The sequence below is a fragment of the Pempheris klunzingeri genome, chromosome 22 (assembly GCF_042242105.1).
Source record: "Pempheris klunzingeri isolate RE-2024b chromosome 22, fPemKlu1.hap1, whole genome shotgun sequence".
Lineage (NCBI taxonomy): Eukaryota > Metazoa > Chordata > Actinopteri > Acropomatiformes > Pempheridae > Pempheris > Pempheris klunzingeri.
Genome location: NC_092033.1, coordinates 5,906,550 through 5,978,638, shown reverse-complemented (window position 1 = coordinate 5,978,638; position 72,089 = coordinate 5,906,550). Strand labels below are relative to the sequence as shown.

At 41.5% G+C, this 72,089-nt stretch overlaps 2 protein-coding genes across 2 annotated transcripts; both read left to right on the top strand.

The window, feature by feature from the left end:
- The first annotated feature begins 4,091 nt into the window (after positions 1-4,091).
- gpr85 (G protein-coupled receptor 85) lies at positions 4,092-5,225 on the top strand. The gene has a single exon (XM_070854091.1). The coding sequence runs from the start codon at positions 4,092-4,094 to the stop codon at positions 5,223-5,225; it is 1,134 nt and encodes a 377-aa protein (XP_070710192.1).
- A 44,978-nt stretch (positions 5,226-50,203) lies between these two features.
- Positions 50,204-60,034, top strand: tmem168a (transmembrane protein 168a). Its single transcript, XM_070854170.1, has 6 exons — positions 50,204-50,249; positions 50,824-51,798; positions 52,017-52,292; positions 54,357-54,499; positions 56,890-57,167; positions 59,038-60,034. The coding sequence occupies exons 2-6, from the start codon at positions 50,965-50,967 to the stop codon at positions 59,586-59,588; spliced, it is 2,082 nt and encodes a 693-aa protein (XP_070710271.1). The 5' UTR covers positions 50,204-50,249; positions 50,824-50,964; the 3' UTR covers positions 59,589-60,034.
- The last annotated feature ends 12,055 nt before the right edge of the window (positions 60,035-72,089 follow it).

Below are 72,089 nucleotides of genomic sequence, written 5' to 3'. Positions count from 1 at the left end.
GTGTTGGAAGGGGTTAAAGGGAAACATCCAGGAAGTTCAACAACAGGAGCTGTTGTTTGTTGCACTGCTGAGATTATAGACCAAACACTGTTGCCTTCTGTATGAAAAGACTGCTGCAGTCTCTGTACTTTCTCCTGTGGATGCTTGCTTTGCATACTGCGCAGTACTCCCCCTGCTCGGAGTGATCACTGTGATTCCCTGATGTGTTGTGTGTCTGCATTGTGCAACATAACATTGCCCTTGTTTGAAGCACAATATCTCACTGGCGGTTACATGAAAAGAGCAGAGCTTCTGTTGCAACTTTTGCCGTTTAAATGTGTGATAATTGCTCTGAGAATAATAAATTGATTTGTCTGATGCTCTCCACAGCTCATGGTTTGCATGGTGTTTGAATGATCGGCCGTACAACCACATTTCTCCATTCCTCTCTCCTAGTGTGAGGGAAGAGCACTTTCAAGTTTTTAAATTGTCCCAACAAGACTGTATCTATTGTGTGAAGCTTTTTATTTCACAACACAAGTGCCTCAAGTAGCTCTTGTTAAATTTTTAGATAGATTTTACTTTCTGCTGAATACACTCAGAAATATCTGACATTATCTGTGACAGAAATTTACCTGATCAGACGAACATAGCAATTTAACAGTGTAAAATACTATAATAAGAAAAAGTCACACTCAAAACCTACTTTTTAAGTAGAGAAATATTAAAAACATAGTATTACAAGTAAAAGTACTGACTCTGCAGAGGATTTCCCCCATGCAATAGACTTATTAGATTGTTAGTGCTGTTTTATCATTGTATAAGCAGCATTTTACTGTTATAGATGTTTTGTTACTGCTTTATATACAAAACAGCTGAGAAGATAAGTCCACTGGTTCCCAACCTGAGGGTCAGATCCCTCTAAACGGTCACAAAATAAGTCTGAGGTGTTGTGAAATGATTAATGGGGTTTGAAAGAAGACAAAACAAAGTTTTACTACACAAATGGTTATTCTTTTTTTGTAATATTTGGCTTTTTGTGTGGAAATATTGGATACTTTTACCTCTTTGCGCCTGAAATGAAACCATCTGAGAAGTTTAAAGAGGAACTGTCTCTTTGGAAGAACGATTGACGATACACAGACATCCGAAACAAGGGGCCCCAAGTAGCATGTTGCTTTTTGTAAGGGATCACAAGGATCCAATGATATAATCTTTATCTTAATGCATTGATTTTATAAATTATGTTCTTTATGCAAAGTAAGAATAAGTAACCAGTAACTCTCGCTGTCAGATAAACATAGTGGAGTAAAAACTTTGATACTTCCTGAAATGTAGTTGAGTAGACTTAATGTAAAGCACAAAACAAAGTAAAACACAAGTACCTCAAAATTGGACTTAAGTACAGTATATGAGTAGATGCTACTTTGCACCACTAGAGCTAAATTAACCTAGAAAAAAAAATCATTATTTAAATTTGGCACGATGATACATCAAAATGTTTACAAGGTCTGGGCCAAAATGAGCGATAGTTCATTAGAGAATATTGTGACATGCACAAAATCATTCAGGCCTTCGCTTTAATTTAGGCCTTCACTTTTGATGGAGTTTCTTTTCGAGTCGAATGGATCACTCAAACTGTGGGTCACCATGTCAAACTGTGCTTGAAAAGGAGCTGACAGCACATGTTGGCCCTCAGCGGCATTTTGTTTTTTAATCAGGGAAATCTGCACACCTCACCTTGTTCCTACGGTCATAGCCACAACACAGTACTGACACATTCCCCACACGTATGATCATAGTTAATTCATGTTTCATAGCCCAGGTAAGATACAAAGCAACGCTGCACCATGTGTGTACATGTGGCTGAGTTCACTTGTAACACTGTTCATGACATCACGGCTCTCCATACATGGTCGAGAAATCAGATCCTATGAATTTATCATGCCGCCCGGGCAGAGCGAACAACAGTGCGCAAAGTGCTCGTCAATTATGCATATACAGTACAGGGGAAGTCATTCTACCTTGTGGTGAACTAGGCTGCCTGATTTAACCCTTCACTTTGTACATAATGGGCTATATTTCTGTGGAGTGAAACATGTATGAGCACCGTGAAAGGCACACAGAGAGCTTCTCCTATAGCCCGGTGAGTCTACACATTTAGCTTTTATATAATTTTAATATTATTTAATCATTTCACATGTAGTTTAAAAATAACTGGCACATTGTCATAAGAAGCAGGCCTAAATGAAACATGTGAATCAGTCAAAAGGACGATAAGTGTGTCTTTTTATCTGGATTTCTTTGGAGTAAAACTGTAAATAAAATAGTAATTCATTACACTACACGTTACCAGGGGAAATAAATTACTGCTGTAACGTGTTACCGTCCAGCAGCGGCCCCGTTGAGCAGATGTTACCGTGAGAGAGAGGGAGCTGCTGCTGCTGCTGCTGCTGCTGCTGCTGCTGCAACAAGAGACAAGACGCGTCTTGGATCACAAATAGGGATGCAGGGCGCATGCGCACTGGACTTCGTTTACTGTAGGATATTCACCGTGGAGGAAAAAAGGGGGCAGGCAACAAATCAGGCTTTTTAAAACAGCAAAAACCCGACTTGTGCAATGTAAATAACCGCCAGGAGGGACACGAAATCGGATTATCAACAGGTAGGGCTTTGATTGATCTTGTGATCGGCTGTCTGTCTGTCTCTCTCTCTCCTTTTTTTTTGGCCTTGTCTTGTGTGGTGGCTGCGATTCTGGGCAATTCATAGCGGGGACTTGGAAATGATTCTAGTCTAATGGACGTACGGATTCGCTACAGTGTTACGCTTTATCCTGCCGATTGGGACGCAAGGACGATGATTTTAACCGGCTGTGTTTTTCTTTTTCTGAAATCTGTCGGATTCAGACGCGCGTAAAATACTCGACTGGCGATACGGAGGACGCATTTAAACGCGTAAGTAGACACAAACGCCAACATTAATGAAATCAAATGTTACCACAGGCTATGTGCAATTTTTTTCCCCCAAACAATAAAAAAAAATAGCTATCGAGTTGAACACCCTGTAATGTTATTACCAGCAGCCTTGTTATCGTCACTTCCAACCGTCCTTTTCAATCCATCCCGACTGATAGTCATACCCGCGCATTAACGAGCAAAATTATGTCGAGATGCGGCTCTAGTGTCAGTATTACACAGTATGTATGTTCTCCCAACTATTCTAAATTAATAATGGAAAAGCTAATCTGGAGAATGGATTCTGGCTCAATAAGCGCCCTAATGAGAACACCGTTTATTAACGGTAAGACCCGTAATCCAGTTAACCTTTAATCAGACAAAAACACGAATGCTTTATTATGTATGCGCCCTCCGTCGATTTTCCACAATGCATGAAGGCAGGGCGAGCACCCACCGCTCCAGAGAGCCGTCCTCTGTTCTGCAGGGTGTAGGGTGTGATCAAGAAGAGCTTATTTTGGACTGCATTTCTCTTAATGTTTCACCGTGCGCCGAAAATGTCCAAAATAATCCATACCGAGCTTTTTTTTTTTTTTTTGTTATTGTTGTTGTTGTTGTCTAACCCGTTTCTTTCCGAGAGACGCGTACAAATGCGTCGTTTCTTAATGTATTCTGGTCCCTGCTTTTGTTCAGGAAATTCCGAAGCCATAAGAAATAATTGTAACGCTGTAACAGATATGCTTTAGTCTAATAACACTCCATCACTGTCTGTCTGTCTGTCTGTCTGTCTGTCTGTATCTAGACAAGTATTCCAACTGAGGCAGAGCTCTGCACTGTGCCTCTTTAAATGTTAAAATGTAAAAGTCATAAATAAATAAATGGCAGGTTGAAGAATATTATTGCTTTACACGTTCTAGATTGTGCAAGTGCATTGAAAACAACGCAGCTGTTGTATGGGACTGAATGCTGATGGGTGGATAATATTTTTCAGGGATTTTTTTTTTTAGGTGTGATGAGACAAAGGAACAAAGGATGCCTTAGAGGAGAGGTTGCCTATATGCCTGGAAACCTCTTCAAAGCACACCGCCAAATGGATCTAACGCCTCCCCCTGCCACTTCTAGATCATGATACTTGGCTGAAGCTATTCCGCTATCTTTATGATCCCTCCTCCATCTATGGCGAACTATAGCCATGCAGGGGACCACACCATCTTGCAGAATGTCTCTCCTCTCGCCACGTTCCTCAAACTGACCTCTCTGGGTTTCATCATTGGAGTCGGTGTGGTTGGAAACCTCCTGATCTCCATCCTGCTGGTCAAAGACAAGAGCCTGCACCGAGCGCCCTACTATTTCCTGCTGGACCTGTGCGCCTCTGACATCCTGCGCTCCGCCATCTGCTTCCCCTTTGTCTTCACCTCGGTCAAGAATGGATCTGCCTGGACCTACGGCACGCTGACCTGCAAAGTGATCGCCTTCCTGGGTGTGCTGTCCTGTTTCCACACGGCGTTTATGCTATTCTGTGTCAGTGTCACACGCTACCTGGCCATCGCACATCACCGTTTCTACACCAAGAGGCTGACCTTCTGGACCTGCCTAGCTGTCATCTGCATGGTGTGGACGTTGTCAGTGGCGATGGCGTTCCCGCCGGTGTTAGACGTAGGGACGTACTCTTTTATCCGGGAGGAGGACCAGTGCACATTCCAGCACCGCTCCTTCAGGGCGAATGATTCACTAGGCTTCATGCTCCTGCTGGCGCTCATCCTCCTGGCCACACAGCTGGTTTACCTCAAGCTCATCTTCTTCGTCCACGATCGTCGAAAGATGAAGCCTGTCCAGTTCGTGCCTGCTGTCAGCCAGAACTGGACCTTCCACGGGCCAGGCGCCAGCGGGCAGGCGGCGGCCAACTGGCTGGCTGGATTTGGTCGAGGCCCCACCCCGCCTACTTTGCTGGGCATCCGGCAGAACAGCAACGCAGCGGGCCGCCGGCGTCTACTGGTATTGGATGAATTCAAAACAGAGAAGAGGATTAGTAGGATGTTCTACATCATGACGTTTTTCTTCCTGGCTCTGTGGGGGCCCTATCTGGTCGCCTGCTACTGGCGGGTGTTTGCAAGGGGCCCTGTGGTCCCTGGGGGCTACCTGACGGCAGCCGTGTGGATGAGCTTTGCCCAGGCTGGGGTCAATCCGTTCATCTGCATCTTCTCCAACAGGGAGCTCCGGCGCTGCTTCAGCACCACACTCCTCTACTGCAGAAAATCCAGGTTACCAAGGGAACCCTACTGCGTTATATGAAGGTTTTGCTGTGGTTTTTTTCTCATCTATGTCTCTATTTCCCTGATTGATCTTGATCTGGGCTCGTTCCCACTGTACAGCGCACTCTCTCTACTATCTCTCTTCTCTTCATCCTCCAGTTTTTCTCCTGTTCCTCCTTCTCCTAACCCTTCTTTTCAGAGGTAGAAGGTGGACTGCCAATCATCACGAGGCTCTGCCGGGGTGATTGAATATGAAACGTATCAAACACGGAGGCTGAAGGGAATGGGAATACGCAGGAGGTCTGGAGCCCCTCCTGTGTTTATGTTCTAGTAAACAGACATTGTGGAAGGCCATGCCAATGCAGAGAAGCAAAAAGTTGAAAAAAAAAAAGAAAAAGAATTGACAAAACAATAAAAACAAAACCTCTTGCTTTGGATATTTTGAAGATGCGTTATTCTGTGAGGTGTGAAATGCATACATATGAAAAGAAAAAGAAAAAAGAACAAAAAACAAAGAAATGATACCTCTCAAGGAATCACTGGAAATGTTTTACATTTTAAGAGTTGCACTAAAAAGAAGATGTAAAGATGCTTTTTTGGTCAACAGTTGCCAGTTGCATTGCAAGGACAACTTTTTTTTTTCTTTTTTTCCAAACTAAACAATGAATGCTTTAATTTGCAACAGACTACACAATCGCTGTAAGTAAAGCAAAACTTGGTGACTGTTGGAATACACCATCACAAGAGGATAAAATGGTTTTAATGTAAGTGATATCTTTTTCATTTACTGGGAGGGGGCTTAACGATGGGGATTTACAATGTGTGGTTTTGAAGTTGCAACTTAAAACTAGAAATTATTTCTTGTAGTTTTACGATCCATATGTCCCTAGTGTCTGGCATTGTTATTTTCTTATCACCTTTTACAAAAAAAGAGGAAAAAAAGATGAAATGGTGTTTGGATTTTAAAAAAGAAGTTGCGTTTAAGAACAACCTTGTGCTTAAAAAAGACATTGAAGAAGTAGTTAAATGTTTCATCATATCCATGTACCTAAACACTATCATATTGTTACAGTATTGCTGATGCCACTCCGGGTGTTCTTGCCTTAATGGTTATGATATTGTCATGTTTCTTGGTTGTTGGGTTCTTTTTTTTATTTATTTATTTCATTCACTCCTAAAAAGTCGTTTTTTAGATGCAAGGGGAGTTTTTTTTTTTTCTTTTTCACATCAATGTGAAGTGCATGTCCATTTTTAAAAGCTGGTCCACTCCCATGAGCATCACAGGCCATACACTGAGCAGCCCATTTTTATTCTGCAATGGTTTGCTACACCCCACAGAGTGCTCAGAGCACAGGGAGTGTGTGTGTGTGTGTGTGTGTGTGTGTGCGTGTGCGTGCGTGCGTCAGCGGGTGCGTGTGTGTGCGTTTCAGAGTGTGCGTGTGTGCTGCGTGGATCAGACAACAGTCACTTCAAGACCAGAGCCTTAGTATGAAATCTTGCACAATTTGTAAAAAATGTAAAAGATAAAAAAAAAAAAAAAAAAAAGACATTTAAGGCACACCGTCTTGTTTCTACTTTCCCTACATTTGCTCTCTACTGATTGTTTTCAATGACTTACTTTTTTCTCTTGTGGCCATTTTAATATTTATTATGTATTCTTTTTTTGTATATTATAGATAGATTGTGTGTAAGTATGTGAGTCTTTCATTTTGAAGTCCCGAATGTGAGTACAGTTTCAGTTAGGATTGCATTTGCTGAAAGTTAACTGTGTAATCTGTTGCTTTTTGAAAATAAAAAGTTTCCATTTTACAACATTTGTTTTTTTATCCCTCTCATTGGGTGGAGATCGTACTGTATGGCCACGCTAACAGCTGGAAAACATCTGCAAAACCCCTCAGAATTGGTGCAGTCGTGGTAGTGTTTTGAAATGGAGCTTGGTCAAGCGATGAGTTTGCCAACATCCTCACTCCTGCAGGTCAAAGATTTATTTAGAGGTGTTATCTGGAAAATATCTTCCTCTCACCTGAATTCATAAGGTTTCATTATAAAATCGTCAAAACAATCCGCACTGGGGTAAAAACAGTACTTTGTCATAGCTAAGTATTTCAAAGCCACTGCTGAAATGTTCTGATGTCCATATTTTGGTTTTCCAATGTTATGGCTCATGGTGGTTGCTATTTCTTCAAAGATTTTATATGTGTCATTTCTGGTCATGCTAACAGTGTCTTCATATGAGGAAGTAAAACAATATTTCATTTCTGGAACGAAATCTTTTCAGTTGAGTCCTTGGGACAGCTCGTCAAAACAGACTGTATGCTAAACCTTGTCATTCAATGTGAAGTGTGTTTGAAATTTAATGGGAATAATCTCCATGAATATATCCCCGGGCACATTCGCCCTTGCAGTTTTTCATTCTGTGTTAAAGGGGAATACCACTGAATTTCAGATGTAATATATGCAGCTCCCATATGGAATAGTGGCAAACCACTCTGGATTAATGAATAGTCTCGCGCTGAGCCCTGTGGCCGCAAATGACATAGAGGTTTGTCTCATTCCCTCACTTTTTAAGGTCACATTGATGTGAATGGGAAAATATGGAAGCAAGTGTCATGGGAATATAGCAAATGAATATGTATTCTCAAATTTAGTGAGAAATTTTCCACGTCATGTGCTTCAGCAAGTATAACCAAATTACAAGAACACTTTTTAAAAACCCATGCAAGGATTCATCAGTTTTTTCAATGAAAAAAATACCAGAATCTGAAAAATTTAAGCCATTAGAGCTCCTCTTGTTGAACATTGCTGAGTATAATACCGAGGTGAGCAAAGGCCATGAAACCACACCTTGTTTATTCTGAAATTGAGTGGTATTTCTCTGTAAAAGACTGTGATTGGAGTCTGTTGCCAATTTTTTGAAAGGCAGTATATGTGTCTGCAGGGATAGAGTGTGAACTGAAAATTACAGCATTTGTAACTGCCAATTTTTTATGATTCAAACATCACTGTAGCTTTTTGCTTTTTAAACAAAACTGTGCTCCACATCCTCTTTTATTTTCCCCCTCAAAATCATTCAATTAAGTAATGACCTTAGACTAGACGCCTAAAAACACAAAATATGATGCTGGCTTGTAAACACTCCAGGTAATTGCATGCCGAGCTGCAGGTTCCGCTGATGAAAAATATCTATTAGGCATCCATTTTCTTTACGAGTTTGGCAATTACTGTTTCATTTTGGACATTGATCATTCCCATTTGTACCCAGAAGGAACAAGTCACATGTGGTGAAAGCATTTATTGAAATTTAAAGGAATGGTTAGATGTCAGGAAATGCTCTGGTCTAGTTTGTCCTTTTCTTGCTTTCTGTCCATTATTCTGCCATGAAATCAGCGCTTCTTGAGATTGAGAGGCAGCCGTTGATGAAACAAAGAATGAGATTTTGTGGGATTTAATCTTCAAACTCGGGTTGAAACTGTGCTACTTGAGTCTGGAGCTGGAATTAATACCTCACTTATGTATATTTTAGCCTCATTCAGCATATGCAAATCACAAACGATGTCACTTTTGAGCACTGGCCCATTTCCTCGCATGTTCATTTGAGTGCCCCAGTAATTCTGTTTCCCTCCACGACTGAGGAAAGATGACAGGCAGAGGTGGTTTGCTTGAAAGCGGTTCATTCTGGCAGACAAGCTTTCACATTGAACTCTTTTCCCTCTGAGGTGCTATCCCTCCTGAGAAACATCGAGAAACATATTGTTCATAATCAAAGCAATTAGGATGCTGTGGTCTACTGTACCATCTGACTGGGATGGGTTCTTTGCACTTGTGTTTAGATCACGGAAGAAAGAAAAAAAATGCTCATTTTTGTGAGGCAATTATAATGCTTTGCTGGAGATATTTTTCATTTAACGATCAGAAGAGTTTTCTATTGGATTTTGGCTGCCGATGAATAACACAACCATCCCTAATTCCATGTCACTCTCCTTGTATCTCGGTGGATTTGCGCACACAATTTCTGTTTTTTAATGGACTGCCAATGGGCTCTGAAAAAGCATCTCACCCTAGCCCTCATTTGCTGTCTATAATTTGAGTAAATACCATCTGTTGACTTAGAAACATTGTTTGTTTTTTTTCTAAAGGGGGTAGTGGGCTCATTTAATATGAGCCTTTCTGCAGTCTTAAACATTTTGCTATTTGTATAATGCATGCCAAACCTTAATTAAAGTGCAGTAAGGGTCTGTGCTGAGAAGCACTCAAATATGAAAAGCTGCCTTGAATGGAATGGAGTGGACGACTCAATCTTCTGACAAGCTACTCAGGAGAAAGGAAGAATTGCTTTGTGTTGGCGTCACCCTACTCTGCATATTTGTTTGATTGTGTGACCTCTTGAGAATGGAGCTGGAAGTATAGTGGCTCAATATGTTTTGTGTAATTTCTCCAAGGCATTCATTTTGTTTTGTGAAATTACATTTACTTACTATGTATTATGTGGAGTTGGGATGTTTGGTCAAATTATTTTTTTTCTGCTCATGGTGTGTAAATGTGCGTGCTTGTGCAGGATTGTGGTATAGCGTATGTGGAGTTTGTGGCTGCAGGTTTTCATGTATTTATGTTTGTCCTCAGTCGCAGGTCATTCCACTATCCTCTTTTAAGCGACAGACTACATTGTTAACAAAGTGCAAAGTGCTGCTGTAGTTTTCTCTCCAATGGCTTTGCAGCTTTATGGCTAATGTGCCACAGCACATTGGTAATGGTCAAATGATAGAGAATGCCAGGGTCACAAATGTGTGGCTAGGTGTCCATACGTTTAGGTATTGCCTTAACTTTCACTATTTTTTAGAAATTTCTGTCCCTCTTACACTTACAGTTTAATTTTGTCCTGCTCTCTGTCCATTCATAATCCATTGTTTCTTTTATGAATAAATGCCTGTCATTTCCCAGAGCTATTAGATATAACAAGAGGCTGTGTCTGTCACTGTAACATCTGGGACAATGCAAGCAAATCCTTTTACAAACAATCTGGTTGAAAAAGAGTTTTTTTTAATTTTTTAATTTGGACAAATCCATGTGCAGGATTTGAAAACAAATACACATTCAGCTACTTCCCAGTTCATGTAAACAAAATCTTAATCCAAATATGTGTGAAAACCTACAACATTATGTTGTCTGATAGTATGTACCCAAGATAATGAAGAATAAGATGTCATTAGGTGAAGATGCAGGAGGAGAGAAGGTCCAATAAAACGCAACATAATGATGATTTCTGTTCCCTGGGGGACGGCCCTGGAAGAAAACAATGTTGCTGCATTCATTGTCTGACAAGCTATTATAGGCAGTGCAGTCCTGTGAATACCAATGATCAACAGGGTGGCTGGCAAATTTTGCAAGTGGATAAAGATTTCTCCACATAATATCCCAGTCTTAATGTCTTCATTTCCAACAACCACCCCCTCACCCTCCCCAACTCCTGCAGCCCATCATGCAAATGCCTTATATAAAGAATATCCCTGCTTTAAATATTAACTGATTAAATTGCGGATGGAGCTTCAAAGGTTCCGTCCTGCATATTTAAACAGTATTTTTTTTCTCCCTCTCTCCTGTAATGTGAGATTCGGTGGTTGGATCATTCCTGTGGAAATTTGCCAGGAGCAAATTTTCAGGAGGAGGACTTAGTTCTATCTTTGGCGCCGCACCTGCATGCACTAGAAGGTATCTCTCTGCTATGGTTTCTTCACATGTTCTGTACATTAAATGTTACAGTTGGCTGCTCATGCTTATTTGAATGATGCTATATTTGTAGAATTGGTAGATATATAATACCTGATGATAGACACATCAAAAAAATGAATGCAGTATGGAAGTTATTCATCATTTATTGAGTATTTGTGTTGCTCCAAAGAATCCACCTTTTTGAGATTGCACTGTTTGGTTAAAAGGAATACTTTTACATATGAGAAATACACTTTCTGTTTTCTTGCTGATATGTGGATGAGAAGATTAATACCACTCTTGTGTTTGTATGCAAAATATGAAGCTACTGCAGGTAGCTGCCAAACTTAGCTTAGTGTTAAGACTGGAAATAGGGAGAAACAGCTTGTCAGGATCTGTCTGAAGGTGACAAAATCCACCTACAAGCTTTTGTGGTAGGTGTGTTTTGTTCCCTTTGCACAGAGCCTGGCATGATGCCTAATGTCGAATGTCTTGATGCTAAGGTAAGCTAACTGGCTGCTGGCTGTAGCTACTTATTTACATGCAGACATGACAGTGGTATCAATTGTCTCATCTAATTGTCTGCAAGAAAGTGATTTAGCATGTTTACCAAAATGTTTAACTTTTCCTTATGCAAAAGAACTTCAGTGTGCCTGCTTTTTATAGGACTGATAGAATGTCACTGCTCTGTTGTTCCACCCTAAAATGGAGCTGTTTTGAAAATGTTTTGCGGGGCTGATGGAGGAAACATGCATTGTTACAAGTAGCTTACATGTTTGTGGTTATTCCTGCAAATACGGTTATCATGGCTGCACAGAAATGGAAAAAAGGCCACAATGTTTTATGCTTTGACATCTGTAGGTACACTGTGTGCATTGTGCTGTGCAGAACAAACCTTGCAGGAACGAGCTGTTCATAGGAATGTAAATGTTGCAGCACAATGTTATCACGCTGTGAATGGATGGTTAGAGCAGCAGAAACTGCCGCAGCAGTGTGTTTAGAGTACAGGTCAGGATGTAAGCTCGCATAGGTTCTGTTTCTTTACTGCTAAATCCTCTTGGTTACGGTGGGAGTCAAGAGTAAACAAGTCCCCTTTGCTGTTAAGACGCAGAATGAGTGACAGAGCCACGGATAGATCACGATTGGTGGGTTAGCACTTAAGCACATGTACACCGAAGTTGGAATATGCGAAGAGAGAGTACTGGTCGGGAGTAATCCTCCAACGAGGATTACCCATGTCTTTCATGCTAGATTAAAGGGTCCCATGATACCCTGCCATGCAGTCTGAGTCCTGATGGGGAATCAATGCGCTGGATGACAAATTATCAGCATCCCCATCTTTGTCATCTTTTGTTATCGTTGTCTGCTTCATAATGAGTGTGACTTGGGTCGCTTTTGTGAGGGCATTCTTCAATACTCCACATACAGGGAGACTAACCAATCACGAGCCAAGTGGTCTCTTGCTGTCTGTGTCTCTATGCGAGTGCATTGAGATAATCATCTTATCCACCAGGCCCTACACACATGCACACACACACACACACACACACACACACACACACACACTGAAATGAGGAGATCTGGATGACGTACCTACAGTAGTCAGCAGAAAGGAAAAGAAATATTTGGGTCACATGAAAATTGAATAGAGTGTTGTGATGATTTTGGTTCCTGGTGGTGGTAAAATGCTTCTCCACCAATGAGCAGGCTAGTCGTTTTATTCCACTTTTATGGCACTCAAATTAGATCAAGCTTGCTTGGATAAAATTGACAAAACTAGCACGCACTGCAAACATTTTCCTAACAGACTAAAATATTCAGAAGCTGCTATCTGGCTTATAGGGGCTTTCAGAGTATTATGATTCACAGCAAGGAGGCTGAGTCTACCATATTTTCATAGCATTACATTTGCAGAGGGCAATCTGTCATAATGAAAAGCCAACAAACATGTACATTATGGTGCCTATTTACAACATGCAACCAACTGCTTACATCTGCTCACAGTGGGGCACATCTGCCCCCAGAGGAGCAAAGAAAATTAATATTAACGAGACAGAAGCTGATTTTGATGTAGAATTCATATGTGCATTCAGAAGGTTTTTCTTCTTTTTTTTTAAAAGCTTGGATCATTTACTTCTTAAAGCTTTTAATAATGTTGTTCTGAGGGTCATTATTTATTTCTTTACTTATCAAATTTTTGCGTCATGGCAATTGGGGAAAGTGTTTAAGGGTGTTTATACTGGCGATTTGTTCCCACTAATTCGGCATGTTTTGTGATGCATCCAAGGGCTTTTGGAAAAGGGAGGAGGGGGTGGGTGGGGGTGATGGGGGGGTTGAGGAGGGAGTTAATCCACTCGTTTTCTTGCGTTCCAGCCTGTTCAGCACAATCTCTCCCTCTCTCTATCTCCCTCCCTCCTTTATTTTTGGAAACATCTCATTCTCGTGAGTCAGGCCCGTCATGCTCACAAAGGCTCGGTCTAGCGAGCTCTCGCCTCCTCCTCCTCTGTGCCCGCGTCTCCGCTGTTTATGATATTAGAAGAGAAGAGAGTCAAGCAGCACGAATCAGAACTCTTCATCTCTCTCTCTCTCTATGCCTGACCAAGAGTGAGATGGAAGAATTACTGCTTTGCAAATTTTTAATTTGCTTTATTTACATTGGCTAGTTGACAGGTAATGGATGGATGTGTTCTGCGATCACTGTAGTAATAACTGGCAGAAAAGGGGCCTTGAGAAGTTGACAAGGAGGAATTTCTAAGGATGCAAATGTAAAACTCACTGCATTTATGCCTCAAAATCGACGTGCTGATGCAACCACATTTTTGGCATCCATCTTAATTTGTCAAGCAGCGTTGATGGGAGCGTTGATTGATGATACCTGACTTGACTGATGGTCGTGCCACCTGCACTTCTGTTGTCCATTTGTTGTTTTATCAGCATATTCATTTTTCTTTTTTTTAACAGCAGTGGCTCCAAGAGAACAGGCTAATTACCATGTTTGCGATGCCGTGTCATTTCTTTGAAGCGAGTTTTCTTGCAAATAAGGCAGATCACTTGCAGAGAAATCTGCTAAATTAAGTTGCCTTGGAAACACCAAATTATACAACAAACACTTACATCATCCTACTGGCTGAGTCTAGGCTCTGAATACAGTATCAAATGGCTTATAAAAATGGACATTTTTGCTCATTTTGTGTTTCATACCATTTGCACAAGGGTATATTTGACTCAGATAGTGTTCCTGTTATCTTTTAGTGCGTGTATGAATAGCATGATTCATCTTTTTGTGCTAATTATAGAGATAACCTGCTGTAACAAATCCAACATTTTCAGCACTGCACAGAAAATAATAATAAGGACCTTTTGTTGTGTTGGATAAGGATTTAATTTGGCTATAGGCAAGAGCTGAATGTTGAACCATTATTTGAATGGGTTCATTCTTTGCTGTTGCTGTGCTGCTGTATTTTAGTTTGTCTCTGCAAGTAACATCTTGATCAAGATGAGCATCCGTTCCCATTCAGACTCTTTCTGTCTGCAGGCATCTTCTCTAAATTCATCAGTGGTCTTAAAGTATGTGTTACATCCTTTAGGGGCATAAATAATAATTAGCAATTGTTTTAGAGATTTTATTTTCTTCATTGGAATCACAAATCTCTAAAGTGATGTTTTGGACAAAGTGGCCCAGCAGCTTGTCTGGAAAAAAATTCTCTCTGCTGTAAACATGGTCACCACACTAAGAAAGTAATTTTCTACCTTTTGTGACCAAGGGATTCAATTTTCCTCTTGAAGAATTATATTTGCCACAAAGATATAATAGCTTTCTTTGCAGAGACTGATTACACTGTTGGTATTTGCACAATTTATAGGCTTACCATACTCCAGTTCACACATGGTGCAAGCTCTATAAGTCAGTGCTTTGTAGCATGGTTTATTGTGTATCCAAGTTTGATGTCAATTTGCATTACACACAAAGATCCATAGGCCCTCATGTGTCTTCGAAGGCAAAATCTGCAATGTTGAGCCGTGATGAGGTGTACCTACTCACCGTGCAGTGAATAATCCTCGATGCATTTTCATTCTTTGTATGGTGTTAGGAGGGCAGTGAAATAGTCATAAAACAGAAAAGGGCCCTGAGCAAAGCAGCACAGAGCCCCTCAAAGCGCAGTGCTGTGAAAGTTTCCTTCTGAATCACTGCAGCTATTCCTCCAGCCTCTCGGTCTCAGGTCTCTATGGAGCAAAATGCTTTCTGATACTTCGTATAATGCAACCCAAGTATCATCATAGCACCTCTGGATATGCTGTGGGAGTTTACATGATATGTGTGTGAACAGGAATTCAAGGTTGTAATGATATTCAGCTGATATTGATTGAATCACACTGTGCTTGTTTTAGCTGCCTGCTGTACACACCTGAAATTGAATACAGAATGAATAATTCTTCCCTCTCTATGTTATATGCAGATTATTCTACTTGTACATTGCTTTTGTTAATTATGTAATTCTATAATTGAATTATACTGTAAATGTGGCCATAAAGATCTTAAATACTTAAGCATAAGTTCCCTACAACCTTATGCTTCAGTTTTTTAAAATCCCAGCCACGCAATGAAGGCAGATTTGATCTGTCATCTGTTTTGACCTGCGCTGCCCCGGGATGAACGTCCATTTATCAGCATGATTTTTAAGGTTTAAGTACTGTGAACTGCAAGTCACCTCCCTTGTGATTTGTTTTTATACCAAATCTATCATCCTCTTGATGTTAATTGCATTTTTTCCCCTACTGAGCCTGTCCCCATGCACAGTTTTCTGAGAAACAAAGGGTCATTTTAGTCTCTTGATTAAGAAGATTTATCTTTTTTTTTTTTTTTTTCAATAATTCTTATTTTACATGATGACACGGAGACATGACCTGTGACCATTCTGGCAGACCAGCTGACGAGAGGACCCCTCTTCATCCCTCCCTCATTGCTTCTTTAGTCTAAGATTAGTTCTTAGATGATGTTTCTTTACAATTTTCCCCCGAGCTCAGGAGAGAAGCAGCTGAAAACAGCAAATGTTCAACTCTAGCTAAATCCTCTCCATCCTGGCAGCCTCTCTCCACAGTCTTGTGTGTGACATTTATGACCTTTATGTGATGTTTTAGCAATAATTCCCAAAAGAGATTTCTTTTTTCTAGCCAGGATTTTCTTTTCTGCTTACCACATAAACAAGTCACTGCCCACAGCTTCCTGGTTACCACAATGAATTAGCATAGCAACCACTTTACATAGTGGCAAAGCATCTTTGAGCAATCAGATTGCTACTCTGTAATTATGCATTATATAACCTGTGTTACAAAGCCATGCATGCGTGGCTGGGTTTCACATAAACAAAAGCAAATTATTTGGTTGGGTATACAGAACTTGAAACAGCATGTTGGAATAGACTGCAGCCTCCTGATCACTTCTACAAATAAAAATAGATGGATGAATGTGCACAACCATTATATAAGTTTGTTCGCTTTTCATGCCGGGAAGAACAAAGTAAATATCTATTTTTGACAGATCGTCTCTGACTACTTGATATATCTGATATTAGTAATATCCCTTTAGGAGAATCAGTTACAATGGCTTTTTAATAGGCAAATATTTAACCAGAATATATCTCTTCAAGTGCTCTTCTCTTCTCACAGGAGTGGTTGTAAAGGCTGTTATTATGAAACATTGTTATTTAGCATAGCGTTATTCAGCTTTCTGATTATTTCAAACTAAATAATCACAAGACTAAATATATTTAGAAATGATGTAAAGATTATAATGTAAGCCATATTTATCCATGTGATTATTATTTCATGATACCTTTTTATTATTTAATTTTGAGCACTTTGATACTCACCCACAGACATTGACTAATGTTGATTATAGCGTGAATAAATGCCAGTACACTCTATGAAACTACAGCATGTTAGCAAAGTGGTATTCATGCAGGTTAAAGTATTTGGAAGTCATTAAAGAGCAGGCACAACTTGCCCTCAAAACAAATAAGAACTATGCTAAATTTAATATAAATTAGTTAACTAAAAATATCCAGGCTTCTTTTTGGTTGCAAACCTGCCATTTTGCCAGTGAAAACATGTCACATTTGATTTCATCCGGAACATGCTGCCAGCCTAATATTGAGTCATAATGTCATGGAGGTTAGAGGACAATGAATATATTTAGTTAGTCAACCTCTGTAGATCCCTCCTTAATTTTAAATGGTGCATTAACTACTTAAGTCCATAAATTTTGCATTATGGATCACAGGAAATTTTGCCAATCTCAGGCAGCACAGACTCCTGATGAGGATCAAAGCAAAACTAGGATGTCTTCAATGTCTGGGGAAATAGTTTAAGCATATGTTAATGCTACTCAACACATTTTTATACTAAGTTTGTTCTTGGTGTGCTCTTATATCACTATAAGAGCATATATATACACTGTTGCCCATAAAGTTGGAATAATTGTTCAATACCCCCAATTTTGTTAAAGCCTGAATACACAGTTTGCAAAGGTTAATTGTGGTTTAAGTTTCACTGTGATATGTTTGGAAGAGTTTGATCAATAAAGTTGAGAAGATATACACTTTATTTATCAAGAATAAATCACATTGTCACAATCATTTCATGAGAAGAGGTAAAAAGCATTTTATTCCAACTTTATATATATATATTTCTTTTCTTTCTGTCACCATGTGTAAAACTATATTCAGTGTCTCCTTATGAGTTTACAGTTTCAAAGTGGAGTTCAGTGCCGCTATTATTCCTCCAAGAGGCCCTTTTATTAGCTGTTTTCTTCAACAGTTAGCAGAGCCATGTCCATGGGTGCAAAGCTCCTGGGTCAAGAGCTCTCCGTGGATAAGTTTGATCAGAAATTCTGATCACTTGCTCATTATTTCATTGAACGCTGGGTCACATCAGCAGTAGCAGCCAGCGAAAAGCCTATGTGCCATTCATTTTGGTGGGACTAAAAGAGAGAGAACCCAGTTGACAGCTGAAGGCTGATCTTTGTGTGAATGGATGAAAGAACATGGTGATGCTTTCCTGTTATGTTAGTCGGAGTCTTTTGTAGCATGTTCTGTAGTGTGCAGTTATGTGGCAGACACTGATGGCAATGTTAGCCAGCTGGTTCATTTGTCTCTCCAACACTTTGGTCAAGATCAGTAGGTTTCAACACTAAGTGGCCAGGTAGAACTGGAATTGGCTTACCCTTTTTTACTGTAGCACTAGTGCACACGTTGCTAAACGAAATACGCAAAAAAAAAAAATGTGTTGCAGAAGTGACTAATTTGTTAATTCCCTCTAATTATTTCATATAATGAGCATAGATCCTTTAAGGGTGACTTGCAAGCCTCCAGACTATTAGTCTTGTTAATCTTCTAAGAAGCACTAAACTGCTGTATTCCAGCTATTTGTTTGCACATATGGTAGCAGCACTACTGTATGTGCTGATCAGTGAAAATTTGCCAAAGTGAAGATATCAAAGAGAAAAACTCATATGTCTGAGATTAGTTGGGAAACATTATGTGAAATACTGGAGGGATTGTAGTAGTAATATAATCAGTTCCATCAGCAGCTTGCTGAGGGCTATGGTGTGTCACTGATATGATTACCTACTCATCCAGAGCTCTGATCTCATTGTTCCCTGACATGGAGGTGACTGGATAATACACGCATAATAATGTAGGAGTGTCCTGCAGAGCTAAAAAGCTTTACTGTTCCACTGTTTAAAGGATTAAAAACACCTGATTGTAGTGCATTAAATCATTTCCTTTCACATTGTTGTCAGTAGACCTAGAAAAAATAAGGATCTTTTGACAGAGAAGTTGCTAGTTTGGATCCCTGAGGACAACTTACTGGTTCAAGTGAATAAGTAGGTGTTTTAAACCCCTTAACAAATAATATTAACTCAACACATCAAGATTCTTTTGTTCACAATGGATCTGTTTTTAAGCTAACAGCACCAAACATAGGAAGTGCTGGTCTTGGCTCTTGTTGTTGCTTAGCAACAATTGAAAACCAGTTTGAAGCGTGCCATCTTTTTGCTGAAATTTGAAATATTTTTATCTTCAAAGCACCACGCACTGTTGGAAATACACAACAGCACATCCATTCCAGTGCAAACATGAAATAAAGGGGTCGGTGTGGTAAACACAGAATCATCATTGATGTGTAACCTAATTGTCCCAGTGGTGTTGCACAGTGGCTAATAAGAGACAACTGCAGCTCAATTGCGAAGCTTCCACATATAAATATGCATTAGCATGGCCCACAGCACTAGTGAAATTAATCATGTTGTTGGTAATTTCGCCTAAGCTAAAGGCAAAGGAACACGGGTACAAAAATTGAGTCACATCAGCCCAAATTTGCAAATATTCAACTGTAATTTCCTGAAAATGAGTGAGAAATGAAGGCTTTTTAAGGGAAATGATTAACCCTGACCTAAATTTGATCAACCTGGGTAGCTTTGGCCTGCAGATTTGACATGACAGCTGAAAGAAGTTCACAAGTCCACAAGGAAATGCCCAAATGAAATATACCAACTCACCTGTCAAACTATCTGGTAAAAGAGGCAGCCACTGAGACAGGGCTTTCACAGTGAAATTGCAGTCCTTTGCCAATGTTGTCACCAAACTGAAACCTTTTGGGGAAAGTTTCAGACAGTTAAACAGGTGTTTTAGACAGCAGGTCTTCGGACCTGTACCTGTATTGCTTCAGTTAGACAGACAAGTTAAAAAAAAAAGCAGCAGAGGTCATTCTAGTTAATCATTAATTGATAATAATTAAAACAGTACAGCAGAGTAATGGATCCTTTTAATAGTGCTTTAGGGCAATAACTTTTAACTCTTAATTTTGTTTTCATTATCAGTTATAGCATTGGTTTATAACTGTTGTATTGGAAAGGTATGTCCCAGTATGGTGTCTTTACAATACCAGTGAGTAAGAGAAGAAACGTGTGTAGCATCAGTTTTCCCCCAACTAGTCTCATAAACTGAGTTTAAAGAACCTTGAGATAGAGCTCCACATCTTCTGTGGTTTATTGTACAGTGTGTGTAAACTCAAAGCAAAGATAATGAACCCTGAACTAAAAGGAGAGAAATTCTTCCCTGGGCAGTTTACACTTGCTTGTTTCTGTTTGGTACTTCTTTAGGAACAATGAAGTGGTTCAATGAAGCGTTGGTACCATCACTTCAATGTATGCTTACTGATAGTGAGCCGTCTGCCCTTGCTCAAACTCGCTGTGCAAACACTGAAAATAAAGCCCATGCATAATTGAGTCATCTGGACTGAAATAACAACTACCAATTCAGTGAAAAAATCCTCCGAGGTTCTGTGAATGCGATCACAGAGCGTGGACAAAGGGAGATGTCGTGTTGGCTTGCGAAGTGATAACTCTGGCATTCAAAACATGGTGTGGAGCAGAACTGAATTATGTTTGTGACAATTCAGTCACAGGACAGCGTAATCAAAGCAAGGAGGGAAGTGTTTAAGTAAATATGTGAATCTCAAAAGCCTCAGGGATGATATTCTATTTCGTCGCTGCTGGGGTTTTCATTAGGGGAGCAGGGTTGATACTCAAACAGGCAGTGGCTGATAATGTGCATTGGCACATTGGCACACAATGGCTTTGAAAATGAAACTGTCAGGCTGAGGTAGTGTGCCGATCAGTGGGAGAGAGCTTGAGTATTTCTGACGAGTCTCATCTGGTTTCTCTCCCTCTCTATCTTTCTCTCTGCCACCCTACCCTACCCCACCCCCCACCCCCCACCACCACCACCCTCCCACCCCTCCTCCTCAGACAGACATATTCTCATCTGCAGTCTTACTGCATTGTGTTGTGCAAGCTATAAGCTGTGGCTGCCCGAGTGTCTCCATGGACTTTTCTCTTTTGACTTGGCCTCTCTTTCTCTTTTCTTGCTTGCCTGCCTCTCCAATGTCAGGCCAGGTACAGAGCCTTTCCTTCATCGCCACAAAGAATCCTCAGACCTATGCTCTATTAATGATACATGCAAGTCTAGATTCTTGTAATCATGCTGCATTCTGGTATATGCGGCTGGTCTCTAATGAATGGGGTTGTCTGTACTGTTCTTTTGGTATTTAGTTATTTATAGTTATCTTGATGATCCACTTAGAAAACATAGAAACAAAGGAGCAGCGTTACTCTTGTATTTGCTTGTAGCCCCACAGTACACTAGTACAAAAAACATGTTTGAAAAATAGTGTATTATAGTGTAGTATTGTAAAAAGAATTACAAATGTTGTTCTGTTCTAACATAACTGTGTAGTTGCTTAACTACTATGGCAAAAGAGCTCACTTTAATCACAATTTTGGACAGGCTAAGACAATACACCACCTTTAAAACCCTTTGTGAACCAAGCATCATGCTTCATCATGCTTACTAGAAGCCCCTTTGGCATATTGAGAAACCCAAAACTTGAATGAATGGTCAGTTCTTAAAAGAGGCTAAATGAGAATAAAATAACTTTAAGTTTTGAATGTTTATTCATTACACAGGCCTTATTAAATAAATGTCCAACTACATGTCTGCTTAAGGATATATAGGCACATTATTTTTTGTATCACATTAATTACTATCCTGCATCCAGATACATCAAGGACTGAAAGCTGTTTCCACATCTGTGATGGAGCTTAACTTTTTACCACACTATTCTGGTAGACTCTTCTTGCAGGCTCCAAAAAACCTGTCCTTGGTCTTTTCAAACAAACTGTGCCTTTAAAGAGACTTGTAAGCCTGCCTCCACAGTTGTGTGATTCTGATCCGATCCATCGAGCGCGAAGAGGAAGCTGTTTGATTGTGGAGCAGGCTCCATCCATTCCCCCCCTGACCACAGACACGCAGGTTACAGTGTCCCTGTCTGCCTTATCTCCCGGTGCACCGGCTCGGCATCAGACCCACGGCTCCGGCCCGGCCCCTGCTCAAGATAAAGCCCAAAATAGACCACTCTCGCTGACAGCAAGGCAGCGCTAGATAAGACTGTTGTGTCCACAGCTTTGAGCTAGAAATGGGTAGTGGAGGGAGGGGATGGCATGCAGGAGAGATACACTATAGTGTTGTGTTGATTGCAAGGTGCTGATGGGGTTTAGTTGCTAGTGCTCGCCCTCTGACCCTCCTATTCAACCGCAGATAAGAGAAGTCGTGGTTATAGAAATGCACAAATCTGTTTTCCTCTCTCTTTTCTCACAGTTGAGGCCATTGATTGTGCTTATTGACCCATGTAGTTGAAGCCCCAGCCAATTTGCTTGTCATGGCGTACAGCGATAAGAAAATTACCCAGCACCATGTGCACACCTGAGTGTGTGCATATGCTTGTGTTCGTTTGTGTGCATGTCTTTCAGTGTTTATGCCAGCTTGCCTATAGCTTATTATTCAGCTTCTGCCAAATTGCAAACTGGAAAAGTGCATCTAAAAAGGTTTTCTTCCGTTGGCATGCTGAAGCCAATCAATAGATGTGTGCCTTAGTAAATTAGATCATGTAGACAAGAGGCAGTAGTCAGCAGAGCCATCCCAATGTAACCCCTTCCCTGGTTAGTTCATTCTCCATTAGCAAACGGCCAGGAGTAATTGAATTGGCCTGTACAATCTGAGGGCTTGGCCTTCACTCTTTCACCTTTGACAGCATATATTCAAGTTTGATAACTTCATACCCCAGCCAAGAGCCAATGTATGAGTATTTTTATGTGTCGAGAGATAGTGTAGTGGTTAAGACCTTTACAACTGGAAACACATGTACCCTTGATTTTGTCAAAAGCCTGCAAAGTGTGTCCTTATTGTCTCAATACAAAATGCCACTTGTGAGACTGGTTGCTGGATACAATGTTCCAAGAAAAATGAACCTTTTTAGAACCTACCCACCTCCAAAACCATTTCATTCATACATGTATCGCTTTAGTGTTAAATGACGTGGCAAAAAATGCTCTCTGGGCTGTCAAACTTAATAAGACATCTCTGTCTTCTCTTGGTATTTCAGGGTAAATAAGTCATTATGGCAATGATGAGATGCAAGCTAATTATCTGCTCCAAGCCAATCAATGACAAAGCTGAGCTTCAGTAAAGAGAGAGTATTGTGGATAGAGAGAGAAAGAGAGAGAAAGAGAAGGAAAGAAGCAATCGCTCACTTCTTTACACTACACACAAGAAAATTTGCACATCAAGAATTTTTTTAAAGGAATGCTGATGAAGAGTTTTGGGGCCTCTCGGTTCACATAGTTATGTAGTATGTTAATATTAAGCGTTCAAAGTGTGGAGGCTAATTAGGACACCATTAATATACCCGTCTGCCGCCCACCCTCCAGCCTCATTATTCTATAACTTGTGTATCTGTTGCTGGCAGGCCAAAAATGCCATTTATCTATCTTTTTTAGACATTGCTGTGGTTACTCCACTGAAGTACTTACATTTACATAATTACACAAATACAGGACAAGCACCGGCTTGAAACCTCTAATCAATCAAACACTACCCAATAACCTGTATGGCATTTTTGCATTAAATGCTGTTTTTCATTGCTTTCAAAACAGTTAAACAGATTTAGACTTTGCACCAGGTCCAGTGTAAATATAGTCAAAAGATTCATATTAGAAACTTCATTAGAGCGTTAGCTAGCTTGAGGTAAACTAACACAAGTCTTTGAAGAACGTTTCTCATCGTCTTTCCCCCCACAGATTTTTCAAACTGCCAATCTTGTACATGAGGCTTGTGTACTTGTGGTTGCTGAGGTTGGGTCGGTGCTAGCTCAGATGGAAAAACAAGCGAAGGTTACGTCAGGGGAAAGCACGATGAAGTATTCAGGACTTTTTTTTTCTGTGGACTGCATGCGTTAGTGAACCATTGGTAGTGGGCTTTTCATAGTCCAGCACGCAAGCTGCATTTCAGCTTTATATTACCATCCATCCGTTTCCATTTGGACTTCTCTTAGCCTCTGTGTGAGGATGCACACTAACCCTCAAAAACTGTTCTTACTTGCGTGCTTCCACAGCATCTACTCATCTAGTTATTGTCATAATTATACTGCTCATTGTGGTCTCCTAAACCTCAGTGTATCAAAACACTCACACACATTCATGGAGTTGTTTAAAGAACACAAGGATCAGGTGGCCAGTTTCTTACTGTTATAATCACAAAGGGGAAATTTCCATCATGCAACATAATTGCTTCAGGAGTGTCCCATCACGCAGCTCCAAAATGGGAACAACAAAATCTGCTGTCTCAACATGCAAACCAGGGAAAGCCTTAGCTGAGTATTTTTCTTGAGCAACTGCGAGTGTCTTTCTGCGACAAAAACATGCAGTGGTGTATGTGGCCATAATCCCAAGTGACATGGGCAGTCAAGGGGAAGGGATTGGAGGGCTTGGAGAAAAAGACAGAGGATGGCAACTCTGAGAAAGCGAGAGAGAGAGAGAGACAGAAAAAGAAAGAGAGACTTCCCTTGTCTTCACCTTGCAGAACCCATTTATATTTCCTTTTAAATTGCCCCTAAAAGCATGGGCCACATGCACCATGATACCCTGCTCCTTCTCAAAATTCAGTTAATTTACTGCCTTCCTTTGATTCACATTGTTCAGTGACAAGCTACTACTGAACTTGCAAAGACAGTTGGCCAAACACAGATTAAAGCAGAGCATCACGAGGGAACACAGCTAATACTGGAGCTTCTCTCTGTCAGAGCGGCTGCGTGGGAGTTTGGTTTATCACGTCTGGGAAAGTGGTTCAGTGTGTTCAGACAGCAAAGTGTGATGATGAAGCCACGGTAGCTTTAGGTCAGAATAAGCATATACAGTATCATTTCTAATCCTTTCTGATTCATACATATTGTCCATCTGTCACACAGTGCAGGGGACATAAAACAACTCTGTAGTAAGTGGCTGAATTTGTTACATTTATCATTCATAATTCCCCTAAATCCTACCTTTTTAATATAAAAATCCTTTGCTTTAATATTGTGGATCAAAAACTCAAACTTTCTGACAAAGAGGAAAATGATAATATTTTAAACCAGTGAATGACAAAAAAAAAAAGGATTTGGGCTCTATATCGCTGTGTTTCTCCTTTAATTCAATTTTTCCTGCATTCCAGTATCTACTAATCCAGCTTTCTCTCCTTCGCACCCCCTATCTTCCTGCCCTCCATCCTTTGGTCTGTCTTGCTGTCATCCTTTATACCCTGGCCGCTCTTTTGTTTATCCCTCCATCTCTCCTTGTCCCTCTCTCCCTCCATTTCTCTTTGATAATGGCAGCCTCAGCGCAGGAATCCACCGACATCCATTCCAAGCAGCAGGTAATGGATTGAGCGCGGGACCTGATCTGGCTATGGATGAGCCAGCCCGTAGGTGTCTGAGTGGGCGTTCAAATGGATTCGGAGAAGCTCGTCTAGAATAACACACTTTGTCACCGTGAGCTTTGTCTTCACAGATCTTCCGTGTGCAATGTCAGCGTCACCCACACACCCCCTCACCCCACCCAAGCCCATCCTCTCAAAGGCCAAAACTCTTTAAAACTAGACAGCGGTGTGCCAGTATCTTGCCATTTGACTGGTTAAGGGACATTTTGATGTCAGGATGCTTCTCCCTAATCCCAGCAATGTTGCACAAGCAGGCTGCTCTACTTCTGTTCTTACTTTGATCTCTGATTTGAACAAACAAAGAAACAGATCAGGAGGATTGCAGATTTGATGCCAATGTCATGCTACTAATGCTGCAAATCATGAATGATCCAAACAAGAATGTTCTCAGTGGTGATTCTGGCACCTCATAGATATTGAGCTCCAAGCGCTTGCACGCCGTTGCAGACGAGCAGAGTAAATTACTCCAAAAACCACAGGGATGTTGCAATCTCCACAGAGCCCTTGCAGATACCTGGAAACCAATATAAACCAACATCTGGTAATGAATTATGGATAGAGATGAAATGCATGTACTCTCCACAGGGGATGTTATTTACAGTCTCATAAAAATATGCTTCCCATCATGGCTAGTGGAATTTGCTACATGACATGTGTGGTATTGTGTGCTGTGATATACAGTTATGGATTATTCCGAAGCCATAAAATACATAAACTGAGATGATATGTCCTGGTGGAATATTTCTAGTCACATCTTAACGTTTATAAAACTTGATAACAACCTAATATATCTCTTTCCTCTTGTATAATTGCATACGTTTATTTCCTATGTGACACAAGCCCAGGTAATTAAAATGTGTTTATCTGTTGGAATAACCTTTGTTGCCAGAAAAATATGGCCTAGTGCCAGACAGAGAAATATGTTCGTGAGTCTTGTGTAGATATGTGTGCATGTTTACATATTTGCATATGAGTGTGCATGCTGGCAGTGATCCCAATTTGTGCGAGTGTGCACGTGCTGCAGTATGCGTGCGTGCGTGTGTGTGTGTGTGTGTGTGTGTGTGTGTGTGTTTGTGAGAGAGAGAGAGAGAGAGAGAGAGGGAGAGAGGGAGAGAAAGAGAGATGATGGAAGTGCAGTGACTCTGCCTGGAGGCAGCAGCCACCCCATTGTGGGGGGTGAACACGAGGCCAGACACCTGTTTTCCCCAAAATGAATTATGGAACGAAGCCAAGCGCGTGTTATTCTCCACACAACTGACAACAGAGGCCAAGGCCAAAGATCTGAGATGAGACAGGACGAGGCTGGCATTACAGAGAGTGCTAAACAATAAGACGTCCAGAGTAAGAAGGCATGAAGGTTATGAGTCCTTGTTTACTTTAATAGACTCTCTTTTAATGGGGAATGGAATTCTAAAGGACTTTTGCATTGCATGCTTTGCTTTGTGGCTGATGCAACGCAATTAAAATTCCTGGGGAGAGCATTTCAGTCTTTTAAAATATTCATTTATAGGCAGTTATGTTTAGACAACTCTTGAGCACACATTGCACTGGCAATAGATGTCTGTGGCTGATGTCTGTGTCATATATGCTTTGTACCAGGTTACCTGTTTTAAACCTGACCAACCTTCAACATGAGTACACACACACGTTAAACACAATCAGTGAATCAGCATTAATGGATTTTCCGAAGCAATTTTGCTCTAACAGACTGACTACTCATCTTATTTGGCATCTCATCTATTCATGCCTGCACCCTTCTATTTATGTTCCTGTTCTAATCTGATATCTAAATTTCCTACCTCGTTAATTTGTACAATTGCTTCACCTTGTCAGGGTGCAACTTGTTATGTAAAATTGAACCACAGCTCCTGAAGAGGAAGGGTAGAGAGAGAGAGAGAGAGAGAGAGAGAGAGAGAGAGAGAGAGAGAGAGAGAGAGCATCTGGCTTTTACTGCAGTGTGTGGGCAGCTGTCGACTGCACCGAGCACTAACCTGCGCCCGTCGATGTCACACACGCCACCCAACCGTTGTGTCAGTTTCCAAGATGGCATTTAGTCTCATATTTATTCATTACATTTTCATAGGATCTGTAAAAAGCTCTGCAAATGTGGTAAGATAATTCCACTTATTTATGCTGGTTTCAGGAATTTCCCATAATATTAATGAGTCTGGAAAATCAGCTTATTTGCAAGGAAAATGAGAACCTAAACTTGATGATATAGTGTGGCACACAAAAGTTGAGTAAACACCTGCAGTTTTATACTTATATTCACAAATGAATCCCTACCAGCATCAAGCTGATGCAATAAGGCCTTTCAGCAACATTCAGTGGCCAGAGGCTCCCTGGACAACCATTTTTACTTTATTAAGTGTCCAGGTTAGCAAATTACCAGTGAAATAGTTTACAGTCAGTCCTGCTCTACAACTAGTATACTAGCTTGCAATAGTACAATGTGAACTGACCTAACTAACATTACTTTATTGCCTATAAGTTAACGTTAACTTACTTTAGCCCGGTCAGTGTAGCCTGAGCTCCATCCAGTAACTGCTATGAGCCTACTGAGCCCATTATAACCAATTCTTAACACAATGTAGGTTACAGGAAGCATTGAATTTTTATACAGTTATTAGCTACTTCAACTCTGCAAAACAGATGAGTGCACACAAGTCGATGCCACTGTTCTGCCCTTGCGATATGTGCCGTGGCTGACGAGTGTGCTACTAACATTTGGCTTTAGTTGTTAACATAATAAATTCACTGAAGTAAAATGGTTTGGCTTTGCACCCCTAAACTAAGCAAAGCTAAAACAGGAAACAAACACATGAGAATATAACGTTAGCTTGTAGCTTCGAGCAATAAACCCTGCGATCAGGTTGTTTTCAGGGCATGGCAGGGGAACAAAGCACAGATCAGTGTTTTTATTCCTGGAGCAATCAACTACACAGCATCTCTTCAGCATGGCGTTATTATTTTAAAAAAGGTGCCGCCGTCAACGTGGGGCAAGGGATTGTTTTCCCCCAAAACGGATCATGATAATGAGAGCTTACTGTGGACACCAGTCTGTTATATTGGCCCTTCAACAAGCCCCTCCTCCCTTACTTACTGTTGCTATGCATGTCAATCCTTCCGCTCTAGCGCTGCTGGTACATGTAAACAATGATAACCATAGCAAATTTATTACAAAATGCTGTTTGAGTCTTTGAAGCATAGCAATCTACTGATAGCAACATTAGCATTGCAGCTAAGGTGCAGCTGTTTAGTACAGTAATACTGTGCCGACCACAGCAGAACACACAGCACAAGCCCCTTGTTTTTACACTGTGATGCTATAAGGCCTTCACCCTGTTTGGATACATTATAAAAAAATATATCCGAACAACAGATAGGTTACTTTTTATCTAGGCTTTATTGTTGTGTTATATTTTCAAGCAGTCTGTTCCACTTTTACTAGAAAAAAGGTTGTGTAGATAAGGACCATTTGATGTTTCCGGCAACCATAGTGCTACCTCAGGTAACAACTTTGTCCGGAGCTGTTGAAGTAAACTTTCCCAAACCTTACATTTCATTTAACAAACCGTACATTTTCTAAAAACAGGTTCCAAAAAATATCACAAAATGAAGAGGTATGGGAAGTTTTTCCAGCCCTCCAAGCAGACAGAATGCATCGCATCAGAAATGAATCACAGAGGATGTGAGCATGAAGTGATTTCTCTCTGCAGTCATCCTGACTGCCATAAAGAAGGGTTAACGTGGCAAGGGTGTTAAGCCGCATCATCAGGGGAACGTCTTCGGTTTTGTGGATGTGGGTGGATACAGCGTGTGTTAACAGCATGGGATCTAAACCTCTTGCTGATAAGTTTAGGGTCAACAGAGAATAAATAATCTGACGTTGAGTTGAAAGAAGAATGATGATCCAGTGACTGAGTGTCAGGAGCCATGAACTACCAACACATGACAGCAGTCTGAGTGAAACTGAAAAACGTCGGTGGATTGTATCTTTAAAATGCGCTGTCTACATGTTTTGTCACTTTATGACAGGCATGTCTGATAGTGCCTGAGGTATGTCCCAAGTGTTCAGGAGAATTTTATTTTCTAGAGTAATTTGTTCCACCCAGGGTATACGGATGTCAGGCTCTCAGGGAAGTTTGCGCTGTTCCTCTAAATATCATCGTTCACACCTGGAGGTCACAGGTTCTGCGCTGTCTACTCAGAGTACATCAAAAGGAGAGACGGCAGCTCAAAATACCATTAGTATTTCATCATTAAGTCTATTATATACGCAGATATGTCAATTTGCATTTTGTCATGGCCAGCCAGAGGGTGAAGAAACGTCTGTCTGTCTCCCTGCGTATTTGTCTAAAGACAGGAAGTGGATGACATACTCGGGAGGTGTGAATTTCCTACCCCTGATTAATTTAGCCCTTCCTGTGGCGGCAGCCTGCCATGAACATTTCCTGGGCTCAATTTAACTCTGATCAACACATTCACAGTGAATGCCATCTGGTGATTCGATTCTGACAAATTACCCCCGTGTCGTGCTTGATAACGGCCCGAAACCAGCGTGTTTATTTTCCTTTGGTGGTTTTTCATTGTGTAAGTGGGGGGAAAATATTGACCTGATTCGATGCTGAGCTGATGGTAAAGTGAAACCGCACAGGGCTGCAGTGTTAAATAAGTTTGTCGTTCCCGGTTCCTTTTTCTTAGAGGGATTTGTATTTGATTTGTGTTGCTGGTGGTGCTGAAACTTCACTGAATGTGTTGCTCTTCACCTGAAGGTTTCCCTGTCGCACAAGTCAGGCTGGATTGGTGTAGTGCAATGAGTAGTGGTGCTGAGTTTTAACCAGGCAAAGCCTCTAGTGTACTGTTATGTCTGCCTCTGCCTGTGTCAAGCAACACCCAGCCTCCAAGCCTTCTAGCCACCACCAACTTCAGGCTTCTTCCCTTCTCATGTTCTTGTACTCTTTGAAGAACTTAGAAGTGTTTGCTTCACAGAAAAACAGCTCAGTGGAAACATACAAACATGCGTGGGTAAGACTGTACTGATGTGCTCATGTATGTGCACACACACACACACACACACACACACACAGAAAGATGCACACTGGCTGAGTAAATTGGCAGCGGTTTGCTGCCAACTCCAGGCGAAGTTAAAATAAAAATATTCTGTGTGCATTTGTCTTCAGACCACAGCAACCTCATTGAAGATAATCACCAATTGAGAAAGAAGCCACTGCAAGCATTGCTCCTGATGTTTCACAAATACCTGCAGGGAGTAACAATGCAATATCTTTTGCTGTGACGTTAAAACAGCATAGACTGTGTGCATACAGTCGCACACACACACACACACACACACACACACACACACACACACTAGTCAGGCCATGCATGGCTTGTTTCCCGCCTCTTGTGCTTGGGCTAAAACCTATGTTTAATTTCCATTCTCCTGCCGCATTGGCTGCACTGTAAATTATTGATGTCCATCGGCGGCAGCGGTAGCTCATTTTCGAAGCTCTATTTGTGTTGAAAAAAAAAAGAAACACACTGAGATAAGAACGTGGGAGTGTGGGGAGAGCGAAAATGAAAGAGGTTTGAGATCAGGTTAAGGGGGAGTCATCTTTGCCACTTGTCATGCATGATAAACCAACACAGGGGACAGCAGAGGGGAACTTCTGCTCATTTCAGCACAATAGAGGGATAGTAGCAGAGGAGGGGACAGAGTGACAGAGGGAGGGGGAAGACAGAGGTGGGATGCCGGAAGAAAAGCTGGGAAGTAATCAAACAGGGGAGCAGATCCTGACCTCCGTGTTATTAACGCCACACTCTGCTTCAGGTGGCCTGTTGCAGGTCAGGGGGCATTGCACAGCGACGGAGCATCCCCCACTCGTGCTCCTCTCCTCCCTCTCTTGCCTCCACCACCTCACTGAAGGCTTGCTCACGAAGGGAAATGTTATATTTAGCTGAGACCAGTATTTTGTTTGTTCACTAGAAGCAACACTGCCCTTGGAAAGCAGCCAGAACACTGCAGCATGGCCCCCTCTGCCTCCATCTCTCTCGCTGTCCCTCCTCTCTCTCTATCCATCCTTCCACATTGCTCCCTCCATCAGCCCCCCTCTCATTTCTGTCTCTTTCCCTCCATCCTTTTCCCCCTCTTATCCTTCTTTTTCTGTTGTGAGCACAGCTCACTGCACAGCATAAACAAGCCAGTGCCACAGCGAGTCGCCTGCAAAACAAGCTCCCCCATAGCACACAAGAGGAGGGGCTGAGATTTATTGTGACACTGTTTGTTGACAAAAAAAATTAAAAATTAAAAATTGTCTCTTCTACTTTCCTAAAGCACTAAGAGAGGAGGAAGAGACAGAAACTAAACAAGGCTGTTGTTGTTTTGGCTTTATAATCAGTGAGCTTCGTGATGTGTCTATTCCACATATGAAATTTTACAGTACAAAACAATACAGAAGGTAGTCAACTTTTTTTTCTGCTGAGGTGAAAATGTTTTGTTGTATTTGTTTTCCTTGTTTTTTCTTTTTTTTAAAATCTTTTTCTGATTCATCACCTTGGCAACAAAGTGAGCGGGAGAGTGGGAGTCATAATTTGGAGCTCTTGGTGTAAAAGCTCAACATTATTAAAGAGCGTAAATGTGTTACTGACCTATATTCCCAGCCCGCATATAGAAACCCATCCTATGAACCAGATCCCTCCTGTATCAGCCCATCCATCTGCTGTAAGTCCTCCTCCCCAGAGCCTAGTGGGAGGTAATGCCACGCTGTTTCTATGCTGCGACAGGTGGAGCCAGACTGTAACTTGATTCATGGATAAATTGTCACAAAGCGATACTTTGTGCCTCCTGACATCTCCCTCAGGTATTGTATCATGTGTAAGTATATGCGTTCTCTATGTGCCTCTGTGTGGGTGTGTGTGAGTGTTTTCGTGTGGGGGGGCCTGTCTGACACATAAATCATCAACATAATTATATTCAGAACAATGGCTCTGGACAATGTCAGTCCGAATTACTGTAATGGCTGTGATTCACCTTACGATCTAGGCAAAATCTGCAAACAGTCACACCAACAGCCAGGTAAAGAAACTTCAAAGTGGGTCAGGAGTACCTTCAAATGTTCAACTTAATAACCTCAAAGATTCTTTAGAATACCTTAAGGCGGTGGGTTGTTTTTAAAAACATTTTGCTCTTTTCTTCCAGTACAATTCCCCAATCCAGGAGAGGTAAATACGGTGAGTAGAGAAAGCATGAAATGATACAATATGGGATTTATTTCACCATTACTTTTTTTTTATTTTCCTTTTCAACTTAGATATGTAGCCTACTTAAAGCTTTTTGGAACAGTCTTTCCTGCAGTGTTCCACATTACTCATCTAAACAAATCAGATGCAGCTTTAAAGTATGTCATGGTTGGAAACAGTCACTGAAGTCATCGTTAGATTTCTGACATAATCGTCATCTGAAAGAAGTGACATCTCGTTTCACAAAATAATTGAAGGGCAAAGCCCCACAGTGGTCATTGTTAAATTGTGTCAAACCTGGTATGAGAAATTAACCTGATAATCAGACTAAATTGGCATTTAATTTCAATTAATTCTCTCAATCTGACTTCAGTCTGCTTTCAGCCAATCAGAGGCAAGTGATGAATGCGCCAACATCAATTCTAGTTGAGGTGATAGGTGAGACAGCGGTTAACGTTTTTCACATTTTAACATATGTTACCTCTGTACACGCACAGCATGATAGCTACAATGAATAACTAGACTTCAGACTTGTGGTCATTTCAGACCATGTTGACCACATAGTATGGAGCAGGGTTTTAGCGACTAATGAGTCATGTCGTCTATATTTCAGGAGAATGTGGGAATTTTAGCAACCTGAGAACAAACGAAACATAGCATAGGATTAATACATTTAAATTTGACTACCTCACAGGCCTTGAAACAGATTGCAGACATTCATATTTGGAAATGAAATACAACAGGTTTAGGAATATAATCAATCCACCCGTCCATTATCAATACTGCTTATGCTCAGAGGGTCACTGAGGGGCCAGAGCATATCCTCACTGACAGTGGGCGAGAGGCGGGGGACACTCTAGACTCGTCAGTCAGTGGGCTGACATAGTAGAGAAAGACAACCATCCACACTCGTATTCACATCTAGAGGCAATTTAGAGTCACCAGTAAATACTCTAACCTGCATGTCATTGGAGGAAGCCGGAGTACACAGAGAGAAACTATGCAAGCAAGGGGAGAACATGCAAACTTCACATAGAAATGCATCTTCCAGGCAGCAGTTTCGAAACCAAGGTCCTCTTGTTGAGAGGAAACAGAGCTAAACACCACACTACCATGCAGCTGAATAAATAAACAATGAAAAATACAAATAAAACATGAAATGTAATAAAGCTACTGCTTTTTTGTAGGCTGCAGTTTGCGGTGTTGAGCAGTGTTGTGCCACACTGGCTGGTGTTTCTATTATTTTGTCCATCTCATATATATCAATGAATGTAGGCCAAATGACAAAAAAAATCAATTTGTATCGTACAATACATACAAACTACATCCTCCAAAATGATCAAACAATTAAATCTTCACTTCTCTGAAACAAATTCAACAAAAATTGAACATTATAACCTTCACGAAATGAGGATTTATTGTAGGGCTGATGCATTGGATCGAATTAGGTTTTGCATGGTGTACCTAATAAAATGGCAACTGCGTGTATCCTCTTGTATTGGAAGCTCATTTACATTCAATGCTGCGCATCAGCAGACAACACAGTATCCTCAGGCTCATCAACAATCTACCACCACTGTTCCCTAATGGCATCAAAGCACAATGGGGAATAAATGTTCACAACAGCAAGACACACTGCTTGAACACACAAGGCTGATAAAACACAAATTAGCATGAACATAAAGGCACCTGCACATGCACCAACGTACAAAAACACACATCAGCAAAATATGTTACTGTGTTATCATATCAGATGAGGTCCTCTCAGTGGAAGAGTCAGCTGTTGAGCCAGTGGTGATGGCTTGTGCTTGGAAAACAAATCAAAACGTTATCTGGAAAAGATATTATGGAAGAAATGAACACTTTTGTCTATAGCCAGCAGGTTACACTGCATGTTCTCTGCATGCAAATGGACTATTTGTTTTGTTAAAAATAAGAGATCAGAATGTGTTTTTACTTCCAGTCTCTGGCAGGATCTTGCATATTTTTTAACAGCGTATACAACAGAGTGCCAGACACACATGTTACACATGTGAAATAATTGGAAAGAAAGCCAGCAAAAAGATTTGTGACCATTTCCTCACTGTTCCCTTTTATGACTATTACTGATACAGAACATTTTTTGAACAGTTGGTAATTGAGTTTGGTGGACTCGTGGCCTCCAGTGCACTCTCAATAGACGCTGTCCTAAACCATTATTCAGATTTTCTGAAAATGAACCATCCACAAACCCCATTGCCGATGAATAAAAAGAAAAAATAGATTTAAAGCTTTAAGGAAATTCCTCCCTCCCTCTCTATTTCTCTTTTGGTGTCTTTTCAGAGAGAAAGAGCTGGCCAACCCTAACCCCCAACCTACAAGTTGCAAGCTTTGAGTTTGGTGGTGGTATAATGCTGCAGAGCCAACAGAAATTCACTCTGTCACTTTAACCCAAATGTTTTTTGTTCTGCTGAACTCTGCCTGAGCGCGCAGAGTTATTTCCTCTCCCTCAACCCCGGGGCACTGGCAGGCACTAAAGCAAATAGAAAGTCTAAAGCGAGATGTGACTGAGATGGCGTACCACTGCAGGCACGAGCGAAGATGAAAACACACACAGGTTAAAGAACATTTTTTGTACCTTGAGACCACTGTAGAGGCACTTAATCTTCGTAATTCTTTATAAATATAGGAATGTCTCTTTCCTTGTGTATTAGCAGTGAAACAGCTTAGTCATGTCATTCATTCACTTCACTGACTGATTTCATTTAAAGAAATAGTTTAACAATTTGAGCAATGTGCTGCAGTGTCATGCTGTACATTATGTTGATTATGGCACCAGAGCCCCATAGCATAGCATAAGGGCTGGAAACAGCTCGCCTGGCTCTGTCCAAAGTTAACAAAATCAGCCTTCTTTTACAACTGGTGCAATGTTTGCTTTTTTGATATTGGATAGCCATTCAATCCGAGCGAGATGCATCAAGTGACTAAGTGTAAATGGGATCTCACTCTCAGCAAAAAAGCATATAAGTAAATTCTGCAAAATGTTGAACTACCTTCAACATAATACACAAGCCAAGGTCTCAGCTTTCAGGTTTGTGGCTCATTATGGTGTGATGGTAGAAAATTACACGTGCACCACATTTTCCACAAGGATACACACGCATTATCATATTTTGAATATTTTATTTCTCTCCACAGCCATGAGAAACAAGGCTCGGCAAAGCAACATTAAGGTGGAGAAGAAAATGCTGAGGAGCAGAATCGCTGTGTCCTTTATGTCCGCGTTCTTTTCAGCTGTCTCGGAGGTCTTCCACCTAAACATCCTTATCGCAGTCAACAGACAGAAAAGACTGTGACACATGCTTTTGTCTCAACCCACAGCCACCACTCCTACCCCCTCCCAACACCCCCGCCCCCACTCCCCTGCCCCTTTTGAATTCACTTCTATTATCACAGACGCTTCCAGAACAAACAAACGGGTATCCACCAATTAGCGCTGTCAGCCTGCGCCCTCTGTGAACCTTTCTGTTTGCTAGAAAATATATCAGCTTTAACAATGTGACATGAAAGGGCTGCCATACTGGAGCTACGCTCGCTGCAAATGCCCCAGTTCAGAACATCAGCGTGATAGTGTAGCCTGGGAAAGCTTCCAGTGAAGCGGCCCACGTCGCTGCCGAAGCCACACAAGAGCTTCGCAGCCATGATGCGAGCCTGTAAGAGGTCTGGCTTGCACTTTCGGGGAGTCGTTTGTTAGTTTGCCCGCCACAGTCTGCTCCAGCTACATCATTGCAGAGTGCTAGCCCCGAGACCAACTTAATGCAGCCTTCTGCAGTCTGAGGCGTGCAGCAGATCCTCTCTAGCATTATCGTTTCCTCCCTTCTGCCTCTCTCAGTCCGTCACACACACACACACACACACACACACACACACACACAGCTTTTAGAGTAATAAAGACTTCATGTAAATCATCCGCAAACTGAGCTGTAAAATCCAAGAAGCTGAGAATGCCCGACTGAGAAAGGGATTTAGGCAACATTTCCTGCATGTGCAGAAGTACAGTAAGAGCAGTAACTCAAGTGAGGATTGTATTATTGCCTGCAAATTTGATTAAGGGGCTTGATATGGCGTGCTAATGCTGATTTCCATACATATGTTTAATGTATGGCTCACAAAGTGTTGGCATGCCATCTAATGAACAAGTCAAGACTTCCTGTCCTCCCCCTAAATGAAGATGTATCATCACATATGGAAACGAAACGAAGGCTTAAACCCTTACCTGGCTGCCTCCCTCTAACACACTTATCAGGCACGACGCGGCGCTGTCGTCCCACAATATGGTGAGGAAAGCGATATAATGTTTTGGAAATTAACTACTAAAAAGGAGCAGTTCATTCCCAAAGAATATTAAGAAGTTCCATGTTTTTTGATTACATTTGAGTTTTCCATTCATTTCTAAAAAGCAAGTGTCACTTTTTCAAATTTTCTCATGTTGGACTGAAGCACACTGAATGTGCACATTACATACTACAGCTTTTGTGATAGCTTCCTCTATATTACGTTGATTGATGGCTCACTGACACCTAAACCTGCGTTGTAGCTGACCTGCAGCATTGCCTTGCATACAGTAGTAGTAGTTTGAGTTGTTTATGACTACCAGATGGTATATCTGCATTGGGACAGTTGGACTATTTATCACAATTTGCATGCACACAACAGAAAGAAAGTGGTTAATCATAACAAATGTGTAGACATAAAGTAAAAAAAGAACACATTTATTATAGAAAAACATGCAGGAACTTCATAAAAATTTTGAAGGTGGTGGCAGCAGCAGCAGCAGCAGCAGGGTAGCAGTGATAGTTGGGTGGCTTGCGGGGTTCCAAGGGATGGCATACATTTTTTGCTGTATTTGGTTAAATTCCCGCAGTGTGAGCTCACCCACGGGCGGGTAAACAATCTTCAGGCATTTTGAGGTAATTATAATACTATTAGCACCATAACAATCTGGTGTGAGCAGCAGCTACATCAGAAGTGACAGAGAGCAGATGACCATTAGTAGTTGTCAGTTCTAATGCAGAGATCAGAACAATGTCTCAACAGTGCCATGTGGCATCGTGTCCTTATCTTCTTCCTACACTCTAGCACCTCAAGAATGTAAGAGGGAACACCAGCTTTGAAACAATCTGCTGTTTAGCCAGTAGCAAAGAAAAGAATGTCCTCATTTTTTTCACACAATAGCCACACCTGCAGATACCTGTGGTGAAATGTGTGTGAGTCCATGTCTTTCCCTCTCAGCATCCTCCTTGTCTTAGGCTCATCTTTAGAGCCGTCAGACTAGTCCTCCTATCTACCTCAGACCTTCTTCACTTTCCATCATGCTTCATTTCCCTTTTGATAGCCCCTACACACACCCCTCTGCATCATAGTTATCCACTTTTGAAGTCGTTGTGTCTGCCGATGTTGGGTGTATTTCCTACATCACCCAAGAGCCTCTAGGATTCCTGAACTATGGCCACTCAAAACTATGTATGGGGTCAAGGGTGTCCAAACGTTTTTCCCTGAGGGCCACATACAGAAAAACATACAAAAGGCTGGGCCACTCACTAGAAGTGAGCTATATTGCTAACTTTAATCCACTAGAGGTGATGTATATCGCCTCACCTCTAGTGGATTAAAGTTGGCAAAATCAATCACATGTAGGTAAATTCTGTTTGATAACTGAATATGATTCAAGAAAAAAACTGCCTTTCCATTTTTCCATTTGTGGGCTTTCATTTATTAGTTGTGGTACAAGCTGGTCTTTGCCTTGTTCAGTGTGTTAAGGTGATCAGTGAAATCCTCTAAAGATGCCAACCATCAGCATCAACATCAGAGAGGGAAGCTTGAAATAGTCTGTGCTAGAGCCCTGGTGCTCGAATTAACAGCCTTACCTCCACTTTCTTGCCCCTCGGTGGACACCGTAGATTCCTTTGCGCTCGCCTGGAGCCCCATCCATCGCACCTCCACACAGCTCGTCCCATTCAAGTCCCATTATGCCAACTGCATCTGGCACAGCTTCAAAAACATCCTCACCCGTCAATACATACAATACATTTTTAGAATTTCCTGCGGGCCAATGATAAATGGACCACGGGCCGCAGTTGGCCCGCAGGCCGTAGTTTGGACACCCCTGATGTATGTGGATATAATCATTGTAAACATAAATACCATACCCTAGCAATGCATGTGAGGTTTTAGGTTCTGACGTATGCCCGTTTGAATGCAGGAGATACAGCTTCCCACATGTCTCTGTGTGTTCCTGGGCACTGCTTTTAATCAAGACTTATCAGAAGCTGCAAATTCAAAATTATGATTGAGAGTGCCACAGTTGCACCATGCTCCACAGCATCTAAATCACCTAATTTCAATATCACACCACAAGAGCACAGTTTGACAGCCTCAGACAGTTCTTTATTGGTAACTGGGGCACTGCGGGGGGAGAAAAAGTGTATTTCTCCAAGCCATCTGTGGGTGAGTCATGACCAGAGTACATTACAGATTGATATGTCATTATCAAACACTGGCCTTCTGGCTGCGATGAAGAAGAGTGGGATGGGCAGATGGGTGCCAGGGACGGAGAGTAGAAACTAGGATGAAGGATAATGGATGGGGTGAAGGCAGTAGGAAAGATGGAAACAAAAAGAGGGGAAACTGAGAAAGCTGGGGTTTGGTAGAAAGACCCAAATGCAGACAGCAGAGTGTTGTTTCAATTTTTTCTGTGCCGATACAACATGAGTCACAAAACGATGCCTATCTGATACTTTTGTCAACAGCTCATCTTAAATTCTTTTCTATGAAATAGACAATAAACAAACCTTGGCGGAACATTACTTGAAAATGATGGTTGCCTTACTCATTATAAATTACTAATTGAAGAAGCAAATTACATTACTTCTAATGACTCAACAGCAACAATAATTTGCTACCGCAACATTATTTATCACATTCATTTTGTTACTTAGCGCAGCTTTAGATTACAATAATAGCCTTATTCACAATGCAGTGTGAGTGTTTTGTCATAACACACAGCAGCTTTAAAAGAACTTGTCTCTAATACAATACTGTCTAAATGTATTAAGGAAAGGAAAGCAAACAACTAATCAAAGAAACATATGTGAAATGTATTTGTGTATCTTGGCCATTTATGTGTCCTTTTTTCATTGCATTGCTCCACATTCATCAATCAAGAGTTTGCCAATGAAGCAGCACAATATAATTCTGTTTTTTCATGGATTGGGAGGAGGCGAACTCGTGCATCTCGCTGTTGCTGATTCATTATATGGAACGGTGACGCAGCTAGTGCCACATAAAAAGTGAGGAAGCTGCGTCTGAACAAACACTGCGCTGTTTTTATGACTGAAAACTCGGCAGCAGACGAACCGTGCCAGCGATGGCTCTGCTGGGAAATGTAGAGACGGAGAGAAACAAAAGGAGAGAGAAGGTGCTAAATAATGGCAAGCTTTGATTTTACTGTTTCACCCTCTAACCCTTCCAGAAAATACTTCTCACAATTGACTGTTAATGCCACCTCTCTTTCTCAAAGCACCCCCCCCCCCAAAAGCAATTTTAATGCAGACACATATTTGCTTTGTGCCTTTTTCTGAATGCTCCGACTCAGCAATACAGTAGAGTGTAATATTCAAAGTACCTTCAGTATATGAGGTAATACACCAAGCTTTCTATTTTAACTGCAGTTTCTTATTTGCTCACTGGGGTTGGACTTTGTAATAAATCCTCATACAGCTTCAGGGCTTGTCATATATTTTTCTTTCATTTCTTTACTTTTCATTTCTTCCAGACGCCCCCATCCCTCCCTTTCTCTCACACTCCGGCAAAAATCCCTGTTCTCTTTCAAGTGTTCTGCTAATCTAGTCTGGGAGAAGTGATCGCTCAGTTGACACAAAAAAAAAAAAATGTCTCTTCATTTCTCTCTCTCCATCCTCCTCCTCCTCAACCCGTTCCATCCTCCTCCTCCTCCTCCTCCTCCTCCTGCTTTTTTTAAATTCCCTCCACCTCTTGTTATTAGGCTGAGAGCTCACGATGACTAAAACACATGCCTAATCACACAAGATCACAACAGCTGTTCCAGGAAGCTTTTTTTTTTTTCTTGATAGAAAGTTGCCATAGCGACAGCTCGACAGGTCTCTGTGTCTCGCTCTCTCTCCCTCTCTCTCTGTCTCCCTCTCTCTGTCTCTCCCTCTCTGATGATTGGCGTGCCTTTTCTAATGCCACTCGAAGCTTGGAAAAGAGAATGACTCAGGACAATTGTGCGTATCACTGCAAATGGCTCTGACAGCACATCTGAGCATTTCATGATGTGCTGGTGACTCAGGGAAGTTTGGAGAAAAGGAGGTCGCACAGGGGTCCCATGCAGGCCTGTCAATTATGCATATATTACCTGCATGAATGCATACAAATGACAAATATTAACTAAAGCCAAAATCGCAATGACAAAGGCATTGAGGGCTCAATTAAAATCAAAAATGCAATGATTCAGTCTGAGAGAGCATTACAAGCACTGTCTTGTTTACAACTTAGTGATGTCTGTGTACAACTGACAGCCACGTACTGTAACAGACCGTGCAAGTCTAGTAATTTGGCTACTTTAAAATGTAAGTCCTCTTATGAAATGATTACACTCAGTAGCCAGCTGCCAAGCCTAATTACCTTATTTAGCATTCCCTCTGAATCTTCATGATGTAAGGGCAGCCCACATAGAGCAGTTAGCATTTTGGTCTATAATGAGTTTCCACAAAAAGTGGAAAATTATACACTATACGCATGTGTTGGAATATTTAGACTCAGCAAAGGGGACTGAACTCCCTTGATATAAGTCAACTAACATTAATCCTGTTTTTAAATGTAACTGCTTACTGGCATGTCAGCTGCAAGGTTCAAGCCAAGCACATGTTTGGAATTCAGAGCCCTTTAAAAGCTCATTTTCTGTAGTACTTCTGACTGTTGATGGAAAAGCTAATGGACCATATTAATCCAACATTGAGTGAAAAGCTATTATTTGCTGTGTTTTTCAAATGTTAGCTTGGTATTTCTAGATATTACATTCCTGTTAGTGTGTTGTAAGGTGAGGCGCATATTTGGTTGTCAGCCCCTCCAGTCAGTGGGGCTGACATTAAATACATAAAGTGATGCATTTGGGAGTCTGGCACAAAATGCAGTGTTTTTTTTTTCAAACTGACTGACTATTACCACACCAGTGGATGCGAAATAATTCTTTGCACCTTTTCTCTAAAATTCCATCTAAAGAGTAAAAATGTATACTGTGGGTAACGTTTTAGTGCCATCGGTTAAAGGCTCACTCTGTCCAACAAACCATCAGTTCAACCACACAAGTGACTGCAGGGTTTTGAATAACAGCAATCTTTACTTAAAAAATGATGGATGATATCAAGAAAGCTACAACTGCCAACAAATGAAAACATTAATGGCATTTCCAAGCATTATTTACAGAAATGGAACTAGGTAATTGAACGATGTAGCTGTACATCACTGATAGTGTCTCATACTGATACTAACATCACTGAGTTTATGTGTGATTTGATGGGACTGGATGTTTCAGAGCTACAGCAGAGAGGACTATGCTTTTTTTGCTGGAGCAAATTACAAAGGTGCTGAACAAATCTTTGCTGTGTGTGTGTGTGTGAACTGGAAATGCTCTATTAGGTGGTTAGTTTGTTAAGGTATATATATTTTTAAATGAGTAATAGTTGAAATCTGCAACACTTGTTGCAGCAATAAAAAAAATCATCTTTTAAAAATTGCATGTAACAATTAGCTAATTCAACTTCTAAGCAATGATTTATGAAATAGGCTGCTAAAAGAACAAGAGGACACATTATTGCTGTCCCGGTGGTTTAGCATACATCTGTATTCATTCAGTCAGTCACAATTCAGTTTATGTTATTATTTTGTACAGATTTTTTTGTCTAGATGACCACTTTCTCAACTTAAAGCTGACCCATCTGACTTAAATTAATTTATGACGTCAAATCACTCAGTCACTACTTTTCACATCTTAGACAGACTTTTACAGTACACACACATATTTGACAATTCCTCAATAATAATCTATTGAGGCAAATGCATTTCAAAAGTCATTTCCAGGCCAATCAGGCATCTCTCTCTTTTTATCTCTGTGCTGTTATCACTGCTCTAATGATGCATGAAAGTACTTAACTCACTCACCTTGACATTGTGTAAGCGTGTGTGTATGTGTGCCATATTAAATATGGAGAGAGAGAGAGAGAGAGAGAAAGAGAGAGAGAGCGTGAGAGCGAGCAAATGATTTGAAGAGCGGGATGCAAGTGAAAAGGCGGAGTGACACAGAAATGGCATGAGAGGCACAATGGAGGAGAGAGGGTGTGATAGGGAGAGACAGAGAGACGATGATGTGTACTGCAAGTATCTTCTGTGAAGCTACACTAGGAGAGGCGAATCATCAGCCAGTGCACAGAAGGTGTCCTCACCAGAATGCTGCCACTAGTTGGGGATGACACATTTACAGCAGCATTTTCATAACATTTCATTTGCACACACATTCTAAACGAACAATGTGTGTCCATGTCCCTAACAATGTGTTCCCTTTGTCTTTGCTCATTTCTGTGCAGGTTATATATTCCAGGGGGATGGTGTCTGCTGCAGTGATCATGTTCACCAACAGGCCTGGAAACTACACCAGGACAAATCCTGCCTGTTTGTAGACATTTAGTCAGTTCTCTGTCTCTGAATATGAGTCACTCATTGCTTAATTATCACACTTCAGATGATCGGGCAAAAGCCATTTCCTGTGAAGGTTTGCATAATGAGAGGACTGTGGAGGCGACCGCAAGGGTTTTGTGGGTGGGTGTTAAACTACTGTGACTGCCACTGACCTTATATGACTATCTTTCTTTCAGAAATACATGAAAAAATGATATATTTTTGAGATATCTTGATGCCTGAACCCGCTCACCTACAGTCACTCTGAGCATCAACTGTATTTCAACAGGACCGAGAGCCTACGGCCATGCTAGTGGCTCTGTGAGTCAGTGCTTTGAAACAGATACTAGCGTCAGCATATTAACGTGCTGACAGTGCCAATGCTAACATGCTTGTGTTTAGGTATAATGTTTACCATGTTAATGTTTATGCCTTGAAGCATTTGATGCCTTTTAGGATGCTAACACTTGCACGTTAACACTGGGGCTGATGCTACTTGAAAAGGTCAGGAATCACCAAAGTCATTCAAATGTATCTTCTAGGGACCTTAAGTATCTTAAATGGCTGCTGCGCAGCACTTTAGAAATGTCAACCACAAAAGTTAAAGGAGCACCACAGTCATACGGCTTCATCGTCTGGGGGCCACGAGCATCTGTGCAAAATTTCATGACAATCCATCCAATCGTTGTTGAGATATTTCAATCTGGGCTTAAGTGGTGGAGCAACCAACCAGTATTGCTCTCTCTAGAGGCACCAGTAAAGCTAAAATAAATGAAGAGAGGCCAGAGAAAATCACTCACAGGCTTTTGAACCAAACATACAGTGTAATAGTCAGAGAAATGGTACCTTAACAGTTGTAATTCTGTAGCTTACATCTCAGCACTGTGGTGATTCCTTTCTGTTTTGCAGCTCTCAGCCCCTTCTCCTCCCCTCTCTCTGTTATCTAGGTTGGAGTCAGTGGGGTTTTTGGCTGGCAGACTGGCCAACAGATGCTGATTTGTTAAACCTGAGAAAGCACAGTGAGACTCCTGAACGCTGCCCCATTCTCTGGCATATTTTCCTCTACAAGCCCTCTTTGTGCTGGTGTGGGTGTACTGCAGAACAGAGTGGAGGGAAATCAAGTGACCAAATCTTTGTCTCAGATCCATCTGCCAAGGGGAGGCGAGCGCAACTGGACTGTGTTCACACTTGACAAACCGCTGACTAATCCAGGCCAATTACAACACAAGCACATTAAAGCTCGATGATAGAGATAGAAGTCAAATCCCTCATTTGTGAAACCGTGTGTGTTTAATGAACAATGCCATTATCATCAGCACCGTTGATCACAGACTGAAAATCCATTCGGCAAAGGTGCAGAGTCGACTTTACGGCAGTGTAGAGCATTTCTCACAATGGCACAAACAGATTCATTATTTGAATCGTAATTTTCCCCCCCGTTGGCACAATTAATGAATCAGACTTTTCATCGTCACAGCTCAGTGAGACTGAACAGGTCAGGTTATTAAAAAGTCATTGCCGCTTCACTCGGTGATCTCAGGCAAATTGGTAATGTATGATTGCCCTCAACTGGTCATTATGTTCAAAGTACATGTTCAGGGAGAACCAGAATGTCTCTGCACTTTTAAGGTATATGCTAATATCAAGCTGAAAAATAGAGCTGCTTCTGTTCTTTTTGATAATGAACTTTCCCTCTCTAATGAAACCTCATATATGAAATCCTTTCATCCAAACAATTTCCTCATCTTTCGCAACTGTGACACGTAGAACGTCTTTTCTGTGCATCTCATCTTCAGTGCTGGCATCATGTCTGCTCCGTTGACAGGGGATAAAGCAGCGTAATAGCTGTGTGAATTGATCCCCACAAAATGACACAACGTCTTGGCAGATGATCCATTGTCCTTGTCTCGCAAAGATGGTTTGCCTTTTGAGCAGGAAGTGACTGTGAGTGGTGGATTTCACTTCCTGTCAGCATTAATCAGCAGAGGGGGGATTTATTTTTACATCCCAGCCCAGTTCCAATCTGGCTCCTGCACCTTCTCCCTACCTGCTCTCACTCTGTTTGCGTGTTTGCACGGAGGGTCCACCACATTAAGTGTCATTTCAAACCAATTAGCCTAAAGCTGGAGTGGGTTATAAAGCCCTCCAACTCTGAGTCTGCATTGATGCTGGCTTACAAACCACACTCCTATAAAGTGCAGCTTCACTTTTGTATCCAGGATGGAGGAAACGCTGCATACCTAAAAATGTGAGTTCCGTGGGATTATTTCCTAAGGATAAATAACGAGTTGACAAATGATCAGAAGGTACACATTTGAATATGTGGATTAATGTCTGATTTGTTGTAATCAAAGGTCAGGAAATATGGAGTTATCTTTTTGCTATAGTTATGATAATTTCATATCTTATATAGCCTACAAGTAATTTCATGTGTTTACCACAGCAGACAAATAATAAGAGGATTTATTTTTTAATCAGAGAAATCTTATCAACACATAATAATGAATGCCGCCTACACAATATGTTATAAAAAAAACCCAATGTAGTCTAATAATAAAGAAGAAGAAAGAAAATAAGAATAAAGCCAAGTGGTAGGTTAGTCGCAGACTGCATACATCAACGCTTCTGGTGGATCCTGCAGCAGGTGATGGATTGCAAAACAGGTCACTGCAGCCAAAAGATGTTGATTGAACATAATGCTGAAATGTCGGTAAAAGACTGAGGCCAAAGCTTGTCTGTGTGTTTGCACCCTCCACAGCTACTCCACATAGAGTATCTCTCCGTCACGGTGTGGTGGGGTGTAGAGGCAAGATTGGAATTGGGCCCCTCTCTGCAGGATACTGAGTGTGCCCTCTGGTCTTGTATCCCAGGAAATAAATAAAGTCACAGGCTCCAACTGTATGAATATTGCTGCTGGGAAATAACGAAAGAAGGAAGGAAAATCACTACAATATTTGCAAATTGTGTCCGCTTGTCTCCTTGTTCCTATTCTCTCCCTGTCTCCCTCATCATGTCTTTGACCTCAACTATCTGATGAAACTTTTATCTTTGAATCTGCTCTCCTGAAGGAGAAGCAAAAGTCAACAAATCTTGCGGCCTCATCTGCTTATACTCTCTTTTCTTTCAGTGTTTCCCTCTTCAACCCCACAGCCCATTCCTTTCGCTCTAACTCAAGTCACAGGCCTTTTTTTCCGAAATTCATTCCAGCGTTGATGGATATACTAAGCACTGGCAGCTTTTGATTTAGGCTTCTGATGCTGTCTGCCCCTCCTAACATCCACTTTGGGCACAGCGCTCCATCACATTGATTTCTCTGAAGATGAAACTCTGATTGAACAGATCTCTCCCGGCGGCCGAGGGCCCAGCGCGTCGCTACAGCATATGAAGGAGGACGTACCCTATCGCGTGTCTGGAAAACGACGTAAGATCAACAAACCAATGCACCTTATACCGTTTGACCCATATATAAGGATGACTCTTTTATGTAAAATTAGTTCTATCTCAATTCCTCTGAACCAAACTCTGCACCGGCAAGATGAAGGATACAGAGACGTGGTGTGTAATTAAATGGCTCCATCTCAGACATTTGCTCAGTGATGCTTGCAAAGTCTGATAGATAAAATCCCATGTGACCCAAAGAGTAGAAATAGATGTTTTATTTTGTCCTCCACTCTGTAAAGGCTTTTCAAATCACAGCTCATGTTTTCAGGCAGGATTCTTTGTACTTGGATGGTGATTCTGCAGCACACGTTTAACCTCCGATGCCAACATTCAGAGCCAATGCAGGAAGCAGTGTCCCCTCTATGTAATGAAGTAAAAACCAAGGGTGGCGAGGTCAGGATAAGAAATAGGTGTGGTGCTTCTGTCCTTCACAGCAGAGCCAAGATTTCATGTCCCATCTCACACCAAATAATAATGTTGTTTTATGACCATCATTTTCCCCCAACCTTAACCTCAAAAGTAGTTACCTTACTCATACAGTAGTAGCAAACAGCTTCCGAATACTGATTTGGCATTAGAATACCAATGCATATTGATATGCATAGCTCAGGCTAGCTCTACTGTGTACTTGAATGTTGTGGTGCATGTGTGAATTTGCAAGTATCTTGTGCAGTCAGGCACATGCAGGTGGTGTGGAGGTGTGTCTGACATTAGAATGAAGGTACCCTCTGCATAATTCAGATGAACCTGTCTCCTCCAGTCCCCAATCTCTGTCTCTCTTTCTCTCTCACTTCTATCCCCATCTAACCATTCCCTTTTTAAATGGAACGCTCTTTCTCTCCGTCTCTTTATGTGTATTTGTGTGGTTTTGTAGATCAGGGCTTTAACCTTCACGAGATCATAATACGTCTGCCATTCTGATCAGGTTGTGTGACCTTCTTCTTAGTGATAGCTCATTACACCGGGCCTGCACACACGCCAGTTTTGGGAAATTATTTGATCACTAGGTTCTTAAATTATGTATGAACGCAACGTTAAGGATCTAATTAAATAAATGTGGTGGCTTCTTCATTGTATTACTTATCTTGCTCTTTACCCAGAAATAAATGGATGTTGGAAGAAATTAACAGAAGCTCTAATGACCTCTTAGTCATCATCAACGGAAAACCTTCTTCTGTAAGTAGCTGCCTTATCTTTATGTGGAAAGATTCTCCTTTTGTGATGTTACCTAACCACTCTATATCTCAGTGGACAACCATGTACACGTAGCCCACACTGTAAGATCCCTTCTTTTGTGAATAAGGTTGCAACTGCTGGTTAATGTTCACACAGTAATGTAATACGCCTACCGCATAGCTGTTAAAGGAGTTGGATTAGGATCAATCAAACAGCTCCACTCTCTTATTCTCTTTAAAAGCATCAAGGAGACTTCTATAGATGCACCATGGAAGCCTTTCCTCCAAGGAAACTAAAGGTGCAGTCCAGGAGGTGCACAATTTTAAAGCAGAAATGTTCAGAGTTGGTTGAAGCATTAATATGTCTTGCAGAGGTAATTTATAAGTGTCTTTCCTAAATAGGTTTTGATGTAGTACAGAGCTCAATTGTGCTAAGATATAGTATGAGTGCACAAAAGTAGAAGTTTTTTTAACACAGTAACTTCCTGCACCATCTGATCACCGTCATCACTGTCATCGGTTCCATTCCCTCTTCATTTCTGTTTCACAAACATTCATTTGCCCTTCTCAAGCAACATCGCTGCTCTTGATCTGCCTTGATTCATATTGCCTGGTGGACAAACAAAACTACACTCTAGCACTGTAAGCATTACTCAGGGAAGATCCTCCATTCAAGATTCATTTTCCAGGTTGATTAAAATTTAAAGATTGTTGCTTAGGACAAATACATCACTGTATATTTCAGTGTTTACATCTTACTCTCAGTCATAAACATTGTATGGAAAGAGGGCTGTGTGCGTAAGCAGTCAAGGAGGCTAAAGCACTGTCTGTTCCCAGTTGTGCCTTATGTCAACATTTGATCAAAGCAGCACGCACACACACACAGACACACACAAACTAAGGAACCAAGCATAAAAATGCACATACATGCATGCATGGGGTTGCTTTAGTGTACCCTCAGGGTATTGAGTAAGCCTGCTTCTTGATGTTCCCCTGATCGTTACATTTATCACATTGCATCAGTAGAAAATCCTAAATAAACCTTTTAACAGGCTTCTCCTCAGTAATGCAGTAAATAGGCGTCTTATCCTGAAAGCCAATGGGTTTATCGTGGTGCACAAAGCCCATGATACAGACTTCTGTGGTGGGAGTTGCAGGATTTGAGCAAGTAAAAGGTTTTACATTTGTATAAATAGCCACAAATAGTCACAGGAATTTCACCATTGTGGACAATTTACAGACAATTTTAGTGCATTTGACTAACCTAAATATTAGTCATGAAACAGGGATTTTTTTTTCACAATAATATTGTGTTTTAAAGCTTCTTAAAGATTCTTTTAATAACAAGTTACAGCCAATACAAAAACATTGGTAGTGTACACAGACTGAAGCTCCCCATGCAGCCAGTGTGCGTGACATAATTTTGTAGCCAACATTTCTGAAATGTTAAACCATGAATATTGTTCTACAATCACAAGGTTTCTTTAATCAGAAATGATCATAATCAAACCCAGAAAAAGTGGTTAAAAACAGTTGGAGGAGTTCTTGGCAATATGCAATCAGTCACAGACACATTTAGATGTCATAGCATGAAAAGCACGGGTGTGATTAGTAGCATTGATAAATGCTGCATTCCATACAAGTGTGAGTTGTTGGGCCCTGCTATTGTGTGCATTAGCTCACTGGGACTCTTCAGAAGAGTGATGATGTAATGACAAGTAGCAAAGTCTGCTGCAAAAAAAAGCTAAAGCCTATAATCTTTGTCAAATTGAATTGAACTGAAGGCTGGAGTTGTGTTATCGTATACATTTTATGCAGCATTGTAGATGCACTGAATTTATTACTGTATTTTATTTAGTATTTTTGCATTATAGACTATTAGCTATTTCTATATTGTAAAAATGACTTCCAGTTTTTTGCCCCACAATTACAGCCCTGGAACAAAAAGAACTAGGAAAAGCTTTTACCCTAACCCACTAAACAACCAGAGGGATGAACTCAAGGGATGAACATAATTTGACAAAACAAAATACCCCTGTTCTGCAAAATTTAAACTGTATTAATATGTAAGTTAGCTATTGAAAATGATAAAATGAAGGAAAATGATATATTATAAATGTTTTGTTTAAAGATTAATACTGCCAGAGCCAATCAGTATTGTATCAGTTATAAATCATATTGAGCATTTTATCTTTCAAAATATTTATCAGGACAAACAATCTGGGCAAAACCTCACCAAAATTAAGAGATTCCATAATGTAGAGTGTGAATTTTAAAATATATAGAAACCTCCAATAATCCAAGCCTGAAAGGCGAAAGTTTGAGTATTTTGACACTTTCGAGATGCCGTACTTCGGAATCCGGAAGTATCGCTGTTGTCAACCAAACAAACAAAATGTAAGCAACAATTTGTCGATAAACACATTACCTCTTTTGGTTTTTACATTGCTCACTTTGGCATTATGTGTGAGGGCTGCTACTTGTTCCTTTGAAGGGTCCGTATTAACGCGTGAACCAGCGAGTTAGCTTACCGTGAACGAAAAGTTAGCAGGGAGGCTATCTAAGTTAGCAAACTTCCCGGTTGCGGTGCCACATCGTCACAGACTGACATCAGGGCCGCAGTCTCTGTTGTATTTTATAGATGTGTCGCTAAGCACTTTGAGAAGTTTATCTCGACTTTCGGCTGCGTCTCACCGTGTGTTAAACATATCATTACTATTGTTAATTCTGCTAAATCATACTGTAGCTTATTCTTAGCCATTGCTTTCTTCTATAAAGCCATTTTATAAGGTCAGGGATGTGTGAATGATGATAAAGACAATGACGCTCGCATTAGCGTTAATTAATGTTCACTGATTCTGGACATGAGTGACTAAGAAGTGTTGCATGTGTAAGTTTGGATTGCCTGACAAATGGATAATGGCTTGTTAATTATTAACTTGAGTAATACTGCTTTTTGACTTTTCCACAGGGGTTGATTTTGGAGAACATCAACAAGAGGCACAGTCCTCCATTTGTAAAACCTTCTGTGCAAACCCAGAGAGGGTGACTGAAGGAAATTGACTGTCAGAGGCTTCGACTGCATTTGAATAAGTTGCTGTCAAAGTCAGCCATGGCTCGGGAGGAGGAGGAAGAGGAGCTGACAATGGGGGGACAGAAGGAGGTGGACATGTTTACATCAGTGCGTTGCCTGGGTTACCTCTCCAGCATCAACCTCCTTGTGGCCGTCTGCGTTGGCATGTATGTACGCTGGGAGGTGACGAGTGAACCGATGATTCTGGTCATCTTCATCCTGGGCCTCTTTGTCCTGGGGATTGCCAGCATCCTCCATTACTACTTTGCTATGGAGAAAGCCAGTCTCAGCTTGTTCCATCTGTGGTTTGGCTTCTTGCTCGGCCTTCTGTGCTTCCTCAACAGCCCGGCCTTGGACTCAAACGTTAAGGAACTGGTCGCCAACTATCTCCTCTTAGCCAGTGTAATCATGAAAACAGTATGGGCTGTAACTGAGCGAATATGCAGCTCCGTCCGTTACAAACCCACCTTGCTTACATCAGCTGAGCTGCTGGAGCTCCTGGGATTCGGCATTGCCAGCACTACCATGCTTCTTCACAAGTCGGTGGCAATTATAGGTTTGGTAGTGGCCCTGGGGGCTCTCATTGTGGACCTGAGGATGAAATCCCTCCTGGCTTTGCCCAACCTGGTCAGTTTTGCCTTAGTTACCTCTCTTGTGTTTTTCCAGGCCTTAGGCATTACAGCCAACCCTTATGCCTTAGGCTGCTACTTGGGCAGGCGGCTGTGTGAGCCTGTGATGGATGTTTACTTCAGTGGGCTAGGGCCCAGCGAACGCTGGACACCTGCGCTCTCCCTGGGGAAGGTGTGGAGAAGGCTGTCTCTTCTGCCCCTGAGTCTGATTGAGCTGGCCTTCTTTGTCCTGGCTGCCTTAAAGGTATATTCAGCATTTTGCCAAAAATCTTTTGTGAGAGAATTGACATTTGACATTATGTGAGTCTTTAGGGCTTCTGTTTGTCCAAACCCAATCATTTCTTAGAAATTGTTACCCTTGTGAAACAGTTTTTTGAATGATGATGCAGTGTTTTGTACATTATGGCATAGTTACGTACTTTAAGGCTGTGTTTAATGACACTTTGCTCTTACTTTACATAGCTCGGCCACTTGGAGCTGTGGTATCTTGTAATCCCAGGCTTCTGTCTGTTTGGCCTTTTCTGGTCCATCTGCCACATAATTCTGCTGATCACAATATGGGGCTTCCACACCAAGCTGAGTGAGTGTCAGAGGGCCTGGCGGGCCCAGCGATCCAGTAGCCGGAGTCTCGACCAAGTCATGGCCTCCAGGGGCATCCGACACTTCTGCCTTATTTCAGAACGCCTGGTGTTCTTTAGCATGCTGTCAACAGTCATACTGGGAGCTGTGTCGTGGCAGGTAGGAGACACAGGAGACTACTACTACTTTAAGATAAGATTGTAAACATTTAAAGAGAAAAGGTATTGCAATCATTATTCTATTGTTTTTTATGCAATGAATATTGTATTTCTAATAAGATAGCAAGCATCATTATAGTCGAATCATATTGCTGGGAAACCTCTTGGGTGCATTCAGCAGGTCAGAATCTGAAGACAAGTCTTCCTCATACAGCTGTAGCAGTTTGAGTTTCATGTCAAGGTTTCTATAAACATCATACACCCATGTTATAAACTCTGGACAGAGATGCTAGTGGCTGTGTGTCGTTAGTAGTTGCTCCCCAAGCGGAGGCACTTCTGCTCTCATGCAGAACCAATTTAATTAGCACTTTAATATCCCTATCTACTTGCATAAAGAGCAGCAATAACTTATTTAGCCTTATTAGACGTTTACCATGTAAGAGTCTCAGGGGCCTGAATCCCAATTTGAGATCTGCACATTGTTGATGTCAGTTGCGAATTTGCCTGAGAAAATGGGAGCCATCTGCACTCCCATATGAGGAAGTTAATGTGCATCTCTTCTTCTGTGAATTTAGTTTTTATTTTCCCGTGCTCTTGAAATACAGTAATATACGGTCAACCACTTTTACCCACATAACATCTCACGCACGCAAACACCTGCCAACAGCAACGTCAGTACAATCTTATGCAGTCTCAGCAACACATACAGCCTTTGTGAAGAATACTGAGAGCAGTATTAATTCAACTGTATGCAAATGTTTAAGGCCACAGTTTGTAGGTGTTGCATTGAATTCACCGCTTTATTTTGAATTTATATGGAAGAACCATCCAAATAGGATTGCCTGTTCAAAGACATTACTATTTATATAGTATGTATTATATTTTCCTCTCAAAAGTCTGCGTGGAAATACGTTTGAAAGTGTGGATTGACTGAGAAGCAGAATCATGCCTTTGTGGTACTGTATAGAAATGACTTCCCTAATCGGAAGGATGAGAATCCTCCTACGCCCACAGCCTGGGGTGGACTATAGTAAATCAATTCTCAATCTGTGAGAACCACTACTGGATTGCATTATATTTTAAAGGCTGTTGTTAGATCCCAGGTACACCCCCGTATGGACGGTCTGGATCAACTTTAGCACCAATTATTTCACACATAAATCATCTTACTACTAATACTAAACATGCTAAAGTCCTCTGTGTTTTACAGACTGTAGATGTTATAGTCTCTTGCAGTTCCTTTTTCGACAGAGGCATCAGGATCTCAACTTCTTTGACACTGTTTATACTGTATTGTGCTTCCTTTGCTTATAATACTACATTCAGGCACTGGAGATTATAGTATTGTACATATATAGGGCATACAACTTCATTAAAGGTCACTGAATTAGTGTAATACATTTTTCGAACTGAGGCATACCCAAGGCAGTTCAATATATTCTGCAAACTCAAGTATGGTCCCACTTAACCATGCAGGTATTGATTTGCATTCTCCGATACATCTTCATGCTATGAAATCAAAGTGGCTTTTTGAGGATGCTAAATTACATTGTATACCATCACACTGACTCAAGAAATTGATTGCACTTAAAGCCGGTAAAACGGTACTCTGTACTCACAAAGCTGCTTTATGTCACTATGGTGTTACGTATTAGTGCGTTTATATTAGTGAATGTGCAAGAATGAAAGAATTCTGTTTGTGGCTGGTTGGCATTTAAACTTTAAAATATAGTGAAAAGAAACTTCAAGTATAACAAAGCGATATAATTATAACAGTTTTATTCCACACACTCACGGCACCGCAGAAAGTACAGGCTCACACACTGCAGTAATTATTCTGTTTTGAATGGATCCATGTGATGTATGTTTAGTCTACTGTCATACACTGCATTGTCTCCATTTAGTAAGGTCCTGTCATGTTTTGTTCTGCCATAATAACACTGTGTCACTCCCGTATTGCATAACTGTCTTGCAGAGTCTAACCACCAATTGCCTCGGTCTGATTGCTTCAGTCCAAGCTGTAAGCGGTGAAGGAAAGTGACTCTGATTCTTTCTCTTTTTGCAGCCCTCCAACGGTCTCTTTCTCAGCGCTCTGCTGGTGGTGCTGCCTCTGGAGTCTCTGGCCCATGGTTTGTTCCACGAGCTGGGCAGCTGCCTGGGGGGAACCTGTGTTGGCTACGCCCTGGTCATACCTACTGCTTACTGCAGGTACGAAGGGAGGGGAGACACGGGAATATAAAGATTCACACAGACTTGCACAGACTTCAACAGCACAGCTTGCAGGCATGCAGCAAAAGAGTGGCCAGTGCACTGACGGCTTAATTTCTCATTTTAGCAATTTAGCTAGGAACCTTTGTTATATCATCCTTTGTCAAGGACTATCTGAACAAAACAAACAAGAGAAATGTGGTGTTTTGGTCAAAGAAATTACTTCCAGAATGTAATGATTATCGCAATAATCAAGCAGATAATCAATTATTCTTTTTCATTGTTTCAGCACTACGGTCAATTTTTTAAATGAGTATAGGAGAAACCGTTTTAGTTGTACTCTTGAATGTTTAGTGTTTGTTTTTTAGATCTCACAGTAGATGACAGTCTACATACTCAGTTTATCAGCACTATGCAGCATTTACACAAATAAACACACTGGACCGACTTTGCCCCACGTCAAAGCCTTTCTTGGCATCACAGATGCTCGTAAATATGATCACTCATTCCAACTCCCTCCTCAGTTAGCACAAAACCAACTGGATAAATAGGCCAATAACTATGCATAAACATGCTGCTAATGTTTGGGCCCTACAGGGATCGCTCCTGTGCTCTCCCCGCAGCATACTAAGTTGTACAGCTGGAGCAGTTAGCCATTAGCTGCTGCTGCTGCTGCTGCTGCTGCTGCTGCCTCTGCCTCTTCCACTGTCCTCTCAGTCAGCCAAGCATTTTTTTAAATAGTTAGTTTTGATGATGCAGACACATCTCCGCCTACTAAACAGCAGAAGCTAGCTATCAGTAATACATTAGTGTTTCCATCTTGAGGACACGTTCAGAGGTCTTGAAATCTGGCCGTTGGAGATTTTTGACTGGTGTGTATATGTATATATTTATGACTACTCTCTGCTTATTGAACCTTTAGGATGATAGTTGGTGTCAGCAGTCAGAGGGGATGCCAGCCTCATTACTGTTTAACTCTCCAGGTGATTTTGGATGCACACCCGTGTCCTGCTGGAGCCGGGGACGCTCTGTATGCGAGGCCGCGTGTGCAGGGTCCACAGGGAGGACTGAGAGCATGATGAGAATGCAGCAGTGTATAATCGGCTGTTTGATGGCTGCAGATCATGTTTTCACAATGACAAGAGCCCCACAGGGAGATTAGAGAGATGGGGGTGAGAAGGGGAGGCGTGCAGGGTAAAACAGGGAGGGTGAGGCGATGGGAAGAAAACACAAGGAGAGGACTGAGGTTGTAAACACTGAGGGAAGGTGGTGGTAAAAGCGAAAAAAGGAGAAACGGAGTGAGGGAAGGGGAGGGATGGAGCTCTGAGAGAGCTGTGGAGAAAAGGACAGTTTTTTTTTGTGTGTTTTTTTTTAAAGATGAAAGAGCGAGGGGAAGATGTGGTCTGAATCTCAAACTACAAGACTTTACTACCCTGGGCGCTGTGAGATCTGAAAAGATCAGATGGGTTTAGGTGAACAGCGAGCTCGCCAAGCCATGCAAAGGTTGCAGCATGTCTGTTTTCTGACTAAGCGTAGTCTAGCTTTATAGCAGGTGTGTACATTATGCCGAAAATGTTGATGACTGCTCAAAATATGAAGGAAAAAGCGCACATAAGGCTACAAAATCTAGCGTATTGTGTTACGCTAGATTTTATTTTTATGTGCGTTATGTAGCGTTCCCATTAGATACGGATAAACTTTCACATGTTCTTGCCAAGGTGAGGTTGAAGGTGATAATGTGAGCACAGGCAGAGTTATGCAGACGTCTATCAGAGCAAAGTATGAATTTGCCATCAATCAAGTCCTGAGATGGAAAGAAAATGTATGGCCGCACTTAACACCTGCTAGCCTTGACTTTGTGCGCGTGTGACCCCTCTCTGTTATCCTACACTCCTTATTATCAGGCAGGGCTTCGTGCCACATGCGTCCACATGCACTTTTATGAAATCACTTTGCTCTCAGCTATCTTTAACCTTAGTTCCCACTCTCATTTCTTGTCACCCCGCTCAATTCTCCTCTCTGTGCCTCCTCATTTCTTGCCATTTTCTTGCTTCCCTTTCATTCTTGATTCCCTTTACATCCCTGAGGCTAATGTCATTTCCTTCAGCAGTGATCCACCACTCCTACTCCTTCCATCTCCTTTTCCCCATCTCCTCTCATCCTCTGCTGTCTGTCTCCTCTCTCCCCGGTGATGCAGACAGCTACTCCACCCCGGCTTGTCAAACTATCAACTTCTCACTCATTCATCTCTCACGTGCCAGCACCCCGTCCCTCTCTTTCACCCCTGCTTCTGACAAGCCACCTGACTTGAGTCTCCCCGGAGTAGATAAAAAAAAAAAGATTAACATCCTACTTTTTCTCACATCCTCTCACCCCTCTCTCCTGTCCAGCGCTGATGGCCAGCCCACTCTCCTACCGCCTGAGCAGGTACAACAGCTGAACCTGCGCTCCACAGGTATGCTGAACAACGTGCAGCGCCTCTTCTCCCACCACATGATCCAGACGTTTGGCTGCGACTACTCCACCAGCGGTGTTACGCTGGAGGCTGTGCATACAAAGCTGCGCAACTTTCTTGAGCTCCGTACAGAAGACGGGCCCCGTCACGACACCTATCTGATTTTCTACAGTGGGCACACACACAAAGGCACCGGGGCTTGGGCTCTGGCAGGTGAGAGCCACACACGCTTCGCTTTGTCTTTACCTTTTGGGAAAGTCGTCACAGTTAAATCCACACTCATCTTTTAATTTCTGTGGACGTATCTTGGATGTAATCTTGAAACTTGTAATTTTCATGCTTATTTAAGATGACACCAGTTTTTCATTTGACTGCTATAATACCACTGCCGTTCCCACCATTCTAGGCAAGGCAGTTTTATTTCTACAGCATATCTTCAATGTGCTTAAAATGAAAGTGCATACAGCAACAAGTAACATGATTATGTATAAATCAAATACAAGAGCAACACTGACAACCACTCACCATCCAAAAGACACTCACAAACCCTCTGCTCCTCCAAACTTCATTTCTGTCACCAGTAGAGGTGACCTATTATCACAGTGGCTGCCAATCAGGGGGATTTGTACTGCAGGGAGACCATAGAAAGATTGTAGCTTAAGTAATTAGAAAACAATAACAATTGCATGTATAATCACATATTGAGTCAGCCGCATCACCTAAACATCACATGCTGAGATTAAAATTGTGTGAGAGGTAGTTTGCAAGTGAGCACATAAGACTTAGCAGTTAGCTAAAAGTAACAGGTTCAAATAGAGTGAAATACAAGAGAAAAAGTCGCAGAAGTAATATTCACTGCAGAACTGAATTTGCATCTCGGTCTGATTTCCATTCTTTTCATTGACCCTCCTCTCAGCCTACCACTGCACAGATCAGATGAGTAAGTATGCTGTGAAGGACTCAGCACAGAAATCTGGTTCCAATAGAGAAGTTTCAGTCAAAAGTTGCAGACAGTTTGCTTTGACACAAGCACTCCCTCAGCAGAAATGAGAGTCACAGCAGGTTAACACCGTGTCAGCCCCAGCTTCCTCTGTTCAGAGATTACTTGACACATTATCTCTGTGTGATGCTACAAACAAGGGGGGGGGGGGCAGTTGAAAAGATAATCACTTCCCGTGTCACCATCCTAAAGGGACTTTTTTTTAGTTAATCTTCAGTGGATAATTGTATGCATTTTGAAAAGCAGGCTCTTTTTGGCAGATGTTTAAATCTGGAACAGTCGTTGATTTCAGGTCATATTTTCACTCATTCCTACAGTTTGTGTGGCAGTGCCGTCCAGTTTTAACTCATGCTGTCTTTACTGTGTTGATCTCTGTGGTTACATGTCTGCAAATTGGCATCTTGTAGGTTTTTAGGCATTTTGTGGAAGGAGCCCAACTTCCTATCCACATATACATCAGTCCCTGGTGGAGTTGCTCTGTTTGCCAGCAGCAAGAATCATTTCTCTCTCTTAAAACTTTCCTCCAAGAAATGATGATTTTGAAATAACGGAAATAATTCGGCACATCTGCTGGCAAGGTACCACAGCTCTGATCTTTGTACTTTGGATCTGCCATCTGGGAAACAGCACCTTTGTGCGATTTTTGGGAGGTTGTGATGACAGCGGTTAGACAGACAGACAGTCCTGCAAGTGAAAGTTGACAGGTTTGATCCCTGCAAAGCCACCGTGTCCATCAACAGTCCTGTTGAAATGTCCTTGACTGTGACACTTAACCAACTTTGGCTCTATAGCCTCCACCGTATGGCCCTATGAGCGAGTTCAGTAAAGAGTTTTAGCTATGTAGGACCTGAAAATGTAAATGAACATGACACACACCAACGAGATATGTAGTGTGTCTATGATGATCTATAAAACACATGGATATGTCCTTGAACAGTAATTTATCACCATTATCATATATCATTCCCTCTCCCACTCCATCTTGCACTTTCTTTCTAACACTTCCTTCCTTTTATTTTGTTTCTCTTTTCCTCTTTCTGTCACTCACTTCTCCATCTCACTGTCTAACTTCCTCTGTTGCAGGAGGTGAGAGCCTCCATCTGGCCCAGCTGCTGGAGTTGTGGAAGGAGAAGAACGCAAGCCACTGCTCCCGTCTCATCCTCGTCCTTGATACTGAAAACGCCCTCCCCTGGGTGAAGGACGTGCGCCGGGTGGAGGGCGTCTACGTAGCCGTGCAGGGGGCTGAGCTGTCCGCCACCAGTGCGGACCCCGAAAGTGGAGAAATCCCTTTTCTTGGGGATTTCACTTCTGAGTGGGTGGAGTTCAACTGTAACCCAGACAGTGACACGCAGTGGTCAGAAAAGGGACGGACTGTGACGGCCATGTACGGCGTTTCCAAGCGCTGGAGCGACTACACGCTCCACCTGCCCACAGGAAGTGATGTGGCCAAGCATTGGAAGACCCACTTTCCCAAGGCTACATATCCCATGGTTCATCTCTCCAACTGGTGCTGTGGCCTCAACCTGTTCTGGTTTTGTAGCGTGTGTCTGCGCTGCTTCAGGAGGTGTAAACTAGCTTGGTTCCCACCAGCTGTACTGGACACTGGGCAGGGTATTAAGCTTGTGCACTCTTAGAAATGAGGGAAGTTGACATGTACATTGTCTCTGGTAATTTGCAGCTGGGTACAATGTGTTTATAGGAAGGAAAAGTAATAATATGTGCACAAACATCTACCCTTAGAGTGAAAAGTGGCCTTCTGTCAGAAAGGTTTTCCATCATGTTTAATTGCTATGACGAGCTGATGGTTTCATAGCAAAACACCGACTCAATATTATGTCGTTGAACCCCAACCGAGGGAGTGAAAAGGCAAAAAATAACCTCATGCATGCTTTTTTTTTATGGTGATGTAAAAAAAAATGTCACAATTACAGTGGAAAAACCATATTAAGTATGGAACTGTGGTTTCTTTGTTTATCTTTAGCAAGAAAGAAAAAATTGTTAATTTTTGTATAAGATTTTATATTTCAGGAGCATGTGTTATGCTGTTTTTGAATACTGTTTTGCCATTACTACATATTTTTTCTTTGGAAGGGTGTTCCAGTTATCTTTTTTGTTTTTTGTTACAACATGCATTTTTCAAATAATATAGTGCCTTAAAGTGCATTGCAGGTAGATTTTGGGTCAATGTGGGTTTATGTACGTGTATATTATATTATATATATATATATATATAATATACACATACCGTTGCCTTGCCTTTTATTTATATTGAGTGGATGTAGCTCACATCCTTAACTTAAACTGCATGAGCAGGGGGAGGGGCTTAGTGTCTTCCTAAGGCTCTTAAACAGTATAGACAAATGTTGTTTTGTGGCTGAACTCGGTGACCCTGTGGTTAGAGGACAGTCTAATCAAGATACCAACCTGCCACTCTTGCTGTGGGATCTTCTTCACAACCCTTTCAAACAGTTTAAAATATGCATTCAGTGTTGCGCTCTCCTCCTGTTTATTTACACAAATGATTTCAAGTCGAAGAAGCCATTTGCCCCTATGCAAACACAGCACGTTCAGCTTCTGTCCTTGCCATGCTGTGAAACAGTGACTTGTCATGCAAAAACAGCAAATCCAGGAGCTCCCAAAGCTTTTTTTTATTGGTGCATTGACCTAAAGAACTCGTATTGACCATCCTTCATTTCCTACTTTATTTGCTGTGTCAGATCTCTCCCCCTCATGTCGTTAGACTGGACTGGAGTGCAGCCTTAAAGTCACTGTGATGTTTCCAAGAGGTCAAGTGGCATTTTCCACGTGATTCCCCATGTGCCTCACTTGAGTTATGCTTAAAAATGTCAAAATTAAACTTAAACTGAACTGATGACTGTGATGTAGTTGTGTGACAAATGAAGAAAAAGAATATAAATACATACATGGTTGTATGTAAGACGTGGTGGTCGACGATGGGCCAGGCTCATTTAACATGGCTGGCTTTACAGACACTGAACAAATACAGACTGTGCCCTGTGGAGACGCTAGCATTGCATAGCAAATATTAGGATTGTGAGCTAGAGAAAAATGAGAGGGAGTGTAAAGGGAAAATGAAACAATACATGACACAGTATCTCTGAGGGATTTGCTCACTGAGCTTTCACCTCCGTCAGTCCCAATGTCTGACTGGACATCTGTCCGAGGCGCTGCTGGGTGTTTCGCTGGTCTCAGAAAGCAAGGCTGCATCCCGGCTCATGCCTGAAGGGCAGTAATAGGCATAGAGCAAGGTTTGGGCAGAGCATGGACAGATGAAAGCTGACATTAGAACCAACGTTTCATATCAACTTTTAACCGTAACACACAAACAGGGAGGGCAGAAAAATGCCATGAACCAGAGCAACCTTTCACCACACTTAACTTGCTCTGCCTAGGCGCTGTAAATATCAAACCATTAGGCAGGTATGCGCAATAAGCTGAGCATTCACAGTGGCAATTAGTGAAAAAGAGACAAGTATAAATGCTGACTGCGTGGGCGTGCTTTTCATTGCTGTAGCCTGCAAGCTGCGGTTATAGCTAAAGTCAGAGACTCATGTATGTGGCGGAGATCATTTGTGAGAATATTAGATTACTGGCCGGATTCATCTAAACTGGATTAGGTAATAAAAGAGCCAGCCGCCTCTGAGGCCCATGTTGGATGTGCTGAGTCAGAGCCGCCACATACATCAACACAGATACATGCATAGATAAAACCCGCACGCACCAGCTCTCCAGTGTCTTTCCCTGTTGCTGTTTCTCCACTGCGGAGTCTTTCGTCTGTGGGTAATTACAGCCTGTCATGGGGCATTACCTTCTAATACAGGCAAAGGGATCTGCCTGACGCTTGCCTGCAATTTATTTGGGGAAATAAATATGCTTCTACAGCCCAAGTTGAATTTTGGCACAGGGACTGGAGCAACAAATGCATCAGCTGTTCCTCTATTGCTGTTTATTAAAATCCATCTGAAGCCACAGTGGGAGGTGGCAATTTTATGTATTTTTCTTTTACACAATTTTAACTTCCTTAAACCACATTGTGAGCCAGTTGTGGTGTTTAACCATCTGTCTATTTATTATAATCTTAAAGAGTGTCTGAACTCTGCAGGGAAGAGTTGCTTTGAAAATAATAATTGGCTGTCAATGACTTCACAGCTAAAATGAGCTTACACGCTGCCATTTTTTTCAACTTAGGCATCCTCCATCACTTCTGCAACTCAGTGACATCCAGCCGGCATCCATTTTTAAGCTAAATGTACTAGAACCAGATATATACATAAATGCTGAATGTCCCCTTTTTCTCCTCCTCTCCCAGAACAGAAGGAGTAATGGGATGAGAGATTACAGATTCAGCAGCATCACTGTTCCAACTTTTGTGCCCTGGTTTTCAGGAGGCCTGCTTGCTGTGGCTCGCAGTAGGTCCGACATTGAAATGTCAAAGCCATTATCTCAAATTACAAGGGCTGAGGACGCGTTTAGTGGTCGTTTAACCGTGCAACGCTCCCTACGATGCAGACAATCATTCGGAGGGGGCTGCCAAAATCTGCCGGCTCTCACGCTTCTCTTTTAACACAGTGCTTTCTCTGAAGCCCATACGGTCATTTAATATCAGATAGTTTGCATCAGACTCTACATTATTCGACAGGACCCTGAACATGATTAACTTCCTGTCAGGATGTTAGAAAAGAAAATGTGGCCATCTTTGGGCTTGTATCTTAACTTATGGTCCTCTGGAGCACAATATTTGTAGATAGCGGCACCACCAGGCTCCAGATACATATTTAGTATATATACATGAGGGTGGTATAAAGCGCATAAGCATATTTCCGAACAATTGTTTTGTGCACATGAACATGATCAAGTTTTTCTAACAGGCAAAAGGCAGAGGCAAAAGTTTTGATCCCTTCATCATTCACTGCTAAGACAAGAATATCTGCTAAAACGTACAGATTTTTAAATTCAAGGCAGATATGTGAGCAGATTATTCATGGTACAAGGATTACTCTGGGCAAGGATTTACAAGCTGATGCAGAATGCGGTGAAGCAGACCTTGTAGCCACAGTTATTACACACATGCCTTCTTGTAAAGTGAAGGTCAAGTTTATTGCAGGATAAAGGAATTAGGTGTGTTTTGTGGAGTTTTGTATGGGCGGGCATCTGGGCAACCTTGTCTTATTGTCGTGTTGGCCCCATTAACACATTAAAACACCCTGCCGTGTCTTATCAGGATGATAAAGAAACAGGTTAATGCTGAATATAAATGCACACAGCTAAAGAATCGGATTGTGAAAAGATGTAGAAGCAATTCAGGGCATCTGATGACATCTGATCACATAATAACAGATGTGAATGGGACCTTTTCCAGGTGTGTCATTAGTATTGATTGCTAATTTTGAACTTGTCCTTAATCAAACTGAAGAGCTCTCGATATTGGCTCTTGTAAGCAGCCAAATATACTTAGTATGAGCCAGGTGACGCTGATATGTTTGATTCAATTAAAAGTGTAAATAGGAGGCTAACCAGATGTCAGCACTGTGGGATCAGAGGTTTGGTGATTAGCTTTCTTGTCACAGCTGGGTCGGCAGCTACGCTAGTGAAACAGATGAGTTTCTTTTTCTGATCTCACATCTGGGAGCCCAGAGCTTAAATACCTGGAAGTAATGTCAGGAGAGGTTGTGTGCACTCTTTAGTATTGTGTCTTGAGCAACATCACATCTCACTCATCTCGTCATCACTTCCTGCGTCATCACACAGGAAAGTTGTACTAGAAAAAACTATTAATATGAAATAATTTGATATTTTGGGAAATATGCTTTGTTGCCATAAGTTAGCTAACATACCACTCTTAGCTAATATGAAGCTTAATTTGCTTAGCTTAGCATAAAGACTGGACACATTTATTATCATTTTGTACAAATGAAACCAACACTATTGAGCTTTAGAGGTGCTGCTCAGCAGATTTTTATTCCTGTTTCCAGTTTTTATGCTAAGCTAAGCTAAGCTAACTGGCTGTTGGTAGTAGCTTCATGTTTACTGTGCATGAGAGTGGTATTTATTAACTTATCTGTTGGCAAGGAAGCGAATAAGGTCAATTCCTTTAAAGGAATAATTTTGATGGTTTTTGTTACCTTTGGCCAAAGCCTGGCTGTTTCTCTCTTCCAGGCTTTGTGCTAAGCTACGCTAACTGGCCGCAATTACATCTTTACTAAACAGATGTGAAAGTGCTATGGATGTTCTTGTCTAATTCTTGGCAAATAACAACAAAGCAAATGAGTGTATTTGTTCCTCTGACAAACTATTCCTCTAAAGGTCTTAATCCTATAAAATTGATATTGATTGGAGAAAAAAGCTGTAATATTTTCAAAAGGTTTGTAGTCAGCCCTGCAGCTCAGTTCTGTGCAATGTTTGAATGTCCTTATGAGACCCTCTTTATTGAGCAGAATTTGAAGTTAGACAGAAAGCTAGCCCAGCTGCCTCTCTATAGACTGCCTTGAAATTCTCTCCCCAGCTAATGCAGTACTGATGCATGACTCACCTAAGCCTGCTCCTCCGATCTTCAGTCTGTCTGGTCTGTCGGTAAGTAAATGGAGCCACACTAGGGGTCTCTTCTCAACCATGACATAACAACGCACTGAGGCACTGACTGAAGACATACCTGTTTACTGCCTATAACAAGCAGTCAGCTGGCTTTAAGTGTAGCTCAGGCATTGAGAAAGGTTGAGTTGAAGGGGGATTAAGGGATGGCTGATTCACAAGATGATAGATTTACACGAGGCCTTTTGCTCTCCTGCATGCTGATCAGGGGCTGTGTTTACTTCTGCACTTGTCTGCGATTGTTTGTCTGTTACAGGTTGCCCTTGCGTTTATGTGTGTGCAACCTTTCACCTCCATTCAGAGCAAGAGACGTTCACAATTTATTCCAGAGTCCTTTCCCCAGAGGTGGAGAGAATCCTAAAAGACATTTGGCTTGAATTCAGTTCCAAAATGATGCACAATTTTGGCTTCATTGTTGGTGCACACAGACTTGTCCTTAGCCTGCTAGTTATGTGATTGTGTGCGGTACGTGCATGAGAGGGCGTGCAAGCCTGTGCACGAATTTCCCTCTCTTTTTCTGTGTGTGTGTGTGTGTGTGTGTGTGTGTAGTGTCAGCAGAACCCCAGGGGGTCTAGCAGGAGCTCGTTTGATTGCAGCCTCACAGCTGGCTCACGATGTTAGCCAGCCGGGCTCCAAGTGAAGTGAAGAGAGAGAGAGAGAGAGAGAGAGGGGCAAAAATTTGAGGAATGGAAAGGAAAGATGACCCGATAAATAGTGACAAAAGGAGAAGACAGCTCGTATGGCTTCAGCTTTTACTTTGGCCTCCTGGACATCCAAAAAAGGAGAGGAATGTCAAGAGGAAATCAGAGATAGGAGGAAGAGGCAGAAGCAGAGGAGAGGAAAGATAAAAGATAAAGATAGATGGAGGAGGGATGGAGGCAGGTGTGCCCATGGTGTATCAGAAAGGCTACGCCTGTCCTTCAGTGATCAAACACACTCACATACCCTCTTTCACTGTGAGACTCTCAGACTCAGTACCTATATGGTGCAAGAAAAGTATTTGTCCACACGGATGGTATTGCCGGGGTTTTACTGTGGGATTTAAAGGCAGACTGAAGCCCTCGCTCAGTTTAACTGCTGCGGTCAGAGCCTTATGCTGTTGGGCAATTGGGCAACGGCATGGAATAGCCTAATTTAGAGGCAGATGACTGGATGTCCCTGAACAGAGGAAGAGATAGAGACAAAAAGGCAGGGCGACACTATGGAGACCATGAGAATTTATGTGCATAGGTGTTAAAAAGAAAAGAAATGAATTGCTGGAGAAGGAAAGGAAAAGATGAGAAAATACTCTCATATAGAGGCAAGAAAAACACACAAGCAATCCCATTGAGGACTGCTGTCATCCATAGCTGTGTGCTGTGTGGGAACATTCCAGACTCATCTGTTTTGGCTGAAGCGCGACTGCTTAGAGAGAGAAATTCACTGAGAAAGAAAAGGGGAGCTGAGAGAGAGAGAGAGGGAGAGAGAGAGAGTGGTTGAAAGAGGCAGAGCAGCGAGAGCGAGCAGCAGACAGTGAGGAAGAGAGGAAGCAAGACAAAGAGACAGATGAGAGAGGAAACAAAGAGACGGAAAGGAGTCCGTGTGCTTTTCGGCTGTCAGGTGATGTGTTCGAGAGGAATCTGTTGCTGCACTTCAAGTCCAGCTATTGCATTTGGATTAAAAAAAAGGCATCTTCACCCACTCATCTGCATGTGTAGGCCAACAGTGTTTGTGCAAATCAACCACCCATGAAAACTAGAATGTGCGCCATATTCTGTGTGTATATTTGAGTGAGAAAAATAAATGTGAAATCTTTCACTTCACAATCTTTAATGATAAGTAATGTGGTCTAAATTCATATAATATACAATATAAAATCAAACCATTTTACTTTTTAGTGGCTGGGAGATTCAGGAGTTAGAAACTAAGAGCAGGGTCATGTTTGATTATCCATTGTGTCTGTGTGTCATTTTGTGGCAACAGTGACTGATTTGAAATAGATGAGCAAAGACACACAGTTTATTGAAAATATTAACAGAATAGTTTGAGATTTTGGAAAACAAAATGCTTTCTATTTGGTAGCTTAGCCTAGCATAAAATCCTAGTTCCATCAAAAGCACACACTGTAAAAGCACTGCAACTTTGACACTTGCTTTCAAGCTGCTGGTAGGGGGGATTTTTTTGACCTTCAGACAGAGCCAGGCTGCTTCCAGTCTTTATGCTAAGCTAATGTCAAATTCATGTCATTTCGTTTTGAACATAATTACAAGCAGCCGAAAACCGTTCACACGAGCCTCTTCCAAACAGACCAGGTTTTGTCTCTGACTTGTAGTTCCAAGTCTCACAAAGGCCTTAATCTAAGTATACAAGGGTTTGAATCACATGTAAGACCTTTTTTTTAAAAATATTTTTAGGCTAAGCTGACTTGTTATTTTCAATTTTCTATTATTATCAGTTCTCAGTCACAGTTTGGTTAGGTTTAGGCAACAAAACTACAAAATTGGTTAGGTTAAGGAAAAGATAATATTGAGTCAAATAATATTGAAAATAGTATCTGCCATGCTATATACATCAATGAATAGTCACATTGGCATTTACCCCCCAGGTGTAAATAGCATTGTTGGCTATTGACAAAAATAGCATCTGCCATAAAATTAATGTTCCAACTTCAACATAATAATGAAATATTTCTCCTAAATAGATTCTCTAAATCATCTCTAAATGTTGTTGAACCTTTAATTGCTACTGAGTAAAATATTCAAAGAATCTGCGTTGTTAAATAACTCTGTTTTTAAAACAGTAGACATGTCATGTCACATCTAGAAAGGGAAATGAACAAAAGTAGCTTGTGTATTAATTGGCTCACTGATCATCATGAATGAAGCATGAGACCAGTCAACCTGTCTCATCACCTGAAGGGCTCATTGCATTTTAATGTACAAAATGTGCTATACAAATTATGTTTATTTGAATAATTGAATCATTTCTTATTCAAAACACTGAGGAAGATTAAACCCTCTCTGAAGCAGCCCTCAGTGAGGCACTTCAAGGATGCCGTCAGCTACAAAACTGTTATTTGATCAGTTTATTCTTTATTATTTTCTTGATAGGTCACTTTGAATACCTTCCTCCTTGACCACTGATCTGTTGCTGGCCTTCCTCTCATCTTTCCCATAACTGCTGCTTCACCTCCAGTTGCTAAGCTGCTGTTTGCTGTTTCAGGCTTAGCTGTTTTAACACCCGGCTGTTGATCATATTCAGTTTAATTACCTCTGCGTGGACCGCAGGAACATTAGGAATCATGACCTGGTGCGTATTCAATAAATTGACAGAAACAGCGAATGGAAATGGCTTCCCTATGATGCATAATCATCTGTGCATTAAGAATGTATGCAAGAAGGACCTTCAGATGTCATCTTTGTCACTTGCACGCAAAAGAGAACAGAAATCGTATTGATACTAGGTTATTAGTGAGAGATGCCTCATGCATCCTGAGGACTGCTTCATACGCTATGTTTGTTTGTAGCAGCATAATATTTGAGATGGGTAAAGGAGCTATGAATAACTTAGGCTTGTGCTGGGGGTATATACAGTAGCTTTAACATGTGTGAGACCATGTATAACCCCAATGAAGTCCTGGAAAATAATTTCATGCAACTTCTTTTTTTTAAGCAAAAATGCCATAATGTCCTACAGTAATGCAAAGCAAGGAGCAAAGTCTGATATTAAACATGACAGAATTCAGCGGCCACTAGTTTAGATGATCAGATATGTCTTGGCCTCTTGCACTAGCGAATAGAAAACAAAGACTTATGAATCACAAGAGAAACAAATGTCTCCGAGCTGTTGTTTTCTGAATGTACAGTAGTCTGTATTTCTTTTTAATGTGAAGGGCAAGATGCTTGCCTGAAAGAAAAATGACAGTATAGTTTACCTCACATGCCACAAATCCAGAGTTTATGTTTCTAATATTGTTGCAATTTATCCGTACATGCTTCAGCTCGTTATGATATGGCGCACATTTGTCACCTATGGCGCGCATTTAATGCCTACTGAGGTCAAGTCAAGTCAAATTTTATTTATGTAGCCCAAAATCATAAATCACATTTTGCCTCAGGGAGCTTTAAGGCATGTACGGCAGATATCCTTTTATTCTTTCTTAGAATCAGGAGAAGATGAATTTAAGTTGAGCCCTGACCTGGAGGGAGAAGTGGCTGACGATGGCGCTGCATGTTTTCTTTATTTACTCATCAATGACGGTTACCAGCGGCAAAGAGATTGAAGTTGCGACATCGGGGACTGACTTTTATTACCCGGGGGCCTTTTGTATTCCTGGCTGTCTAATGCGAAAAAGCTCTCTATTGATTGTCTCAGAAGAGGAACGGGGATTTGGAAACATGCACAGGTGCTGAAAAGACATGGCTGTGTTAGAAATCTCTGCGGAATGCATCAACCTCTTGAAAACTGCGTGGCAACAGTGCAGCAAGTGATTTAAATGACCGATGTTTTCCTACTCTTTTGTTCTTATTTTTGTCATTGCTCTCCTTTGTACGTCTGGCATTGTGCTGTGCGCATGCCATACACTGTGGGTGTGTGCATGTATATTTGCATAGGCTGATGTGTGTTTGTGCACGCATGCACAATTCCTCCTCTGTATACACACTTCAACTGGGTGAACTGTGCGCACATTTATTAGCTTGTGCTGCATTACAGAGAATTAACTGACTGAATAACTTATGCTCTCACTGTGTTAATTAAAACAGCTTGCACTCACAGTGCACCCCATTTGAGCGGCCATAGTAAGACTGTAATTAATTTCTGAATGGATGCTTTTTGGACACGAGGATGTTCTGAGGACTACCAATGTCAAAACATACTGTGTAGGTTGGCAAAGGTACCACTTTTAAAAATGATTAATTAATGTTGAGCGGAACACAAATTAATTTCTAGCCCAGTCAATACCACTGCACACTCACTGCTTATTGTCCTTTTACTCAAAGAGACTGTGTTTGCTAATGACTGATGAAAAGATTTCGCTGCCTTAAAGGCAGAAAATATAAAATATCTCTCACAGCTATCTCCAATGGCGTTCTTCAAAGGCATGTAAATATATTCCCAACAGTCTCACAATGGTAGTTAACTAATTCAGGGGCTATGTCATATTCCTGTATAATATAGTGAGGAGGCAAGATGTTGCCAACAAGTTGTTCTTGCCAGCGGCCTTATCAGTCAATAATGAATTTAGACACATGCTATGACGCCCGAATAGCACTCACTCATCGAATACAAACACAAAAATCTGTATCCATCCACAACGCTACAACGCTTGCATTTGCGAGTGTGTGCTTGTGACCGCTGTGTTTTCCTGCACGTGTGTGCCTGTGCCACATGCGGCAGGGATTCTTAGGAAACACCTGACCCAGAAAGCAGTACAAGGAATGTGAGGCATTACCCCGTCAAGCTCCCCACCCCACCATTCATTTCCATCAAGACCTGTAATAACACTTGTACTCGCGGCTGAAATTGCTTTCTGCCTTTCGGGTCAGTACAACTGGACTGTGGGATGGGGGAGGGCGTTGTTTCTGTGTAAGTGTTTTCTTTTTTTGGGGTAGTTAGCAGCTGCGGCCTGTGGTCAGCCACCATGCTACAGTCATATTAGTGAAGTGATTTATATGTGCAGAAAACCCAGGCAGTCCTCGTATTAGAGGTTTACGACAGCATGATAGAGTGGTCTCCTGGTGGACTGCATTTCCACATTCCTTCTCTTTCACATTGCTTTCTCTTTCTCTCTGATACTCTCCTTCTGCCACGCTCAAAGCATCGAATTTGTTAGTGCTGTGATGTGATGAATAATGCACTCTGTCATATTTTTTCACAGGGTGCTTTTCACTCTGAGCAACATAGCCAAATATGTCTCTCTCTCTATCTGAGTGGCCAAACAGTTGTGTGCAGATATGGGAGTGAGACAAATGAACCCTTTGCTCCCGCTGGTGACAACAGGGCTGCAATGTTTAACAAGACCCCATGCCGTTTCAATGACAGCAATGAATGTCTAAAATACCAAACGTGGCTGCCATCACTAATCAGCATGCAGACCTGCACATTGCGTGATTGGTTGCAAGGTAATTGGTGGCTTTCATTTCACAGCGTGCTGATTGACCTGCCTTGACATTCTCAACAATGTCGCACCATCTTGTCCGCCGCTCATGGTTCTGCTTGAGAAATCGCAACCAATCATGCCATGTTATGCAAAGGGCTCTTAGAAATGTGAAGGGCTGAAACTGTAGGGGAGGCAGCTTGGGATCAGTTGAATCCAATTATTAAAACTTTGAAATATTCTTCCTCTGACTCTTCAAGGGAGGCATGACTGCACTGATTTTCCAAAAGAACTCACTGATGGAAGCAGTACACTTGTACTTTGTGCTCACACCCTCCTAGTGCTTTTTGATCACAGCTAAGGGCAAGTGTTAAAATGGGTGATTAAGCAGAAGCTGATTGTCCTCTCCCTTTTGAAATATGTATAGAGAAGCTATACAGTATGCTGCATCAGCTCCTATAACAGCATTGTCATCAACATCTATTTCATCATTAAGGCAAGACTGCCCTTACTCTGCACTTTACTCATCTTTTTCACACTGAAATTGGTGGATGTGAACTCAAGCCAAATGTTTTTTTAAGGAACAGTTTGACATTTTGGGAAATATATACTTATCTTTCTTGCCAAGAGTTAGATATGAAGATTGATATCACAAAATATTTTTGGGAAATAGGCCTACTAAGATAAAGCCAGGAGACGGTTAGCTTAGCTTAGCATAGAGACTGGACATAGGGGAAAACCACATGTTGGGATTTCACTATTCTAGCTGACAAAGGGGATTTTAAGGGTGTTTTGTGAGCCATTCCTTAAACGTGCTTAAGCGTGCTCTAGAGCAGTGATTCTCAACTGGTGGGTCGCGACCCAAAAGTGGGCCTTAGTTTGGGAAAACAAATGTTAAGAAAAAAATCCTGTGCTTTTATTCTGAAGGGGATTTTTTTATGCGGTGCCGTCTATTCACCTACTGAACAGTAGGTGGCGATAATGGCCCGTAATGCTAATTGACACCCGCCATTTTACAGCATAGAAGAAGACCCTCAAAGTTTGTTTTCATGCTAATTGAGCAAGTATGACACCGACTACATGAGATCTGGATTTTCTTACATTGAGGACAAAGTAGGACAAAAACCTCAGTTTTGTGCAGTGAGGTGTTTCACCTGAGGCTGAAGTAAGAGTGAACACAGTGCTGTTCAGTGTCTACTGAGAAGGTAATCAGAGTTAAAGTTTGTATACTTGAGTCTTTTTCAATCACACTTTTTGTTGAATTTATTTTGAGTTTGTGGATAAAAACTGCTTCTGAAGAAACTGAATTGTTTCCACAGTGCAGTGTTGGTTGTCATTGATTCAGTGAGTGAGGATTCATTCATTTGAGTCTTTTTCAAAATACTTCTCAGCAGTTGCACTTTTTTATTTCATGTCTGTGCATGAAAGCACCGTTGAGTCTGTTAAAACA

What these genes read in the sequence shown, in the direction of transcription:
- tmem168a (XM_070854170.1), top strand. Translation starts at nt 50,965, where the DNA reads ATGGCTCGGGAGGAGGAGGAAGAGGAGCTGACAATGGGGGGACAGAAG. An exon ending in ATACCTACTGCTTACTGCAG is followed by an intron (nt 54,500 to 56,889) that starts GTACGAAGGGAG and finishes TCTCCTGTCCAG; the next exon opens with CGCTGATGGCCAGCCCACTC. An exon ending in CGGGGCTTGGGCTCTGGCAG is followed by an intron (nt 57,168 to 59,037) that starts GTGAGAGCCACA and finishes CCTCTGTTGCAG; the next exon opens with GAGGTGAGAGCCTCCATCTG.
- gpr85 (XM_070854091.1), top strand. Translation starts at nt 4,092, where the DNA reads ATGATCCCTCCTCCATCTATGGCGAACTATAGCCATGCAGGGGACCAC.